Source organism: Tursiops truncatus, chromosome 5 (assembly GCF_011762595.2).
Source record: "Tursiops truncatus isolate mTurTru1 chromosome 5, mTurTru1.mat.Y, whole genome shotgun sequence".
NCBI lineage: Eukaryota > Metazoa > Chordata > Mammalia > Artiodactyla > Delphinidae > Tursiops > Tursiops truncatus.
In genome coordinates, this window is record NC_047038.1 from 90,856,033 (window position 1) to 90,916,980 (window position 60,948).

The 60,948-nt window shown below is 38.3% G+C and overlaps 3 protein-coding genes across 8 annotated transcripts; 2 read left to right on the forward strand and 1 right to left on the reverse strand.

Moving 5' to 3' along the window:
• Nucleotides 1-8,828: 8,828 nt before the first annotated feature.
• RCHY1 (ring finger and CHY zinc finger domain containing 1) lies at nt 8,829-24,718 on the reverse strand. Its single transcript, XM_019932720.3, is given in 10 exon segments — nt 8,829-9,401; nt 9,403-9,492; nt 11,298-11,418; nt 12,394-12,420; nt 12,509-12,567; nt 12,678-12,722; nt 14,374-14,452; nt 19,239-19,354; nt 19,608-19,727; nt 24,479-24,718. Coding segments are annotated over 10 exon segments (789 nt in total). The 5' UTR covers nt 24,569-24,718; the 3' UTR covers nt 8,829-9,359.
• Nucleotides 24,719-25,699: 981 nt separating this feature from the next.
• THAP6 (THAP domain containing 6) lies at nt 25,700-42,714 on the forward strand. 2 transcript variants are annotated; one of them, XM_019932722.3, is made up of 4 exons: nt 25,700-25,806; nt 27,174-27,381; nt 30,721-30,846; nt 42,375-42,714. In XM_019932722.3, the coding sequence occupies exons 1-4, from the start codon at nt 25,727-25,729 to the stop codon at nt 42,627-42,629; spliced, it is 669 nt and encodes a 222-aa protein (XP_019788281.1). In that variant the 5' UTR covers nt 25,700-25,726; the 3' UTR covers nt 42,630-42,714. The 2 variants fall into 2 exon arrangements, with proteins under 2 accessions (XP_019788281.1, XP_033713031.1); XM_033857140.2 differs by lacking the exon at nt 30,721-30,846.
• On the forward strand, nt 27,250-57,742 carry ODAPH (odontogenesis associated phosphoprotein). Of its 5 annotated transcripts, XM_073805340.1 has the most exons (6): nt 27,250-27,381; nt 48,934-49,070; nt 49,182-49,488; nt 50,432-50,610; nt 50,924-51,061; nt 57,073-57,742. In XM_073805340.1, exons 5-6 carry the CDS (start codon nt 50,995-50,997, stop codon nt 57,435-57,437), a joined length of 432 nt encoding a protein of 143 aa, XP_073661441.1. In that variant the 5' UTR covers nt 27,250-27,381; nt 48,934-49,070; nt 49,182-49,488; nt 50,432-50,610; nt 50,924-50,994; the 3' UTR covers nt 57,438-57,742. The 5 variants fall into 5 exon arrangements, with proteins under 5 accessions (XP_073661441.1, XP_073661440.1, XP_033713032.1 ...); XM_073805339.1 differs by having other exon boundaries at nt 50,432-51,061; XM_033857141.2 differs by lacking the exon at nt 27,250-27,381 and adding an exon at nt 30,729-30,846 and having other exon boundaries at nt 50,432-51,061.
• Nucleotides 57,743-60,948: the final 3,206 nt, after the last annotated feature.

Sequence of the window (60,948 nt, forward strand, 5' to 3'; positions counted from 1 at the left end):
AGCGTTACACCAGGGACCCCGTGTATCACCTATCACAGAGTGGGCCTGTTAGTTTCCATCCACAGGAAGTTAAGCTTAACTGCTTATTCTAAAATAGAGAACACGTAAGTCACAGGCTTACAAACCTCCCAAAGACTATAATTTTGTGGTCCCTGTGTGGCAGGACCAAGCCAAAAAGTTGTCCTGAAGAGGCTATTTCTAAAGGGCTCACAACTTACTGAGCCACCTGAGGCTGTTAGAAACCAGCAAAAGCACTCCTGGAACATTACCAGCCACATACCCACCTCTCCTATGCCAGAAACAACTTGAGGTCATTTACTGTGTTACTCATTTTTTTAATAATCCAGCTCTAGATATTGTGCCTGGCACACACTTGGTGCAAAGTAAATGCCTGGGAAATGCGATAAATGAGTAGATGAACCTATCAATCAGATTCCAGCATGACTTGATTCCTGTCTTCTAGTTTGAGAAAGATGTGATCCCACCATACTTCAATCAATATATCCTAGTACCACTTCTTTGTCTTTTCCAAGAAGTTTTGCACATACATGTACACACACAAACTTGTATCAAATTCTTACACACAGTAACACCTGGAAACAGTTTTTTTTTTTAAATGTCAATAGAAATTCAACAAATTCTTATGAACAAGGTGTTGGAAGAGATGAAAAGCTCCGTCACTAACCTCAGAAAGCAATACAGGCTTTTCTCACCTGCAAAGCCCATGGGGTTAGTGTCTGCCACAGCCCACCTTGCTTACCTCCACCTCGCCTGCCCTCTGCAACGCAGCTGGGCTTTCAGTAGCTTTAGCTGTACCCCTACCCCAGCTTTGTCCTTGAGAAGCTTTATATACATATCTTCTCATATACAACGCTGAAATGAGAAGGGGAAAGACAAAAATTGAATGATAATAAAGGAAATGCTAACTCCTTTTAAGGCTCATACAGTGTGCTATAGTTTAGAAAAAGGAGAGGTTAAAAAAGAGTTTTGGATGCTAATCAGCAGTCATGCAGAAGGCAAACTCTGAGCTGGACTAGCAAGAGGCAGGCCTCTGACAACTACATTTTTCGGAGAATGATCATTCCTGAAGGAACCACGTGTGCAAAGGCAAAGAGCAAAAACCCAAAGGTGTGTTTAAGAAATATATGTAAATGAAAAATGAACAATAAAATTGAAAAGATAAAGCTAGAACAACAGAGAGGGCAGACAGCAGAAGCAAGAACTACAATCCTGCAGCCTGTGGAACAAAAACCACACAGAAAGACAGACAAGATGAAAAGGCAGAGGGCTATGTACCAGATGAAGGAACAAGATAAAACCCAAAAAAAACAACTAAATGAAGAGGAGATAGGCAACATTCCAGAAAAAGAATTCAGAATGATAGTGAAAAACAGAGTAAAGAAAAAAGAATGAAAAGAAATGAAGACAGCCTAAGAGACCTCTGGGACAACATTAAATGCAACAACGTTCACATTATAGGGGTCCCAGAAGGAGAGAGAGAAAGAAGGACCAGAGAAAATATTTGAAGAGATTATAGACGAAAACTTCCCTAAAATGGGAAAGGAAATAGCCACCCAAGTCCACGAAGCGCATCAAGTCCCATACAGGATAAACCCAAGGAGGAACATGCCGAGCCACATAGTAATCAAATTGGCAAAAATTAAAGACAAGGAAAAATTATTGAAAGCAGCAAGGGAAAAACGACAAATAACATACAAGGGAACTCCCATAAGGTTAACAGCTGATTTCTCAGCAGAAACTCTACAAGCCAGAAGGGAGCAGCATGATATACTTTAAGTGATGAAAAGGAAGAACCTACAACCAAGATTACTCTACCCGGCAAGGATCTCATTCAAATTCGATGGAGAAATCAAAAGATTTACAGACAAGCAAAAGCTAAGAGAATTCAACACCACCAAACCAGCTTTACAAAAACTGCTAAAGGAACTTCTCTAAGTGGGAAACACAAGAGAAGAAAAGGACCTACAAAAACAAACACAAAACAATTAAGAAAATAGTCATAGGAACATACATATCGATAATTACCTTAAATGTGAATGGATTAAGTGCTCCAAACAAAAGGCACATGCTTGCTGAATGGATACAAAAACAAGACCCATATATATACTGTCTACAAGAGACCCACTTCAGACCTAGGGACACATACAGACTGAAAGTGAGGGGTTGGAAAAAGATATTCCATGCAAATGGAAATCAAAAGAAAGCTGGAGTAGCAATACTCATATCAGATAAAATAGACTTTAAAATAAAGAATGTTACAAGAGACAAGGAAGGACACTACATAATGATCAAGGGATCAATCCAAGAAGATGATATAACAATTATAAATATATATGCACACAACATAGGAGCACCTCAATACATAAGTAAGGCATTTGCTAACAGCTCTAAAAGAGGAAATCGACAGTAACACAATAATAGTGGGGGACTTTAACACCTCACTTACACCAATGGACAGATCATCCAAACAGAAAGTTAATAAGGAAACACAAGCTTTAAATGACACAACAGACCAGATAGATTTAATTGATATTTATAGGACATTCCATCCAAAAAAGAGCAGAACAGCAGATTACGCTTTCTTCTCAAGTGTGCACAGAACATTCACCAGGATAGTTCACATCTTGAGTCACAAATCAAGCCTCAGTAAATTTAAGAAAATTGAAATCATATCAAGCATCTTTTCTGACCACAATACTATGAGATTAGAAATGAATTACACAGAAAACAACATAAAGAACACAAACACATGGAGGGTAAACAGTATGTTACTAAATAACCAAGAGATCACTGAAGAAATCAAAGAGGAAATCAAAAAATACCTAGAGACAAATGACAATGCAAACACGACGATCCAAAATCTACTGAACCAGGAAGCAATAGAACACATGAACAGACCAATCACAAGTAATGAAACTGAAACTGTGATTAAAATCTTCCAACAGGGCTTCCCTGGTTGCGCAGTGGTTGAGAGTCCGCCTGCCGATGCAGGGGACACGGGTTCGTGCCCTGGTCCAGGAAGATCCCACATGCCTCGGAGCGGCTGGGCTCATGAGCCATGGCCGCTGAGCCTGCGCGTCTGGAGCCTGTGCTCCACAACGGGAGAGGCCACAATGGTGAGAGGCCCGTGAACCGCAAAAAAAAAAAAAAATCTTCCAACAAACAAAAGTCCAGGACCGGATGGCTTCACAGGTGAATTCTATCAAACATTTACAAGAGAGCAAACACCCATCCTTCTCAAACTCTTCCAAAAAATTGCGGAGGGAGGAACACTCCCAAACTCATTGTGTAAGGCCACCATCACCCTGATAACAAACCAGACAAAGATACTACAAAAAAAGAAAATTACAGACCAATATCACTGATGAATATAGATGCAAAAATCCTCAACAAAATACTAGCAAACAGAATCCAACAGCACATTAAAAGGATCATACACCATGATCAAGTGGGATTTATCCCGGGGATGCAAGGATTCTTCAATATACGCAAATCAATCAATGTTGATACACTATATTAACAAACTGAAGAATAAAAACCATATGATCATCTCAATAGATGCAGAAAAAGCTTTTGACAAAATTCAAAACCCATTCATGATAAAAACTCTCCAGAAAGTGGGCACAGAGGGAACCTACCTCCACATCATAAAGGGCATATACGGCAAACTCACAGCAAACATCATTCTCAATGGTGAAAAACCGAAAGCATTTCCTCTAAGATCAGGAACAAGACAAGGATGTCAACTCTCACCACTATTATTCAACACAGTTCTGGAAGTCCTAGCCATGGCAATCAGAGAGGAAAAAGAAATAAAAGGAATACAAATTGGAAAAGAAGATGTAAAACTGTCACTGTTGCAGATGACACGATACTATACATAGAGAATCCTAAAGATGCCACCAGAAAACTACTAGAGCTAATCAATGAATCTGGTAAAGTTGCAGGATACAAAATTAATGCACAGAAATCTCTTGAATTCCTATGCACTAATGATGAAAAATCTGAAAGAGAAATTAAGGAAACACTCCCATTTACCACTGCAACAAAAAGAATAAAATACCTAGGAATAAACCTACCTAGGGAGACAAAAGACCTGTATGCAGAAAACTATAAGACACTGATGAAAGAAATTAAAGATGATACAAACAGATGGAGAGATATAACATGTTCTTAGATTGGAAGAATCAATACTGTGAAAATGACTATACTACCCAAAGCAATCTACATATTCAGTGCAATCCCTATCAAATTACCAATGGCATTTTTTACAGAACTAGAACAAAAAAATCTTAAAATTTGTATGGAGACACAAAAGACCCCGAATAGCCAAAGCAGTCTTGAGGGAAAAAAACGGAGCTGGAGGAATCAGACTCCCTGACTTCAGACTATACTACAAAGCTACAGTAATCAAGACAATATGGTACTGGCACAAAAACAGAAACATAGATCAATGGAACAAGATAGAAAGCCCCGAGATAAACCCACGCACCTATGGTCAACTAATCTATGACAAAGGAGGCATGGATATACAATGGAGAAAAGACAGTCTCTTCAATAAGTGGTACTGGGAAAACTGGACAGCTACATGTAAAAGAATGAAATTAGAACACTCCCTAACACCATACACAGAAATAAACTCAAAATGGATTAAAGACCTAAATGTAAGACCAGACACTATAAAACTCTTAGAGGAAAACACAGGAAGAACACTCTTGGACATAAATCACAGCAAGATCTTTTTTGATCCACCTCCTAGAGTAATGGAAATAAAAACAAAAATAAACAAATGGGACCTAATGAAACTTCAAAGCTTTTGCACAGCAAAGGAAACCATAAACAAGACAAAAAGACAACCCTCAGAATGGGAGAAAATATTTGCTAACGAATCAACGGACAAAGGATTAATCTCCAAAATATATAAACAGCTCATGCAGGTCAATATTAAAGAAACAAACAACCCAATCCAAAAATGGGCTGAAGACCTAAACAGACATTTCTCCAAAGAAGACATACAGATGGCCCAGAAGCACATGAAAAGCTGCTCAACATCACTAATTATTAGAGAAATGCAAATCAAAACTACAATGAGCTATACAAGAATGGCATACCATTCAGAATGGGCATCATCAGAAAATCTACAAACAACAAATGCTGGAGAGGGTGTGGAGAAAAGGGAACCCTCTTGCACTGCTGGTGAGAATGTAAATTGATATAGCCACTATGGAGAACAGTATGGAGGTCCCTTAAAACACTAAAAATGGAACTACCATATGATCCAGCAATCCCACTACTGGGCATATACCCAGAAAAAAACATAATTCAAGAAGACACATGCACCCCAATGTTCACTGCAACACTATTTACAATGGCCAGGTCATGGAAGCAACCTAAATGCCCATCAACAGACGAATGGATAAAGAAGATGTGGTACATATATGCAATGGAATATTACTCAGCCATAAAAGCGAATGAAATTGGGTCATTTGTTGAGACGTAGTTGGATCTAGAGACTGTCAGAGTGAAGTAAGTCAGAAAGAGGAAAATAAACATCATATATTAACGCATATATGTGGAACCTAGAAAATGGTAGAGATGAACCAGTTTGCAGGGCAGAAATTGAGACACAGACATAGAGAACAAACGTTATGGACACCGAGGGGGGAAAGCCACGGGGGGTGGGGATGGTGGTGTGAGGAATTGGGCGATTGGGATTGACATGTGTACACTGATGTGTATACAATTGATCACTAATAAGAACCTGCTGTATAAAAAAATAAATAAAATGCTAACTGAATTAATAAAGATTATCCAAAAAAAAAAAACTGGAACAATACTGTAAAGACGTCAATGTGTGGAATCTGGGCTAAATCAAATATACGGTAGGGAGCCTGTACATTATTTTGACTAAAATTATAACAAGTAAGTTTAGGAAAAGTAATCTGGCAAGATGGACGTGAGGCAGACAGAAAGTGAAATCAGATGGAAGACAACCAAGTAGGTATGAAACTATTATGGGAATGAAAACAGATGTGTAAGAACAAATTACAAAAGCAGACCTGCCTAAAGGTGGCATGTAATACAAAGGATTAACTGGACAAGCACAAGGGGAAAAAATCGACATGAAAATGACAATAAGAAATAAGTCCACATAGTAAGAAATAAATTCAGTGAAATAATACAAACGGCAAAAACTGTAAGAGAACTTAGAGATGATTAAAGAAATGACACAGACTTTTGAACATCCATTTCAAGTTAATTAATTCACTTCAAATTAATGTATTCACTACTGAACACCTATTAGGTGTCAAGCACATATAAGATAGGATGTTGGCTCCTTACTACTCACATTTGTTGTGATTCATGACCAAAATTTTTTTAATTAAAAGAAAATTAAATATGTGTACAATACGAAAATAGGTTTTAGTGGAAAAAAAACAAGAATGAGTTTAAAAATCTATGACACCATAAACATACTACTACTTCAAACATGAGCTAAAGTCAATATCATACACAACTCCACAATCTGGTTAAGAAGACTCTAGAAACTACAAGAGGTAAAAAGTGAACAACTTGATATACACACTTCATTAATGATAAAAGGGGCCAACAGGCTTCCATGCATCAAGAAATTCATAAACACATTGAGTTACTGGTTTTTACACTGTAAGTACAATGTACATACAAATTCTGTGGCAAGGCAATCTGACTTATTTTAGGGACAGATAATTCTGCTCTACCTTATTTCAGGGACAGATAATTCTACCATACCACCATACCAAAGATCAGACTAAGCGTTTAACATTCCTAAGCTTTTTTAAAGTCTCTATGAACAAGAAAAGAACGAAGTTATCCATTAAAAAATATTAACAGTAGTCATCTCTGAAAGATGAGTTTTTTTTAACCTTCTTTTCCTATCTCTTTCCTACAATAAAGATATTTTTGAATTAGGACAAGCCAAAACAATTTTTAAGGTTTTCCATTTTAAGTATTATGTATTGAATGCTAAGGAACTTCTGACTGTGAATGAGAACTGTTGAAGGATTTTAAGCATTGAATTGACATGTCATGGACAAACCCTTAAAGAAACCCTTGGTACATAAACTTCAAGGGCATTTGAAAACTGCTTCAAGCACATGACTGATATCATAAACACAAGCACATGATATGATAAACAAGCTTTTACATTACCAATTCTGCATTATTTTGGACAGATTTGCACCCTGAGTTGAAGATATAACTAATCAGATTTAGAGATAAAAGAAGGCAACTAAAAATGGAAGGTCTATCAAATCACAAGCTCCTCCATGACAGATGACTTAGCTATCAAGGGTAGTTTAGCAAAATGGAAGTTTGAGTTAAAGGCAGCATGGTATAGTGGGTTTGGGGTCATTGACCTGGATCTGATTCCCAGCTCCAATACTGAGTGCCTGTCACTAACTCAAGCATGTCATTTAACCTCTGAACTTCAGCCTTCTCATCTATGAAATGACAGCACCTACCCTACAGAATTATGGTAGTGATTAATGCTAATCACTAAGCCTGGCAAACAGTAGATGCTCAAATCAGAACTTTGTTACTATTACAATACTCACTCCTACTCAAAGAGCCAATGATTCTATGATTAAAAGCAACAGTATGATTTAAATCAGTTTAGCAGGATTAGATAACAGAAATAAAAAGTAATACGACTGGAAAACTAGTCTTTCCTTATCTGTATACTGACTGGTAATACCTAGCAAAATATCCCATTCCTTCCCCAAATCAAGATCAGCATGAGTGCTCTGCCCAGGCGGAGGAAACGGACAAAGGGAGAGAACACAAGAGCAGAACATGGAAGACAGGAAGACAGGATACAATAAAGAAGATCTGGGCCCAAAACTGGAAATCAATACTGCTGCCTTGACTTCCCTGCCAGCCCAGTGGTCAAGATTCTGTGCTTCCACTGCAGGGCGTGCAGGTTCGATCCCTGGTCGGGGAACTAAGATTCCCGCAGGCCACACAGAGTTGCCAAAACAGACAGACAAACAAATATTGCTATCTTTGTCCAGGTAGAGATTTCAACAAAGAAATAAATGTACCAGAAACGTGAGGATTTTTAGTTAAAAGCCTATCTTCCTTATTCACAGGAGATTCAACTAACTCAAAGCTGGAAACATAATTGGTGTTTAATAAATACCTGTCGACTGATATGCACACATTTTACGTCCTAACCTAAAGCTTTTTATAAACAGACTAAGTTGGATACTGGGACACTGCTGTAAAAAAGTTCAGGTCATCAAACATTTTTGTGTACCATGTTCCTGAATTAAGAGGTATATCTAATTCCATCACTAGTCCCTGAAAAAGTTACATTTCATGTCCCTTCTACTCATCCATACCTACTTTCAAGCGTTTAGAGAAGAAAGAACCCACCCCATTCACAACAAAGACAACCACTGCATACATAAAGAAAAACGAGAAAAAAGCTAGTCAAGTGTGAAGAACACTAAAATGTAGCACCATGAAGGCAGGGACTTTGGTCTGTATTGTTCACTGTTATCCGTATAGCATCTAGAACCACAGCCAGCACATAACAGTTGCTCACTAAATAATTGCTGACTGAATGAATAAATTATTCTTTGAAAAAATAATTCTGGACAACCAAAACGATTATTTTCAATGTTGATGGCTTTCTTAAGGCTTAGAAGAGTTCTATTATTTTACCTTTTTCCCAATTACTCTTATAGAAGAACACTTCAAAATAAAGAAAAGAGAATTGCTCTGAGCCAAAAATAGATAGCCTTGGAAAAAAACTTTCTATAAAATACTGTTTCAATATAGTTTTATTAGCAGTTATTACATCATAATTCACATTTACAGGATCCAAAGGACCGTCTTAGAAAATTCTAAAGTATATGTAATTAGATTTTAACAGTAAGATAGAACATATTCTCACAGCACACCCCGTAAAGAGTCAAGAATAATACTAAGAATTAAGTATAGTTCTATCAAGAACTAGAAAGGAATTCTGTGTGCATAGTGTCACTTAAAACAAAGTTCCATGTAAGTATAATACATCTATGGATGTGAATTTCAGTAGCAAACATTAACTTCCAAACAACTGACACCAAAGGAATTTCCAATCAAAACACAAGCATGGTGGCTGTCATTCAACGTAGAGCTGTGATAATTCTACAAAGAGACCCTGAATCCTTAAGTCCTGTAATATGATTTTACCCTGTGACACTAATACAAAACACATCAACTCTAATGCACAGATTCTGACGCACCATGATAAAAAGATAGCCTTTTTCTATATCAGAAAATGCTCAGTTGTCCAGTACAGTATAGGCTGGTCATTGCTGATCTACTGAAATTCTACATCCTCCAGACTGAGCGAGCAGTATTGTAGGACTCACAAATATTACATTTCATGCCTAATATATGGAACTGGACTGTAGATTTTCCATTGCAATCATTGCAGAGAATCTGAAAAGAGATGAATTAAAATTAAGTATACTAAACCTTATAAATAGAAAGTGGCACTGTCTGCTCAAAACAATTCCTCGAAAATCATACTAAAGATATGAAACCATACATATGTTAAGTCTAAACGTTTCCATAAATAGAAATACCTTTTATTTGTTCACTAAAATCTCTAATAAGAGATTAGCTGTGAATTTAGAAAATGAAAATGTGGATTTGAGCTAAGAAGTCTTATTTTAAAATAGTTCCCAAATAGTATAAATAGTAGTAGCACAAAAATTAACATAGGCATCATAATCAGATCAACACCTATACTAATTCAAAACAACACACAATTTCATTATTTTTCACTGACACTTAGAATATTATCTTAGTTAACAAAACGAACTTTTACATACTTATAATATTTTTGCTTATCCTTTAATATGCTAAGTTCCTAGCCTTCCATGCCTCAAAAATGAATTAAAGTCCAAAAGAATACTTTCTAAAGTTGAACAAAGAAAAGCTTTTGGCTCGTCCCTAAAATGACAATAAGATGCCACTTAGGAATTAATCTCTTCTAGTACTGAGATACTGAAAAATAAAAAAGGTGTTAACCTGAAAAAAGATCAATAAATTACTATGTGAGAAAAGCATTAGCTTTAGAAGAGCCACACCATAATAAGTAGAAAACATCCAAATTTTCTCTAAATTATAATTTGGAAAGTAATTCTTTTAAGAATATGATCTAAATGTAGAAAGTAGATTACTCGTTGCCTAGAGCTAGAGGATTAAGGAATGACTGCTAATGGCTATGGGGTTTCCTTCTGGGGTGATGAAAATATTCTAAATTTGATGGTGGTTATGTTTGCACAACTCCAAGAATACACTAAAAAGCACTGAACTGGATATTTTAAATGGATGAGTTGTATGATATGTGAATTACATCTCAATAAGGCTGTTATTTTAAAAAATGATCTAAATAGGACATAGCACATTACAGGCTCTAATAAAACATGACACAACTATCAGTATTACAAAAGTGATCTTTCATTGATCTTACTAACAATTCAATTATCCACATGAATTATGAAATGCTCCAGTGTGAATAAAACAGAACATAATTTTTATCTGTCTTTGTTAAGTGATTTTTATCTTTTTGTGTAGAAGTATTTGAAATGAAGATGTTTTGAAAATTCATGTCAAAAAGTTATTAAAGCACCAGAAAGCTATCTACTTTCCAATTCTAACCTGTAACTGAATGTACTATGCTGAGACTAGATAGCACATCTCAATTAATGGAGAAAAGATGATCATTCTCCACAAGGCAAAAGGCACAGAAATACCTCTTATATTTTAGATTACAGGCTAAGACCAAATAAAGTCTTAGACTAAAAAGGGTAATAAACATTAAAAACCAAGAAGTAATCTTAAAAAAAAAATCAGTAAACATGTTTGCCTGAAATAAAATTTAAAATAATTAAAATTAAAACATAATTAAAATAAAACATCAAACCAGTAATCCACCTCTACTCAGTTACATTACCAACTGACTCTGTTAAGTAATATGTAAATTATTCAGAATAAAGTTTTTGCCTGCCATCTAGTGTTGGAAAGAATTTCACAAAGGTATTCTTGGATTTTTTTTCCTGGTCTTTTGAGTTCAGAGTAACTAAAATTTAAAGATTATTCTGTCCTTCCCATTAATCATCACATTGGCATCTATGCCCAAATAGTATTTTTTAGACAGATCTGAGCAAAAGGGCAAAAATAAACATGAACATCAACAAGGAACCTGAAAAGTTTTTTTAAGCATTGATTCTACTCACATCCACAGTCATGTTCTGATATTCTGATGGCATAGGAGTCTGTGCTACCTCATCATCCAGCTGTCTCCAGTAACTAGTCATATCTAAAGCAGAGTGCATACATAATGGACACCTGTAGTCTCTAGGAGAGATAAAAGAGTTATTTCCCAAACATTAAATGGGGAGTATATCAACTCAGGCATACAAGAAGATGCATGCTAACTGGTACGTAAACCATCCAAGATAGGTATTATTTTATAATTCAAGATCATCTTACAAATCTGGAAACTTTCATAATGTAAAAGTTTTCAATTAAATCCTGTGTCATAGGGTGTTTTTTAAACCTACTTCTTTTTCCTCAGTTCTCTAAAATGAAGAGGAATTACTCAATATTCTCTGTAGAATATACTCAATATATTTTAAAAACCAATTAAACTGCTTTTTAGCTAAACAGCCTCAATTTCTTAACCTATTCAAGCAAAGGAGAGATTGTATTCCTTAAAACTTATTCAGATCATATTATTTCCTTTCTAAAAATTCTGAAAAAGTTCCCTTCTATCTGGCTCTTAAAGTTTCTACTCATTAATTTGCAAGACCAAAATACATTTACACAGTCTCCTCTTTCCTAACTATTTGCATCTCACTTTAGCATCCTTTCCCCACAACAAAATCAGCATTAGATAAATCTTGTTAGAAGCTTTTTTTGGCAGGTCATTATACTGGGCCGATAAAACAACTAAGAATTTTGAGCAACATGCCTCAGTATTTTTATTTTTTACAACGCTATGACTGCCTCTGGCAGAGACTGAGCTCCCCAACAAGTACAGCCAGAAAATGAGAGTTATCTGTCTCAAGTTGCGGGATGAGATAAGGCATAACAGAAACAAGAGGACAAAGGTATAGTCCTATGCCCCCACCATGCTTTTTGCTCACTTTAACACTACCCATCTACCCAACCCATTTCGAGAGAAATATCTACCATGTCCAATATGGTGCAAGTAACTGCAAGGTTTGCCCATTTCCCCCTCCCCTCAAAAAAACAAAAAAAAAGGAAAGAAAAGAAAAGAAAACAGAGGTCTTACAATTACAGTTTTTTTAAATCCCATGAAACACTCACTTTTTCAACATTTCTTCATAACACGTTCTGAAAAATATAACATTATTTTAATAAAGCAAAAAGTACCTCCACTATTTCCAAACATTTTTTAGGAGAAAAACCAAAGTTACTTTACCTGTGTAAAAGATGTCCACATGGCAAGACATGAGCAACAATACGGGATGTGTGAATGTCCTGTAAAAGGAAATAAATGTTAGTGCTTAATTACATGAAGACAATATAAATACCCAGTATTTTAAATTCAAGAGGGGATATTTCCAAAACAAAAAATATTTTAAGCTTACCTCCAAACATATTGGACAATCCTGCCGGGAAACATTTTCAATACACTGTTTAAAAGCAAAACTAAAATTACCAAAGCTTAACTAGATGGAAATGATATAACCATAGTATTAATAATAAAAACAAAGGAAACCATACCAACTTATTAAAGATAATAATGAACATTAATACACGTTTCTTATGTCAGACAAAAATTGAACAGTTAACTCTCACAACTATGAATATGTCTTAATTATTCAAATTATCATTTTATAAATAATAACAGTTCATATTACAGAGATTGTACTACATGCCATATGCCAAGTTCATTACCTGTATTACCTCAATTAATTCCCACAACACTAAATCAAACAGGTACAATTATTACCCCATTTTACAGATGATGTATTTGAGGCCTAGAGAAGCTAAAGAACTCCCAAAATTATATGGTGGCAAGAGGTGGAAATATATTTGAGCTCCAACACGGTGCCCACAGGGCCAGAGTTCTTAACTGGACAAGACAGTGTCTGATTAGGTGTGAGGAGGTAAAAGAAAAAGCACCAAGCCATGGATGATGCCCAGGTTTTTTAACTAAGCACCTGAGTAGATGATACGACCATTTACTAATATAAACAATAAAAAATAACTGAGAAACAAAATAAAAATACCACAAGAGAAAATGAGTATAGTTTTCTAAAGACAACACAGCAAGCATTATCTTGCTATCACCCTAAACTCAAGTCGGTAAAACCAAACCCAATCTTTTATCTCCTACAAATTCACAATCTATTAATCAACTACTTTAAGCCAGCACTAAAAACCTTGGATGTCATCTTTATTCAGCCCCATTGTTTCTTCCTTATACTCCTCACAATATCCCCTATGTTCATTATTCACCTCACCACCTCAGTATTTTAGGCCAGTTATTATCTAGTATCTATTTTTAAAACACCCTCGTTAGTCTCTCCATTCTCTAAATTCTTGGATAGAATCAGTACTATAAACGATAGTTTATTAGATTTTCTCCTAAGTAATGAAAACTAATTTTTAACAGGCCTAGGATCATGATATAAAATTTCTACATCCAAATGAAAAGTATTTGTCTAATTATGAAAGGAATACTGAATTTTCTTGGAATGCTGTGTTAACAAAAGGTTACACTGCTCTGTATTTCTCCTGTACCGCATTTTTTTTTTTTTTTTTTTTTGCGGTACGCGGGCCTCTCACCGCTGTGGCCTCTCCCATAGCGGAGCACAGGCTCCGGACGCACAGGCTCAGCGGCCATGGCTCACAGGCCCAGCCGCTCCGCGGCATGTGGGATCTTCCCGGACCGGGGCACGAACCCGCGTCCCCTGCATCGGCAGGCGGACTCTCAATCGCTGCACCACCAGGGAAGCCCTCCTGTACCACACTTTTTAAAAGCTATTCTTAATACCAGTATCAATGATAAGAATCCATAAGTCAATTTAGAAGTTGTCTACATTTCACTAATAACTGATGGAAGTATTCTTACACACCATATAGAAGAAACGGAATTGTAGATCAGATATTCTAAGGTGTATACTTTAGAATATCTACTTAATACTGCTGAAAAATAAAAAGCAACATGATTGTACTTGGTAATATCTGAAAATGAGCATGCTTTTAAACAAATTAGGATTTGAGCTGTTTTCAAAAACACTGTAATACTTTTTAAATCATGCAAACTGAATTATATACCTTGTGCTTTCCTTGGAGATTTACTGTGAGGCATAAGTTACATTTCAGACAGTGGAAAAAATCTTCCTTTGGACCAATCCTAAAAACAGCATGAAAAACAAACACATCTTTTACTACAGTGATAATCTGTTCATCATATGTAAGTTTCGTTTCACTGTAAAGAAAGTTCAAACCACACTGAAGAAATGAGGTAAACCCCTACCTCCCCAACAGCACTCCCCAAATGTAAAAGCACTATAAGCAGAATGGTACCTACCCTTCCATGTCTTTTTCTCCTATAAAATTGCCCATATATATATACAGACACACACACTTTGGGTTTTGTTTTTTACACAGATGGATTCTTTCTATATATCCTGTTCTGCAACTTTCTGAAGAAAACAATTATTTCCTGAAGAGTATTCTATGTATGAATACATAGAACCACTTTATTCCTCTCTACAGTTTCATAATATTACATGGTATGGATATATCATAATTTTTTTAATATTCTTTTATTGATATAATTTACTATCTTTAGTTAATACAATGATACAATAAATATCTGTATACAGACATCACTCAACCTACATGTTGATGACTTTTTATAAGATTCCTAAAAGTGAAACTATGGGGTCAGAGGGCATTGCATCATCAGTTCTGATGCTGCCAAACTGACCTCCAAAGACAGCACAGTTTATACTCCCACCAACAATGTGTGACAGCACCCATGTTCCCCACACCCTAGCCAATACTGGTTACCTATATGACAGACAAATTTGAAGAGTCTTTTTAATTTGCATTTCTCAAATGATGAGACAGGGAGCATATTTTAATGTTTATGAACCATTTGGATTTCTCCCGTGGATTGCCTGTTCATGTCCTTGGTTCATTTTTCTACTAGGGTATTTGTCTTTCATCAATTTTGAAGAGGTCTTTTTGGGACACCCATGGTGGTCCAGTGGTTAAGGCTCCATGCTCCCAGTGCAGGGGGCCCAGGTTCGATCCCTGGTCAGGGAACTAGATCCCACATGCCACAACAAAGATCCCACACGCGCCAACAAAGATCCTGTGTGCCGCAACTAGGGCCCAGCACAGCAAATACATAAATATTTTTTAAAAAGCTCTTTTTTTTAACTGAAGTATATACTTGATTTACAATATTATATTAGTTTCAAATATACAGCATAGTGATTCAATATTTTCATAGAAGACTTCCCTGGTGGCACAGTGGTTGAGGATCTGCTGGCCAACGCAGGGGACACGGGTTCGATCCCTGGTCCGGGAAGATCCCACATACCGAGGAGCAACTAAGCCTGTGCGCCACAACTACTGAGCCTGAGCTCTAGAGCTTGCGAGCCACAACTACTGAGCTCACATGCTGCAAGTACTGAAGCCTGCACACCTAGAGCCCGTGCTCCGCAACAAGAGAAGCCACCGCAATGAGAAGCCCACGCACCGCAGCGAAGAGTAGCCCCCGCTCACCGCAACTAGAGAAAGCCCGTGTACAGCAACGAAGACCCAAAGCAGCCAAAAATAAATAAAGTTTAAAAAATTTTTCATAGATTATACTCCATTTAAAGTTATTACAAAATAATGGCTATTATTTCCCTGTGCTATACAATATATCCTTGTTCCTTATCTATTTTATACATAGTAGTTTGCATCTCTTAATCCCTTACCCCTGTATCTTGCCCCTCCCCCCTTCTCTCTTCCCACTGGTATCCACTAGTTTGTTTTCTATATCTGTGAGTCTGTTTCTGTTTTGTTATATACATTCATTGTTTTATTTTTTAGATGCTACATATAAGTGATAACATACAGCATTTGTCTTTGTCTGGCTTTTCACTAAGCATAATACTCTTTAGGTCCACCCATGACATTGCAAATGGCAGAATTTCATTCTTTTCCTGTGGCTGAGTAATATTCCTGTGTGTGTGTGTGTGTGTGTGTGTGTGTGTGTGTGTGTGTGTGTGTGTTACTGTTATGAACAGTACCACTTGGGGTGCATGTACCGTTTTAAATTAGTGTTTTCATTTTTTTCGAATATGTACCCAAGAGTGGAATTGCATATAGTATCATATGGTAGTTCTACTTTTACTTTTTTTGAGGAACCTTATTTAAAGGAGCTCTTCACATACCTTGGGTATTAATCTTTTTCACTTGCGTATGTTACAATTATTTTTCTGGTATGTCATCTTTTTTTTACATCTTTTGTTATACAGTCATTTTAATTCTTATGTAATAAAAAGACGTATTTTCCTTTATGCCTTATGCTTCTGCCTCTGGTCTTGAAAAGACTTTTGAAACCCACAGGTCATGAACATATTCCTCTATATACTTCTAATACTATGGCTTGTAATTTTTATATTTTTCTTTCATCCATTTGAAATGTATTAGGTATGGTAAAGGTGAGATTGCTAGCTGTCCCCAAATTTCTCTTATACCTCTTCTTGCACAACAACAGAACATTTAGCTAGGCACAGGGCTGCCAGAATAAAAACTATTTTCTAACTTCTCTGAAGGTATGAACAGAAAAGACAAATGAAAATTCTGTCTCATGCCCTTAGGAGAAAAGGGTATACCTTCCATTCACCTATTTCCCCCTTTCCACTGATATATCAGAATATGGACTCTTCTAAACTATGTAGGCAAGAAAACAGCTTATGGATGGCAAAAAAATAAGAGGAACCTGGACTTCTGTTTAATTAACTACATGGTTCAGACTTTTCCATAAGAAACATAAACGTCTACCTTTTTTGAAGCACTTGTTATTTAGAGTTTCTGTCGCAACATGCTAAAACCATATTCTAATGAATGCACAGTTTTAGTAATCAATTTTTTGTTCGCAAATGGATAAACAATTTTCCTAATTCCCTTTCTCCTGATCTGAAATGCCACTTCTGTTATAAATTCATGTGTATAAATATGTGAATGTACACAAACACACACACACACTCACAAACACACTGTTCTTCCCTTTATCTATTTGTCTATTCCTGTACAAAGAACACACCATTTGAATTACTCTAACTTTATCATGTTTTGATTATGTGGAAATGCAACCCCCTCCTTGTTATTCTTCCTTTTCAAAATCTGCTTAGCTACGTGAATGTTCTCTTCCAAGTGAAATTTAGAATCAGCCTGTCAAATTCCACAGGTAAAACCCTGCAGGGAGGCTTCCACTACTGCCCGAGACAGAATAAGAGAGACTGGATCTACCCTCTTGCCTAAAACCACCACCACAAAACCCAAACAAAATATATGAAACAAGTTTCACTGAACATCAGGCAATGAAGGACAGTGATCTGTGAGATACGGGAAGCAAATTAAGTGAGCCCTACAATTGCCCCAGTTTACTGCTTAGAGCACTTCCAGGCCAAACAAGTTGAAGGAAGTAAGGCAGAGTCAAAAAGACTTCCTGACTGAGAAGATGGCTGGAGTTCACAGGACAGAGTACCAGAGAGGACAGAGCTGCACAGGGGAGCCCCCTCAGGTATTTAGCAGGATACACATCAGTGCATCCATGTGAGGAAACTACCCAAGGCCAGAGAGAGAACCATCCAAGAGAACTAGAAGGAACAGTGCTCAGCACTCAGACATGGCCAGGATCAGTGCTTACTCCCATCAGCCAGACTGGAAAACCTTAGAACTCATGGGATACTGGGTAGAGTACTCAGGAAGGTACTGAGTAATACCTCAGTAGTGAGGAATAATTATTCCTAGAATAAGCACACCTCCAGATCCATCTAACAAATTAAAAAAGCAAGTCCCAGAAGTACCAAACTGTTTCCAAGTAACTTAACTGCATCTCAAAATAAAGCTCACGAAGATTTGTAGGAATATGAAAATATCCCAACAAGGTAAAAAATCACAATGTCTGGTATCCAACAATGACCAGTGACACAAAGCAGCAGGAAAACCCAACCAAAAAATAATAATCCATCAATCAGAATTAATCCAGAACTGACAAAGATGTTAGAATTAGCAGAGAACATGAAACCAATTATTATTTCTATATTCCACACGTTCAAAGAGTATAGACATGAAAGCTATAAAAAAGACCCATATCAAACTTCTAGAGTTAAAAACTAGAAAAAGGTTGTTTGCTTATGATTGGTACATCTTTTGATATGTTTGTTATCCTTCCTTAAAAACAACTACATAAAAGAAAGGAAAGCGATTTAAAATTCTCCAGTGGGATCAAGGAGAAAGGATTAACATAGAATACTTAAGAGCTCCAGCAGTATTGGTAACATTCTATTTCTTAAAATGAGTGGCTTGCTGTATTAGTATACTTTAAAACAAACACGTTACATATATGCTTATGTATACATCTAACACTTCAGGATTTTTAGAAAGAAAAAAATTCCTATATACCAACATGTCAATAGTACCTTGTCAGTGGGTGATTGGACTTCAGGCTGTTTTATCAATACTTTCATTCTTTCTACTTTTCTGTATTTTCCAATTTTTAAGTCTGTAGTGATTTTATCAAAACTTTTGACAACTTTTTTTAAACTAATCTTCAAAAAGGAAAAAAATCTACCCTAATTTTTTACCTTCGTTGCCTACAAAACACTTCATATAAAAGCATATTTTCTACCCCAAAGTTAAAATTTAAATAGGCACACAATTGTTGATGGCCTAGTTAAATGATGAAGGCATGAAGAAACTTTTTAGAATAATGGAAATATTTTTTATCTTGATTTGTGTTGGTAGTAACACAGTATATATATTTGTCAAAAGTTACTGAACTAGACACTTAAAATGAATGCATTTTATAAGATGTATCAATAATTATATTCCAACTAAGTTGATTTTAAAAACTACTATTCCTCAGATATATCAGAAGCAATTAGAAAAGAATACTTTACATACAGTACCTACAAATTCCGCAGTCTTCACAATGATACTGTTTCTTGTCTTTGTCAAACAGATGGCACGTACTGCAATAATATTCTCCAAACAATGTGCTACATTCTTCACAAGTCTGTTGTGCCTAAAAAAAACACATGTAACTAAAAAATTAGAGTTTACCAAAACATTTTGAATTACTATTTAAATATCCAGAATTTTTATTAATGTACACGCAGTTTTATCTTTACAAGTTTTTATACACTGAAATCCAAGATAAGGCTTACTTTAAGAGCTAAAGAAGTCATACTGGCAATACTCTTGATTAAATTTTTAAAACCACCTTAGGATAATTTTTTTTTAAAGAAAGAAAATAGAAATTTGTGATAAAATCTTACACGTTGGATTTTTTCACAGTTTATGCACTGCACTTCCTTTACTTTAAAGCGATCTAGCAGATGATCTTCATTGTTATCATGACACAACCGGCAAGAATAAAGCTTGTCACAGCATGGTGCCTAATCCCCAAGGGAGAAAAACAGTTATAAGAAGCAAGAAAAGACAAGTTTGCAATGCAAAAAGAAATTTCCTTCCTCCTCCTCCTCGGAACAAGGTCAAAAGATTACAACCAATAGATCATTTGGTAAACTGACACTAAACATGACATTTCACTGTTTTTCCTTCAACATCTACATTTCTGTGTCAAGCTGAATACAACCTTGTAGTTAAAGACAGAAGAACTGTGAAGGATGGAAGTCCCTAGATTGCAAAACTAATCCCACAATACCCTAAACTCATTCTCAGCCTAAATGGCACGCAGGCAATTTCTACTTAGACATTCCAGATAAATTCATTTACCAACTTCAAACCCGAAGCATTAAATACTATAAAGATTATATTTTAGTCCTCTTAAGTTTACTAACCATCAGCTACGTATCTGATACTTTAGAAGATGCAATAAACGTAAAAGACAGTCCTTGTTTTCAAGAGCAGCAAAGACTGCCAGTTGTCCAACAAAATCTACTGTCTCCTTCTTCCCGGGCACATGACTGCCCAGCTATACTACAGTTTCCTTGCTGTTACCTGTGACCAAATGACTAAGTTCTTACAAACAGAATACACATGGAAGAAATCAGTGCCACTCCTGGGCCTGCATATTAAGAAACTGGGCATGCCTCCTCCTCCATGGCAAAATAATACAATGGAAAAAACTTGTCCCTAGGATAATCATGTGAAACAGAGCCTCATTACCAAACTGGATCATTCACCTTGAATTGTTAGGTGAGAAGAAATAGACTCTTTATTCTTTAACTCACATCACTACTGGGTCTTTTTGTAGACCTTACCCTAACTAGTACATGGAGAAGTCTGCAGGCCAGTAAGCTAACCTGATACTTTCCAGTACACCGTGACCTTCAGATCCTCTCATTTCTGAAGACTTCCTATGCCATGACTTCCCATAACATAGCTCATTCTTTTCTTATTTTAACACTCAACTGGCTCCTTTTCTTTCCAATATTACTCTTGTCCTAAATCTTAGTTATCTGCACATCCAACAGTGATAATCCCTCCAATACCCTGAACTCTCAGTTCCCTTTCTCACTTCCAATGGCCTTGTCCTCCAACCCTCCTCAGCCACATATTCTCAGTCATGCCACAAAACAGTGGTTCTCAAACATTGTGGTCTCAACCCCTTTACCTATAGTCTTAAAAATTATGTTGTATCCCAAAGAGCTTTTGTTTCTGTGAAATTATATCTATTGACACCTACCATATTATAAATTAAAACTTACAGGTTTTAAAAATATTACTTATTTTTAAAATGATAGCAACAAACCAATTACATGTTAACATAAATAACACATTTTAATGAAAAGCAGCTATATTTCCCCCCAAAATAGGTAGCTTCTCGTATGTGCTTCTGCATTCACACAGTTTTGGCTGAAGTATATGAAGAAATTTTGGGCTCACACAAATATGTAGTTGGAAAAGGGAGAGGTATTTTAATAACCTTCTTAGAAAATTATGGATATTCTTCTGATACGACACCAAAACTCAACAAATCTTAAGAACAGGTAGTTGCAACATGAAATCTGAAACTAATCCGTTAACTTTTCTCCCTTCCATTGATCTATCTTGCATTGTGAATGGACCTTTTATCCACCCACTGGTCATTGGAAAATATCAGTTCACTGAATTATGTAGCTCTTCCCAATGTTCCCACATTTCACATGCAATATCAAAAAATCACATTTGTTAACATCACTAACCATCTTAACAGAAAAATAAGTATTGTGAAGCTTTCAAGCTCACAGAGGCTAACACAGGTTTTCCAAAACTCTAATTTTGACATGAAAGCTTGAATTTTATCACTGCTGACTGTTTTCCTTGCAATGACAGTCTCACTTCCCTCCTAGTGGAGAAAATGCCCAGCAAATACTCAAGTCTGAATAATCATAGTTCAAGTAAAAAAATGTCCCATTAAAAAAGAAATTCATTCAGTTCATAATCCAATTGCACAGAACTTTTCCTCATAACAAGCACCTAATGTAAGTCTGCAAAAGTGCCTGATGAAAACATCCCATTTCAAACATACAAAAAGACATGTATTCAATGGTTGGTATTTTATACAATTAATAATTTTACTGCTTTAATTCTATCAATCACATTCTTAAGTAAAACTGGATTTTTTTTTTTAAACTATAGGTTTAGTACAGTTCGGTGCCACTGCCTTGATTCACGTTAAGGTGCTAGCAGTTTTAGTCATTAGTTTCACACATGCTAAAAAAGACAATAATGTCTTAGCAGTATAAAGTAGTCTTCTAATGGGCCTCAGGAATTCCCAGGGGTCCAATCACCCACACTTTAAGAACCATTGCTTAGAACAAGAACTGAATCCTGTTTGTATCTTAATTTCAAGCATTAAATTCTCTAACCACTACCTCCTCCTTTTCCAACTAATTCCACTTCTTCCCTTGCATACACCCTAGTTCCTTCCTTCTCTATTTACATACTCACCTACCCAGAACCCCAACTCTGGTTAAATCCAATTCTCTCCTACTCAACCTGCATAGGAACACCTAAATATGGCTAAAACAAAAGTACCACCACACTGGCTGTTCTCACGTTTAAGTCATAACGCCTAATAAAAAGTGGGGTCTTACTACCATGTTTCCCTAGTCAATTTCTTCATTCTTCCACCGTCTAGGACCGAACACCTAGCTGATTATTTCATATCTTCTCCTCTCTCTTCAAACCTCAAAAACGTCTTCTTCCTGCTACACTCTTGTTTATTTCACTATGAAAACAGAAATAATCAAGAGAGAACATTCTCCCACAAACTCTGTCAACCTACTTGCAAATGTACCTCACACCGTCTGTCCTTCTGTTACAGTCTACAGTCCACGTTTTTATCTAAGGCCAACTCCTCTCTTTGTACACTGGATCCCCTCTTCAGTTTGGCTACTCAAAGACAGGGCTCCTACAGTTTTCCCTCTTCCTCCTGCATGATAAATGTTCTCATTTTGGGGGGGGTCACCTCTAAGAATATACATACATGCTGCAACACCTCCCATCTTTCCCTCCCATGGGGGGAAAAAAAAATCCCATGATCCCACATCTTCCAACAACCACAGTCTCAATTTTTTTTTTTTTTTTGCTCTCTTTTACAGCAAAACTCCAACAATTGTCTATAAAGGCTATGTCCATTTCCACCAATCCCATTCTCTCTTGAATCCACTCCAATCACACTCTGTCCCAACCTCTCCACAGAAACTTTTCTCCTCAAGATCACCAGTGACCGAGGTCTCCTTGCCAAATTTAAAGGCAAACAGCAGCTTTTAATTTAGTTGATTACTTCCTCCTTAAAACTCTTCACTTGGTCTCTGGTATTTAAGGGAAGGGGTGGGGGGCAAAAAAGCATTTGATACTCAGGGTCAACTACCTGAGTGCTATGAAACACGGAGGTATTTGTGTGACTTCCTGGGGGGAGAGGAGGATAAGGATGTTGAATTCAGTTTTAGACCTGAAGTTTGAAACTCTAACACATCTCAATGGAAACGGAATCATACGGATAGCACTCACTCTCCTTAAACAACACCTGGTGAATGACCACCTTTGAAAGAGCTTTATCCAGTGCAGTGGAGGAATGGTCACCAAACCACCGCCTACAAAAAAGGCTTTAGGTTATCCTTACAGGCCTCATGCTTTTTTATGAAACAGGAACTTCTATCACCCATATTTTATATGTGGGGCATTAACCAGTAGTTTTCTCAAAAGTACTGAGTTATCGGGCTTCCCTGGTGGCGCAGTGGTTGAAAGTCCGCCTGCCAATGCAGGCGACACGGGTTCGTGCCCCGGTCCGGGAAGATCCCACATGCCGCGGAGCGGCTGGGCCCGTGAGCCATGGCCGCTGAGCCTGCGCGTCCGGAGCATGTGCTCCGCAACGGAAGAGACCACAACAGTGAGAGGTCCGCGTTCCGCAAAAAAAAAAAAAAAAAAAAAGTACTGAGTTATCAAAGAGCAGAGCTAAAATTTGGGGGGTAGGGCTGTGGGACTCCAAAGCTCAAGCTTTCTAAGCAAAATCTTTAAACCGCTTCTTGCAAGAAAAATTAATGAACTTTAATTGGACGGATGCGAATTTTTAAAATTCTAGATTGACTAGGAATTTTTCTCAAACAGCTAAAGTAACAGTATATGCATACTAGACACTCTCCTACACATAATTCCCTATTTTGTGGCAATTACATAACTGTCTTCCTATTACACACATATGTTTCCTCCTTGGCAGGCTTAGGCATAATCCCTGACTCTAAAACGAAACTGGCAAGCTGTAAAACTTACTTACGACAGGAGATGAAATCGTATTCTGATTCTAAACCTGCTTACTCCTCTTCTCTTATTTCATCACACACCTGAAAGTGATCCTGGAGAAAAGCCGGCACAGGCCTAAGGCTGCCTCAGTCTACTTCCAGCAGCGAAAGACTAAATAAATGAACCCACCGATAAACTAACCAATGTGCAAGGCCAGGCTCTTCCCAAGCAAGACGAGCTTTGCTCGCAAAGCACAACACAAGAGAATAAGTGGGCCCTGTGGTCGCCTTGCCATAAACGTTCTCTACAGCAGGAACCCAGTTAGAGGGGAAGGTATCCTGACAACAGCTTAACCTCAAATTTCAGCCCAAAAGCCTAAAACTGCCCTGCCTGCCCACCCCGCCCCCAGCCCAGCCCGGCGGAAGCTCGTAGGGGAAGAGCCCACAGAAGTCCTCACCTTCAGGAGACATCCTCTGTCATAGTGCTCGCAGCCCCGCCGCCCTTGCACTTGCCCGCGGGCGCCGTCTTCCCGCGCCAAGGCCGCCATCTCCTCCACCTCCCCTCAAATTCCACGGACCCTTCCCCCAGGACGAAAGCTACGTCCTGAGAAGCATCGCAGCTCTACCCTACCCCCTGCCGGGTACAGCTCCCACCGGAACCAAGATGGCGGTTGGGCACGTGACCCGGGGCAGCCGGATTTCCGGTTCTCGAGCTGACGGGACGGAAGCGAGGGGAAGCGCAATCTCTTTAGTCTGCGTTAGTCGCTGCCTTCGCCGCAAATGGTAATGACTCTTAGGTTGCCTCCCCTTTTCCCCCTTTCGCTACCCGCCCATAGCCTGGGCGTGGTTCGGGGCGAGGAGGAAAGCCCCTGAGGAAGGGCCGCTCTCCGGCCGCATCCGCACTTGTGATAGGGCGGCCCCTCCGTCTCCCGGCGGCGGCCGAACCCTCGAGAAAGGGGCCGAGCTCGGCCCGCCCTCCTGGCTCTGAGCTGGTCCGGCGCGTGCTCCGCCGGCAGGTAGGCGCCCAGGCGCTTCTCAGCGCCCAGAGCTCCTCTTCTCCTTTACTTCCTCTTCATTCCTTCAGTATATATCCTAACATTTACTTCGTGCCAGTCAGCAGCCACGCCGTGGGGACAAAAGTGAGAAAAAACGCACGCCCCACCGTGCCCTCAGGGAGCTCACAGACTGGTGCCGAGAAAGACGGAACTCTGAAATAAATGGAGGATTACAGCTTTGAGAAGTGCTAGGAAGGAGACGTGTGTGTTCCCCGAGAGCTAATCCTAGAGAGGATCTGACTTAATCTGGCTGTCAGGGAACGTTTCCCTGGGGAAGCAACGCTTGGGCTGGGAGCTCAGCCTAGGTTAGGGTGCCAGGAGGAGTCAGTGTGCCAAGGCGTGGTGGCGAGGGAACATGGTGCCTGTACGAAGCGGTGAGAGGGACATGTACCGGCCTCCTAAATGGAAATCGGGCGCCTCTGTGCATCGCTAAATATGACTTGCCTTATTAAAGAAGCCAAACCCCTAGAAAATTGTATGAGCAGAGCTGCAGGTTTTGCAAGAAAATATTTCCCTTTGGCTTTCTAGCATGATTTCATGTTACCTAGAACATACTGGAAGGTACCGGGAACGGTAACTGTGTCACTCTTAGCTTTGGAGTTAACTAACCCTTTTAATTTTCTTTCAGTTCTGGTATGAGTTGCTAAAACCATGGTGAAATGTTGCTCGGCCGTTGGATGTGCTTCTCGCTGTTTACCAAATTCCAAGCTAAAAGGACTGACATTTCACGTGTAAGATTCTGCTGTAGTTAAGCCAAGTACTTCTGACTGTTAGAAAAAGCAAAAGATAGTTCTACTTAAATCATCAGTTTTGCAGCCAAATGCTGTACCCCTGAGCTATACGCCCTAGACGTTCAATTTTGAACTTTAGTTCTCAGGTTCTTTTTAAATAGCCTTTTGAGTTGAATTTGAAATGACAGTGATACTCTTACACTTTTATCATTTCGTTTAGAAGCTTAAGATACCTGCAAAGGTATCACAGGCTGATTACCAAAACTATCATCAACCTCATTTTTGCTAATATTATTACTTTGTATTTTAACATACCTCCTAAGAAGTTCAGTGTTGTTTACGTATAGTTTACAATCCGAAGGATCTTTGCCTAAATATATTCTATCCTTTAGAAATAGATCAAGCCTATGTTGTAGAGAAAAAATATAAATTACAAGTTCAGGATGGTCCTGAACCAAATTACAACCAAGATCGTCCTAATTTAAAATTTTAGTCGTTCTTCTGACAGAATAGGAAAGAAGAAGCAATAAGATTTAATAATTATGCATTTGCTAAAGGTTTATTTTGCTGCTTTTGGGCCAGACACTGTGCTGTGTGCCAGAGAAAGACCTGCTAACTACTTTGCTAGGTATAAGGAAATCAAAAATGAGTATGTGTACCCTACCGTATTCCAAAAAGGATTTGAACCAGCTGGAAAAATTGGAAAAGATATGGTTATTGGCCTCCAGATCTCAAAATAATTCTGATCTCCAGAATTCCAAACTCTGCAGGTGTTCTCTGCATTCATTCACTAAGCATTTATACCCCTGTTTTGTATTAAATGCTGTACTAAGCAATTTTTTTGATGCTGACAGAAGAATGAAAGTACAAGTGTCTCTGTTCATCTGGGATAAATTCCTCAGATAGGAAAAGGCCCAAGTGATATTCTTTATCATCTACAGATGAAGAAAAACCTTCAGGTGTGGATCTTACTAAAAGGTGTTAAATGTCTTTTGAAACTTTTCTTCTTTATAATGTGAGAAAGATGTAAATGAGGGCCATATGCCTGCAGCATGTTTGGTAGAAAAATCTGACTGTGAAAACTGAAAGTTAAGAAAGCATGAGTCATGATGGTTTCCTCAATATTCCAGTTCCCAACAGTAATACCAAGAATCAATTTAGGCACAGCCTTAATTCAAGTATATAGATATATAGATATATAGATATAGTATATAGATATATATATCTATAGTGTTTAATTTTAAAATGCTTCTTGTATATATATAGTATATCTATATATATAGATACATATATATCTATATATATAGTATATAGATATATATATCTATAGTGTTTAATTTTAAAATACTTCTTGTATGTTTTTCTAGATTCCCCACAGATGAAAACGTCAAAAGAAAATGGGTATTAGCAATGAAAAGACTTGATGTGAATGCTGTAGACATTTGGGAGCCTAAAAAAGGAGATGTGCTGTGTTCAAGGCACTTTAAGAAGACAGACTTTGACAGAAGTACTCCAAATATTAAACTGAAACCTGGAGTCATACCCTCTATCTTTGATTCCCCATCTCACTCACAGGTTTGTTTATGACATACTGCTTACCATCATTACCCACTTTTTTTTTTTTTTTTTTGTGGTACGCGGCCTCTCACTGTTGCGGCCTCTCCCTTTGCGGAGCGCAGGCTCCAGACGCGCAGGCCCAGCAGCCATGGCTCACAGGCCCAGCCGCTCCGCGGCATGTGGGATCCTCCCGGACCGGGGCACGAACCCGTGTCCCCTGCATCGGCAGGTGGACTCTCAACCACTGCGCCACCAGGGAAGCCCCATTACCCACTTTTTATGGTACTATTTAAGAAACTTCACCACACTTGCTACCATTTTTATTGTTTGCTTATTAATTTGAAGCCCATTCTTTAAGTTTTTAGGTTTGTAAACCGCTGCTTAAGCTTTTGTAATGAGTAGTAGGAGAATTTTACCAGAATCCACTCAGAAATATCTGTATATTATTAAGGTTTGGTGAAGCAGGCTACCTTAGGAGTTGGTATAGCTCAAGATTCGTGTCTGAAAACTGGAGGAACATGAGAGGGTTGAACTGGAGTTCCAAGGTGGCAGTGCTCCTCACACTGCAGCAGAAGTCAAGAGCAGAACCTCTGACAGCCCCAAGGTATAGTTTTAGAGCCCCACACACACATTCAAGCTTAAAGCCTAGGTAGGACTAGAAGGTAGAAAACCAAAACAGGAGAAGGAAAGAAGAGAGGTCAGAAAAAGACAATTAAACAATTGTTGAAGTAAACTCTGGTTGAATTCTGTGTTTTTTCCTCAATGATGTTAGTGCCGTGGGTGGGCTGCTTCACCCTCACTATCTCACTTGACTTCGTATACCTGAAAGTGTATTCATGTCCAGAAACTATAGAGACTGACTGATTCCAATGTGGAGAATTCAGGGAGAGCCTGTGGGTTCCCACAACAATAGTCGTGAACCTCCATTGAAAGGTGTCTCCTTCCTGACAGCTGGAAACGAGGAAAGTAGTCTAGAAGAGTGCCCGCTTCCAGGTGGTCTGGGTCACGTTTGCGGCTGTTCATATTGCAGTACCTGAGCTATCCGGTGGAGACTGCCTCACTTACTTCTATATTAATAAGTGTACAGTATCTTGTGCAATTTGCTCTCAAGGGTTTGTTTCCTATAGCAGGGAGTCATCTGTAATGTTAGGAGGACCTTAAGAAATATGGACATACTAAATCAAATAAACCATAAATTACTAACTTTGAAAAACTATTTCCTAATAACAAGTGAATTTTTTATTATAGGAAATTAGATGATACAATCAAAAAGAAAATTAAAATTAACAATAATCACGTAATCCAGAAATAATACTGTTAACATTCTGATGTGTATCTTTCCAGTCATTTGTATGTGTATGTTTGTATATAAATTCATCTATATATATTCTTACAAAATAGAATTATACTGTATATCCTTTTTATTTTTTGCTTCACTCTTTCGTTCTTTCAACATTCATATAGTGCTGGCTGTGTGCCAGGCACTAGTCTAAGCACTTTACATATAAACTCTTTTAGTCCTCAAAACAACCATAAGAGTTAAATACTATTATTATTCGCATTTAACCACTTGAGAAAACTTAGGCTCAGAAAGCTGAAATACATTCCCCAAGTCGCACTGCTGTTAAATGGTAGAGGCTGGACTTGAACCCAGGCATTTTGGCTCCAAAGTTCACTCTTAACTACTGTTTTCCATGATGTTAAACATTTTTCCACAAGGAGACTTCCCTGGTGGTCCACTGGTTAAGACTCCACGCTTCCACTGCAGGGGCACGGGTTCGATCCCTGATCAGATCCCGCAAGCCATGTGGCATGGCCAAAAGAAAAAAAAAAAGACACAAGGACAGTGTGACAAATGTCCTCTTAAAAATATATTTTTTTCCCACAACAATGGCTTTCAAACTTTAGTCTACATAAGTATTATCCAGGGAGCTTGCTTAAAATGCAGAATCCTGTGCCCCTCTCCCAAAGAATTTGATTCAGCAAGTTTGGTTTGGAGTCTAGGAATCTGCACTTTTAACAAGCACCCCGCATGATTGTGTTGCAGCTCAAGGGATCACGTTTTTAAGATGAACCTATATGGAACATCAATTTTTTAACTAAACTTTATAGTGAAGTCAACATATATAAAGGCCCACCATAAAGCTTATACCAATCTGCTTACCTACTAGTTATGCATAAAAGTGTCTGTTCCCCCTAATCCTCAATGTAAATTGTGATTTTAATCTTTGGTAAAATTGATAGGCAAAAATGCCATCTTATTGTTTTAATTTATCTCTGAATATTAGAAAATGATTATTTCTAATATGAATATTAGAAAATGTGTTTCTGCATTTTTTTCATGTTTATTAGACGTTTTTATTTCTTATGTGAATCACTTATTCAGGTCCTCTTCTATTTTCGTCTTTTTCTAAGCTGTTTTGGAACAACACTAGATATTGAGGCTATGAATCATTTAACTGCCATCTATGTTGCAGTTACTTTTTGTTATTTGTCCTTAGCTCACATTATGGGGTTGGTTTGTTTTGTTTTGTTTTGTTTGAAATTCAGACTTTTTTTTGAGTAGTCCTATATTTTCTCTTGTGCTATCTGACTTTAGCCTTTAAGATTATGTAAATATTTCCCATGTATTTTTCTACTTCCTCATTGTTTTCATTCTTACATAAATTTTCAGTATATAGAATTTCATTTTGACTTATACATAAAGGATATAACTGTTTTTCATAATTAGTTCATTTTTTCATGATTTATAGCCTTTCTCCACTTATTTAGAATGACACTTTTTATCCTAAAGGCTTTTATCTACATGATCTATTCAGATTTTTCTAAGAGAGTAGTACACTTTTTAAACTATTGTTACTGAGTAGGGTGTTTTTAATACTTTGTAGGGTATATCTTCCCTCATTGTCACTCTTTTTCCAGAAAAATTCATGTTTCCAGATCAACTTTAGAGTTACTTTGGGGAAGTTCCTTTAAAATACTCTCAGTAAATTTAAATTGTACTGACTTTTCTTTTTTTTTTTTTTTTTTTGCAGTACACAGGCCTCTCACTGTTGTGGGCTCTCCCGTTGCGGAGCACAGGCTCCGAACGCGCAGGCTCAGCGGCCATGGCTCACGGGCCCAGCCGTTCCGCAGCATGTGGGATCCTCCTGGACCGGGGCACAAACCCGTGTCCCCTGCATCGACAGGTGGACTCCCAACCACTGTGCCACCAGGGAAGCCCCTAACTTTTACTGACTTTTAATAGCAATTTCCAGAAAAAGAAATATATTAATTTTACTACATACAGTTAAGAAGGTTAAAATTTTTCCAAAGGATAGAAAATCTACAATGATTGTTATTAACTATTCTTAACAGGGGAAAAGAGAAAATCTTCATTGTAGGAAAAACTTCACCCTCAAAGCCCTTCCAGTCACAAACCACAATCACCAGCTTGTTGGTGCTTCCTCGTGTATCGAAGAATTCCAGTCCCAGTTCATTTTTGTAAGTAAAATTACTTACTGGGCTAATGTTAATATTAAGATGACCATGTCCTCTCTCTTAGGATTAAGTTTTCAAAATCTTATTGAAAAACTAGGAGTTTAGGTGTTTGAGATTTTTTTTAAATATGTAATATCCAGAAATATTGCTTCCCAGCGGCATTATAATTTATATATTTGCAATAACGATCCACAGGTAGTTAATCTTTTGTTACATAGTTCAAAGAGTGCTTTCACAAGGATATTTCAACCAATAAAATACAATAATTAATTCCTCCCTATAGGTACTATAGTTTCTATATGGAAATATCTAATTTAAAAAATAGTTATGTCTTTAGGTTTTCTTAAAGGACAGTCGTACACACACATTATTGAAGCTTTATTCATCTCATTGCCTGTTGATGTTAGAACCAGGCCTGGAATCCAGATCTGTTTTACTGTCTTGATTACTATAGCTTTATAATAATTCTTGAAATAAGACAGTGTTAATCTTCCAACTTTGTTCTTTTTCAAAGTTGTTTTGGATATTCTGGGTCCTTTGCATGTTCATATGAATTTTAGAATTACTTTATAAATTTCTACAAAAATCCTGCTGGAGTTTTGACTGGGATTATGTTGAACCTACAGATCTACTTGGGAAGAACTGACATCTTAATAAGACAATTTTATGTCTTCCAGCCCATGAATTCATTGTATCACATAATTTATTTAGACCTTTAAATTCTCTCAGCAGTGTTTTGTAGTTTTCAGTATACAGGTCTTTCACTCCTTTTATCAGATTTATCCCTAAATATTTTATATATTTGGATGCTGTTATAGACAGTGTTGTTTTATTTACTGTTGAAGTGGGGAAATAAATTTTTTTTTTACTTTTTTATTTTATTTTTTTATACAGCAGGTTCTTAATAGTCATCAATTTTATACACATCAGTGTATACATGTGAATCCCAATCTCCCAATTCATCACACCACCACCACCCCTACACTTTCCCCGCTTGGTGTCCATACATTTGTTCTCTACATCTGTGTCTCAATTTCTGCCCTGCAAACCGGTTCATCTGTACCATTTTTCTAGGTTCCACATATTTGCGTTAATATAGGATATTTGTTTTTCTCTTTCTGACTTCCTTCACTCTGTATGACAGTCTCTAGAACCATCCACATCTCAACAAATGACCAAATTCCATTCCTTTTTATGGCTGAGTAATATTCCATTGTATATATGTTCCACATCTTCTTTATCCATTCGTCTGTCGATGGGCATTTAGGTTGCTTCCATGACCTGGCCATTGTAAATAGTGTTGCAATGAACATTGGGATGCATGTGTCTTCTTGAATTATGTTTTTTTCTGGGTATATGTCCAGTAGTGGGATTGCTGGATCATACGGTAATTCTAATTTTAGTTTTTTAAGGATCCCCATACTGTTCTCCATAGTGGCTGTATCTACATTCCCAGCAACAGTGCAAGAGGGTTCCCTTTTCTCCACACCCTCTCCAGCATTTGTTGTTTGTAGATTTTCTGATGAAGCCCATTCTAACTGGTGTGAGGTGATACCTCATTGTAGTTTTGATTTGCATTTCTCTAATAATTAGTGATGTTGAGCAGCTTTTCATGTGCTTCTTGGCCATCTGTATATCTTCTTTGGAGAAATGTCTATTTAGGTCTTCAGCCCATTTTTGGATTGGGTTGTTTGTTCTTTTAATATTGAGCTGCATGAGCTGTTTATATATTTTGGATTAATCCATTAATCCATTAATCCATTAATCCTTTGTCCGTTGATTCGTTAGCAAATATTTTCTCCCATTCTGAAGGTTGTCTTTTTACCTTGTTTATGGTTTCCTTAGCTGTGCAAAAGCTTTGAAGTTTCATTAGGTCCCATTTGTTTATTTTTGCTTTTATTTCCACTACACTAGGAGGTGGATCAAAAAAGATCTTGCTGTGATTTATGTCAAAGAGTGTTCTTCCTATGTTTTCCTCTAAGAGTTTTATAGTGTCCGGTCTTACATTTTGGTCTCGAAACCATTTTGAGTTTATTTTTGTGTATGGTGTTAAGGAGTGTTCTAATTTCATTCTTTTACATGTAGCTGTCCAGTTTTCCCAGAACCACTTATTGAAGAGACTGTCTTTTCTCCATTGTATATCCTTGCCTCCTCTGTCATAGATTAGTTGACCCTAGGTGCGTGGGTTTATCTCTGGGCTTTCTATATTGTTCCATTGATCTATGTTTCTGTTTTTGTGCCAGTACCATATTGTCTTGATTACTGTAGCTTTGTAGTATAGTCTGAAGTCAGGGAGTCTGATTCCTCCAGCTCCGTTTTTTTCCCTCAAGACTGCTTTGGCTATTTGGGGTCTTTTGTGTCTCCATACAAATTTTAAGATATTTTGTTCTAGTTCTGGAAAAATGCCATTGGTAGTTTGATAGGGATTGCATTGAATCTGTACATGGCTTTTGGCAGTATAGTCATTTTCACCATATTGATTCTTGCAATCCAAGGACATGTTACATCTCTCCATCTGTTGGTATCATCTTTAATTTCTTTCATCAGTGTCTTATAGTTTTCTGCATACAGGTCTTTTGTCTCCTTAGGTAGGTTTACTACTAGGTATTTTATTCTTTTTCGTGCAGTGGTAAATGGGAGTGTTTCCTTAATTTCTCTTTCAGATTTTTCATCATTAGTGTATAGGAATGCAAGAGATTTCTGTGCATTAATTTTGTATCCTGCAACTTTACCAAATTCATTGATTAGCTCTAGTAGTTTTCTGGTAGCATCTTTAGGATTCTCTATGTATAGTATCATTTCATCTGCAAACAGTGACAGTTTTACTTCTTCTTTTCTGATTTGTATTCCTTTTATTTCTTTTTCCTCTCTGATTGCCATGGCTAGGACTTCCAAAACTGTGTTGAATAATAGTGGTGAGAGTGGACATCCTTGTCTTGTTCCTGATCTTAGAGGAAATGCTTCACTTTTTCACCATTGAGAAGGATGTTTGCTGTGGGTTTGTCGTATATGGCCTTTATTATGTTGAGGTAGGTTCCCTCTGTGCCCACCTTCTGGAGAGTTTTTATCATAAATGGGTGTTGAATTTTGTCAAAAGCTTTTTCTGCATCTATTGAGATGACCATATGGTTTTTATTCTTCAATTTGTTAATACGGTGTATCACGTTAATTGATTTGCGTATATTAAAGAATCCTTGCATTCCTGGGATAAATTCCACTTGATCATGGTGTATGATCCTTTTAATGTGCTGTTGGATTCTGATTGCTAGTATTTTGTTGAGAATTTTTGCATTTATATTCATCAGTGATATTGGTCTGTAATTTTCTTTTTTTGTAGTACCTTTGTCTGGATTTGGTATCAGGGTGATGGTGGCCTCATAGAATGAGTTTGGCAGTGTTCCTTCCTCAGCAATTTTTTGGAAGAGTTTGAGAGAGGATGGGTGTTAGCTCTTCTCTAAATGTTTGATAGAATTCACCTCTGAAGCCATCTGGTCCTGGACTTTCGTTTGTTGGAAGATTTTTTTATCACAGTTTCAATTTCATTACTTGTGAGTGGTCTGTTCATATTTTCTATTTCCTCCTGGTTCTGCCTTGGATGGTTATACCTTTCTAAGAATTTGTCCATTTCTTCCAGGTTGTCCATTTGGCATAGAGTCCATTTGGCATAGAGTCTATGTCCATTGGCATAGAGTTGCTTGTGGTAATCTCTCTGGATGCTTTGTATTTCTGCAGTGTCGTAACTTCTCCTTTTTCATTTCTAATTTTATTGATTTGAGTCCTCTCCCTCTTCTTCTTGAGGAGTCTGGCTAAGGGTTTATCAATTTTGTTTATCTTCTCAAAGAACCAGCTTTTAGTATTATTGATCTTTGCTATTGTTTTCTTTGTTTCTATTTCATTTTTTTTCTGCTCTATCTTGATGATTTCTTTCCTTCTGCTAACTTTGGGTTTTGTTTGTTTTTCTTTCTCTAGTTCCTTTAGGTGTAAGGTTAGATTGTTTATTTGAGATTTTTCTTGTTTCTTGAGGTAGGCTTGTATAGCTATAAACTTCCCTCTTAGAACTGCTTTTGCTGCATCCCATAGGTTTTGGATCGTCCTGTTTGCATTGTCATTTGTTTCTAGGTATTTTTTGATTTCCTCTTTGATTTCTTCAATGATCTCTTGGTTATTTAGTAACGTATCGTTTAGCCTCCATGTGTTTGTGTTTTTTATGTTTTTTTCTGTGTAATTCATTCTAATCTCATAGCATTGTGGTTGGAAAAGATGCTTGATGTGATTTCAGTTTTCTTAAATTTACTGAGGCTTGATTTGTGACCCAAGATGTGATCTATCCTGGAGAATGTTCCGTGCACACTTGAGAAGAAAGTGTAATCTGCTGTTTTTGGATGCAGTGTCCTATAAATATCAATTAAATCTATCTGGTCTATTGTGTGATTCAAAGCTTCTGTTTCCTTATTTATTTTCATTTTGGATGATCTGTCCATTGGTGTAAGTGAGGTGTTAACGTCCCCCACTATTACTGTGTTACTGTCGATTTCCTCTTTTACAGCTGTTAGCAGTTGCCTTATGTATTGAGGTGCTCCTATGTTGTGTGCATATATATTTATAATTGTTATATCATCTTCTTGGATTGATCCCTTGATCATTATGTAGTGTCCTTCCTTGTCTCTTGTAACATTCTTTATTTTAGAGTATATTTTATCTGATATGAGTATTGCTACGCCAGGTTTCTTTTGATTTCCATTTGCATGGAATATCTTTTTCCATCCCCTCACTTTCAGTCTGTATGTGTCCCTAGGTCTGAAGTGGGTCTCTTTTAGACAGCATATAAATGGGTTTTGTTTCTGTATCCATTCAGCAAGCCTGTGTCTTTTGGTTTGGGCACTTAATCCATTCACGTTTAAGGTAATTACCTATATGTATGTTCCTATGACCATTTTCTTAATTGTTTTGTGTTTGTTTTTGTAGGTCCTTTTCTTCTCTTGTGTTTCCCACTTAGAGAAGTTCCTTTAGCATTTGTTGTAGAGCTGGTTTGGTGGTGCTTAATTCTCTGAGCTTTTGCTTGTCTGTAAAGCTTTTGATTTCTCCATCGAATCTGAATTAGGTCCTTGCCGGGTAGAGTAATCTTGGCTGTAGGTTCTTCCCTTTCATCACTTTAAGTATATCATGCCACTCCCTTCTGGCTGAGAAATTTCTGCTGAGAAATCAGCTGTTAACCTTATGGGAGTTCCTTTGTACATTATTTGTCCTTTTTCCCTTGCTGCTTTCAATAACTTTTCTTTGTCTTTAATTTTTGCCAATTTATTACTGTGTGTCTTGGCGTGTTTCTCCTTGGGTTTATCCTGTATGTGACTCTCTGTGCTTCCTGGACTTGGGTGGCTATTTCATTTCCCATGTTAGGGAAGTTTTCTACTACAATCTATTCAAATATTTTCTCGGGTCCTTTCTCTGTCTCTTCGCCTTCTGGGACCCCTATAATGCGAATGTTGTTGCATTTAATGTCCCAGAGGTCTCTTAGGCTGTCTTCATTTCTTTTCATTCTTTTCTCTTTATTCTGTTCCGTGGCAGTGAATTCCACCATTTTGTTTTCCAAGTCACTTATCTGTTCTTCAGCCTCAGTTATTCTGCTATTGATTCCTTCTAGTGTATTTTTTATTTCAGTTTTTGTATTGTCCATCTCTGTTTGTTTGTTTTTTAATTCTTCTAGGTGTTTGTCCTTTAATTCTTCTAGGTCTTTGTTAAACATTTCTTGCATCTTCTTGATCTTTGCCTCCATTCTTTTTCCACAGTCCTGGATCATCTTCACTTTCATTATTCTGAATTCTTTTTCTGGAAGGTTGCCTATCTCCACTTCATTTAGTTGTTTCTCTGGGGTTTTATCTTGTTCCTTCATCTGGTATGTATCCCTCTGCCTTTTCATCTTGTCTATCTTTCTGTGAATGTGGTTTTTGTTCCACGGGCTGCAGGATTGTAGTTCTTTGCTTCTGCTGTCCTCTCTCTATTAAATAAATTGACTTTTGTATATCAATCTTGTATCTGTCAAACTTGCTAAACTCACATATTAATTATCAAAGCTTTTTTTTAGAGGTTATCCGGTTTTCTACATAGACAATCATGGTGTCTGTCATTAAAAACAGTTTTATGGTATCCCTGGCGGTCCAGTGGTTAGGACTCCACACTTGCACTGCTGAGGGCCCAGGTTCAGTTCCTGCTTGGGGAACTAAGATCCCACAAGCCACGTAGCGTGGCCAAAAAAAAAAAAAAAAAAAACAGTGTTAATTCTTCCTTTCCAATATGAGTGCCTTTCATTTCTTTTTCTTGCTTTATTGCACTACCTTGAACCTCCAAGGTTATGCTGAAGGGAAGTACTGAGAAATGATCTTTATGCTTTGCTCCTGATTTTAGGAGGAAGTTGTTCAGTCTTTCACTATTAAAGATATTCATATGATATTAAATATGTTATTTCATAACTGCCCTTTATCAGATTGAGGAAGTACCTTTCAATTTTTTTCTTTCAGTTTTACTGAGATATAATTGACATATAGCCCTGTATAAGTTTAGAGTGTACAGTAATGGTTTGATTTACATATATCAGGAAGTGATTATCACAGTGAGTTTAGTGAACATCCATTATCTCATATAAACAAAGTTAGAGAAATAGAAAAAAAATTTTTTCCTGTGGTGAGAAGTCTTAGGATATACTCTCTTAACAACTTTCATATATAACACAGCAGTGTTAATTATATTTGTCATGTTGTACATTATATCCCTAGTACTTATTTCTCTTATAACTGGAAGTTCTTACCTTTTGACTGCCTTCATCCAATTCTCCCTCCTCCTATCCCCTGCCTCTGATAACCACAAATATGAACTCTTTTTCTGAGTTTGTTTGTCTGTTTTTGAAGTATAATTGACCTACAACATTATGTTATTTCCTGTTATACAACATAGTGATTCCATATTTCTATACATTTCAAACTGATCACAATAAGTATAGTTACAATATGTCACCATATAAAGATATTACATAGTTATTGACTGTATTCCCAACACTTGTACCTTTCATACCTTTGACTCATTTACTTTGTAACTGGAAGTTTGTTCCTCCTACTTCCTCACCTGTTTCTTTCCTCCCCACCCCCTCTAGCAATCACCTGTTTATTCTCTGTATCTACATCTTTGTTTCTGCTTCATGTTTGTTCATTTGTTTTGTTTTTTAGATTCCACGTATAAGTGAAATCATACAGTATTTGTCCTTTTCTGTCTGACTTAAATTCACTTAGCATAGTACCCTCTAGGTCCATCCATACTGTTACATAGGAAGTGCCTTTCTACTCCTACTTTGCTGAGAATTTTTATCAGAAAGGAATGTTTTGTCAAATGCTTTTTCTGTGTCTGCTGAGAGATCATTTGGGTTTTATTTTTTAGTTTGTTAGTATGATTAGTTACACTGATTGATTTGTTTTTATTTTTATTTTTGGCCACACCACATGGCTTGTGGGATCTTAGTTACCCCACCAGGGATTTGAACCTGGGCCCTCGGCAGTAAAAGCAGAGTCCTAACCATTGGACCACCAGGGAATTCCCCAGTTAATTTCTTAATGTTAAACCAGCCTTGCATTCTGGAATAAACCCTACTTCTTCATGATGTTATTCCTTTTATATATTGTTGGATTAGATTTAAAATTTAGTTTAGAATCTTTCCTTGTATGTTCACAAAGAATATTGGCCTATAGTTTTCTTTCCTTTGAATGTCTTTGTCTGGTTTCAGTATCAGAATAATGCTAACCTCAAAGAAAAAGTTAGAAAATGTTGCCTTATTTTTCAATTTTCTAGAAAACTTTGTATAGATTTGCAGTTATTTCTTCTATAAATATTTGGTAGAATTCCCCAGTAAAACAATCTGGGACTGTAATTTTCTTTGTGGGAAAGTGTTTTAAGGAGCTAGTTACCTTCCAAGGGATTTGTCCATTTTATTTCAGTTGTCAAGTTTATTAGCTTAAAATTATTCAAAATATTTCCTTATTATCTTTTCAATATCTATAGAATCTGTAGTGATACCATCTGTCTCATTTCTGATGTCAGTGATTTGTTTCTGTTTTCTTTTATTGCTGATTAGTCTGCCTAGAGATTTATCAGTTTTATTGATCTTGTCAAGAACTAGCTTTCACTGATTTTTCTCATTTTTTTTTGTTTTTATTTTCTACTTCACTGATTTCCACTCATCTTTATTATTTCCTTTTACTTATTTCAGTAAAATGTGCTCATCTTTCTAGTTTCTTTCTTTTTTTTTTTTTTTTTTTGGGGTACGCGGGCCTCTCACTGCCGTGGCCTCTCCCGTTGAGCACAGGCTCAACGGGAGCACAGGCTCCGGACACGCAGACTCAGCAGCCATGGCTCACAGGCCCAGCCGCTCCGCGGCATGCGGGATCTTCCCAGACTGGGGCATAAACCCGTGTCCGCTGTATCGGCAGGCAGACTCTCAACCACTGCGCTACCAGGGAAGCCCTCATCTTTCTAGTTTCTTAAGATGGAAGCTGAGGTCATAGATTTGAGGCTTCTTCCTTTCTAACGTTAGCATTTAGTGATATTAATTTCTCCTTAAGTATTGCTTTAGCAGCATTCCACAAATTAAATGTGTTTTCATTTTCATTTAGTTCAAAATACTTCCAAATTCCATTTTGATTTGTTCTTTGATCCATGGGTTGTTTGGAAGTGTGCTATATAGTTTGCAAATATTGGGGAATTTCCCCAATATCTTTCTATTATTAATTTCTAACTTAATTCTGTTGTGGTCAGAGAATATACATTGTGTGACTTGAATGCTTTTAATTTTTTTGAGACTTATAGCCTACAATATGGTCTGTCTTGGTAAACGTTCTGCATACATTTGCAAAGAATGTATAGTTTGCTGATGTTAGCCAGAATGTTCTATAAATGTCAATTAGGTCAAATTGATAATGTTCAAATCTGCATTCTTAATTAATTTCTGTCTACTTGTTCTGTCTTTTATTGAGAGAGAGCTGTTAATCTTCTAGTATACCTGTGGATTTGTCTAATTCTCCTTAAATTGTCAGTTTTTGCTTGTTACATTTTGCAGCTGTTATTAGGTACTAAATATTTAGTATTCTTATGTCTTCATAAATTAACCCCTTTATTTTTAAGAAGTGGCCTTCTTTATCCCTGGTAGTATTCATTGCTCTGAAGTCTACTTTGTCTGATAGTAACATATCCACTCTAGTTCTCTGTTTATTAGTGTTATTGTAGTGTATCTTTTTCAACTCCTTTACTTTCAACCTGTTTGTGTCTTTTTATCTTTAAAGTGCTTTTTTTCTGGGCAGCATGTACTCTTGGGTCTTGATTTTTTTAATATAACCTGATAATTTCTGCCTTTTAATTGGATTATTTAAACTCTACACTTAATGTGATTATTATTACATTACTTTAAATTTTTTTATATCACATTACTTAATGTGATATGGTTTGGTTTAAATCTGTCATCTTACTTATTTCCTGTTCCATTTGTTCTTTGTTCTCATTTTCTTCTTTTTTTGCCTTCTTTTAGATTAACTGAATTTTTTTTACAATTCCATTTTGTCTCCTTTTTTCCACTCATCAGCCATAACTCTTTGATAGTTGCTTTTGGGTTTATAGCATCCATCTTTAATTTACCACAGGCTACATGATAAGTGATATTATTCCACTTAGCATATGGTATATGAATCTTATCATAATATACTTTATTTCTCCTCTCCAACCTTTTCTGCTACTGCTATCATACATTTCACTTTACATATGCTATGAACCCCACACTACATTTTATTATTTTTGTTTAAACAATAAATTATCTTTTAAAGAGATTTAAATAATAGTAAATCTGTTATGTATTATTTATTATGATAACAAATCTATTAAATTTATTATAAATAAATTTAAATTGTAAGTTTTATGTGCAGGTATCCTATTTGATTCTCTTTTAATATCTTTCATGTCTCTGCTTAACTTTTAAACATATATAATACAGTTTTACTAACTTTGTTAATTCCCTTGTCTGCTAATTCTAACATTTGTGAGTTCTGGGTTGGTTTCTGTTGATTGGTTTATCTCTTATTATGGCTCGTATTTTCCTGCTGCTTTGTGTGCCTGGTAAATTTTGAGTGCCGGATTTTACCTTGCTGGATGTTGGATAGTTTTTTGTCCTGTTTTCTTGAGCTTGGTTACGGAGTTTGGTTATTTGGAAACAATTTGATCCTTTCAGGTTTTGCTTTGTTAGGTAGGACTAGAACAGTGCTCAGTCTCAGGCTATTTATTCTCCACCACTGAGGCAAGACTTTTGTATACTCTGCTCAGTGCCCCATGAATCTGGTCTGCCTGGTGGGAGTAGTGTCTATGCCCTGTGAGCTCAGGGCACTCCTGACCTGTTCTGGTCACTCTTTCCTCAACCTCGAGCAGTTTCCTACAAAGAAATACTTGAGGGGGAGCCTCTGAAGATCTCCAGGGTTCTCTCTCTGTGTAGCTCTTTCCTCTCTAATACTTTGCCCTATGAACTGTAGCCACCTTGGTCTCCCTGGATACTTTGCACTATCTCCTCAACTCTATCTACCAAGCTCTACCTGGGTTTCCTCCCCTTGCACTGGCCTAGAACTCTCTCAAGGCAGTAAGCTGGGCAATCTTAGGACTCACCTCTTTGGACTTAGGACTTAGGCAGTAAGCTGGGCAATCTTAGGACTCACCTCTTTGTTTCCCATCTCTCTGCAGTATCTGCCTTCGTTGCCTGATGTCTGTTTATCTTCAAACATTTTTACATCTTTTGGCCATGTGTTGGGGTTTTTTTAGATAGGAGTCAATCCAGTCTATGTTATTGCATCTTGGCTGAAAGCAAAGTCCTCTTCACTAATTTTAAGTAACAGCTTTTCAAAATTATTTTATGTTACATTTATAAGATATGTCAGTGTTGTTTTTGGATGAAGAAAAGTCTACCCAGCAGACATAAACATAACCACAGTAAATACTGAGAACTTAAATTATCTCTTTAAAACCCCAAGACCAGAGTCATCTCTAAATCCATAACACCCAGCCTGAGGACCTGCTTCAGTGCTCCTTTCCTTTCATACCTTATAAAGTGAAATATTCATCAAAATAAAGCAATTCAGTTAAAAGTTTAAAAATTTAAGTTTTTGTGATAGGTAAAACTTAAACTTAGCAGCTCCACACTTAGGGACCAAAAGCTGTATAGTCATTGTGAATGTCTCGCTGTTCATAAGCAGATACCTACCTCCAGGTGAGAAGTACTTCCCATCCACAGGATTCTGTACTCCTCGTGTATGCCTGGCCTTAGACAAAGAGGGAGGCCCTAGGCGCCAAAAATACTGTTCTACCCCCATCCTCTTCCTGTGTTCTTTAAACCTCTTAGTGTCACCAACTTAAAGATCTTCTCTAAGTATAGTAAGTGGAGAAATAGCTGAGGCCTAGTTATAATTTTTTATCTCACTGCTTGTCTGTCTGGTTTAATAACTTGGTGTTTATGTTTTTAGGAACATAGCTACAGTGTGATGGACAGTCCAAAGAAACTTAAGCATAAATTAGATCAAGTGATCAGCGAGCTAGAGGATACCAAGAAAAGTCTGCGGAATGTTTTAGGCCGAGAAAGACGTTTACAAAAATCATTGAGGAAGACAATCAGGGAATTAAAGGATGAATGTCTCATCAGCAAAGAAACAGCCAATAGACTGGAAGCTTTCTCTTGGGAGTGGTGTCAGGAGAGCATAGAACAAGACTATATTTCATGAAATAATTTCATGTTATGTTCTACCTAAAATTGTTATTGGTACAGCTTTTCAGAAAATGATTACCATCATTAAATAATATCTGTCATTTAGAGTGCTTCTTTGGATCCTCCGCAGCATTACGCATTAGTGTTATTATCCAAAGGCTTTTTTTTTTTTAAGATGTGCAGAAATTTGTGTTGGTTGTCATGTTATTGGGTGACTTGTGACAATTATGTTTTTATAGACCTAAACTAGTGCCAGGTCACTATTGTAAGATGTTAAAAATCAAGAAGATTCTGTAGGACTAAGGAAATGATTTCAAATCAGCCACATTAAGCTGTAATAGTAGAAACTGGACACTTTAGCAGCATCAGATTTTTGGCTTCAAAGGAGTACCTTTGCTTATGTAGGCTTTCTGGTAAGTACGTTGAATTGTACTTTAACTGTATTTTACCACAAAGCAGAATTCATTTATAACACATGTCCATCTTGGATCCAATCCAAGGTTCTTTTGTTATCAGTAATACCAAAAGATCTTTTTACAGGGCATCCCATGGTACTGACCTTGAGAACAACATATGGTGCAGATCTTTTGGCTTTTAAAGTTGTTCAGAGCCAAGTTAAGAAGACCCCTGATGAGGTCTTGTTTTTTCGGTACAGTACATCATTTCTCCTCGCTAGGAGTACTTTGATGTAAACCAGCATAGCTTTAACAAATTTTTAAAGAGGGTCATAAATCTGATTTTCAAATGGTTACTCTGACGGTTCTGAACAGTTTGTTTCATGACTGTTATTTCATCATAAAGGTGTATCTTCAAAATCTGAATGCCAGTAGTCACTGGATACTTTCAATGCTGTTTTGTATTTTACAGAAAGTAGTGTTACTAACGTTTTTTAAAATACGAAATGCAGAAGAAACCATTAGAAATAGTGATGTGGCTCTTCTAGTTAAAATAGGAATTGGAGAGAGAGTTATAATATTTTCCTTTAATTAGGAGAGTAGATTACTATCCAAGAGCTTTTATTTAGAGAATTGGATAAGTAAACAGCAATTTTAGAATAGCTTCTTACTGAATTTACAAAAGAATAACTCTTAGTTATTTTCTAATTAATCCAAGGGTCAGAAATTTAGGTTTATCTCCTAATTTGTTAGTAAAAACAACTGAAATGGAGAGTCATAAACACTGTGGATCAGAATAAAATTACTAGCCCAAAGCCAGATTCTACTTTGAAGCATGTGTACGTTCATGAACTTCATTCACACGTCCATGCTATAATAGTTACAGTTTGAATATCAGTTATTTCAATGTGTTAACTAGAAATGAGCTGCATTTTTTGCTAATGTTCATTGTAATTTTATTTGTGTTACGTTAATATCAGTAAGGATATGGTCACTTGAATTTTTTTATATTTAAGAATTTTCTGTTTTAACGCACGTTACGTTTTTATGTAGGATTCCAAACCTTCCCTCTAAACGGGATTTTACCCACATTTGAAAGATTAGCATTATGCTAAGAAGAAATCATGGAGGTCCTGTCGTTTTACTACCTTAAAAAAAAACTCATTACCTACCCATTATTTATTTGAGTTATTTAATTTTGAATTCATAGTGGACACTCTAATGGGAAGTTTGGGTATGATCTTAAGTTTTATGGAGATTCTGTGATAGAGGTGGAGACTCTTTCCCTCAACCTGTTTTTGAGCAAAAAAAAAAAATTAAAGTCAGTGGACAGTGGAGAAAACTAAGAGGACAGATCCAAGCACAGTATGTCCAAATCCTAGATCTCTGCTGGCTGCTTAGAATAAATCAAGCCCAGAAGACCTATCCAAAAATCAGTCCCCAGTTTCTGCCACTATCGTCACAGTTGCCGCAGTCACTTCTGCCTCTAGTGTTCACAGTGAACTCAGCTTTTGTCTTCTTTTTCGTTGGTCTTAGTATCATCAAGAGAGAGAGAACTGTGGGCAAAGTATTGGTATCATCAAGAACCCAGAGCTTTCTACTTGCCATTTATTTTTATGGAGAAATGATTACCAATAGATAGAAATCTGACATAAGAGATAGGGTCCTCTCCACCTGACACCCAAACAAATGCCTGAACATGGTGCATACCTCAGTCCACTGTTCCCAGAGATTCCAGCCTAGCCTGAGAAGGAACTGTCCTGTGCAGAGCAGAGCCAGTCATCCCGCATCCAGAGGTTCCTTAAGCAGCCAAGGCCAACCTAAGACTATCACTTTGCTTTCAAGCTTGGAATAGCCTCTGGATCCTGGAACAAACCAATACACCAGTTCAACCTCAGCACCAAATCAGGTACAAAGGACTTGATATGGCATTTTTCTCCATATCAAGTTTAAATTTCTGGAAATAGATTTTGGTTGCTAAAGATAATCACAATTATACCATAGTCATTCATTTGAGAAAAGATGAAACGTGTTAAAAATATATATTTACGGGGCTTCCCTGATGGCGCAGTGGTTGAGTCTGCCTGCCGATGCAGGGGACACGGGTTCGTGCCCCGGTCCGGGAGGATCCCACGTGCCGCGGAGCGGCTGGGCCCGTGAGCCACGGCCGCTGAGCCTGCGCGTCCGGAGCCTGTGCTCCGCAGCGGGAGAGGCCACAACATTGAGAGGCCCGCGTACCGCAAAAAAAAAAAAAATATATATATATATATATATATATATATATAGTTTTAATAAAAAGATAAAATTATTATAGAAATAATTTGAGTGGTGAAGAATCCATTATATATTTGAAGAATAAAAAATTTTTTTCCAGTAATGTTCTCTATGTGGTTTTTATACATTCAGTTATTCAATAAAATGAGCCGAGAAAAATCAAGAGTATGTATACAGTGGTTTTGCTTTAACTTCTGCTACATTTTTTCCTCCACCAATAACTGTAATATCTTAGGGTCTGCTAGGTTAGGTGACCCAAGTAGCAGGCCTGCTTCCACCACAATATGAATCTGCCATAGACCTCTTTCCTTTCAGCCTCGCTCGACTTTGATTCCTCAAACTGCATTTCACCATACTTCTAAGAACTGTCACATCTCCCTTTTGGAGATTTGCTCAGGAGAAACCGTGGTGCCCATGCTCCCACATCCCTCACCTTCCTCCCAGCTGTACTTCTGCTCATAGAATTATGCCTGATGCAGAGCAGGAGCTGGAAGAGATGGAGTTGGGAGAAGAAAATGTCGGTCCAGTACAAGGAAACCTCAGAAGCAGAAGCCAGATACAATCTGTCATTTAAGAACCACATGGGGGTCCATAGTAAGCACCAGTAACAGCAGTTTAAGAGGAAATGCTGAGAACTTAGCACATTCAACCATTTCACAAGTATTTTTCAAGTTTCAGGAACTGTATGCCAGAAAATGTAGGCACTAGAGAACCGATAAAGAAAAGACCAGTTCCTACCCTCAAGGAAGTTAGAGGCTAGTAAGACGTTCCAAAGGTCATAATCCAGGGACACCAAGGAGTGCATTTCAGGAGGACGGGCTGCCTGATGCCTTTCTCCTCACTGTGCCCTGCTTTATTAGTAGACACATGTGCAGTAGAATTCATACCGCAACATCTTAAAGTATTAAGGGCTTCAGTCTCAGTCTCATTCATTTAATCTTTATCTTAGGCGCATAAAGAAGTTTTCAGACTAGCATATTTAACATCATAACCCCATCGAGTGTGCCGCTTTCAAAGCCCCATACACTGTTGCGAGGGATACAAAGATGATTAGATGAAGGAATTCACAGCCTACAGGGACGCACATGTATGTAACACAAACACAGAGAAGTGGGCCACATGGCAGGACCATGGCAATTAAAGTAGGTGACTATGAAATTAATGGAGCCTCCAAGTTCCAAAATGGAACTTAAGTGTGTCAGTGTGGGCACCTTAAACGGTTCTGTCCCAGGGCCTGGATTCTGTTAGCACCCTCCTTAGATGTGAGAGTAGGAGACCCAACCACCTGGGGAGAACCAAACAAACCTGGGTTCAATTCTCAAGCCTGTCAGTTTATTACATATGGGACCTGGGCCAAGTTACTGAGCTTCTCTATTTACACAGTGGACAGTAATACCTTCCTCACCCTGTTGTAGTGAGAATTATATTTAACTGGTTGTAAAACATAGACCATACAATCAGCTCTCCATACATTATTTTTCTCTCTTTAAATGCCATGGCAGGAGCATGGGAAAAGGAGATAAGAACAGGAAGAAGGGCAAAACACAAGAAGGGGAAAATGAACTCGATAGGGAGATAGGGAATAATAGTAGTACGGGCAACAGTGGCCGGTTGAGCTATTTGTGCCTTAAATAAACTTTCCCTCTCTGTGGCAGCTCAAAAGCAGGCAAGGAACATTGTCCCACTGAAAGGGAAATTTTTATTTAATCGTATCCTCCCACGTCAACCCTGAAAAGTCATTTATCTTAGATATGTCTCATTCATTCATTTATTCATTCGATGTCACTTTAAACAGTGCTGCTCATCATGTGGTTCAGAAACCCGTGTCCAAGTGAAGGAGCTGGCACCAGAAAGTAAATCAACTACATCACCAAGCCCACTATTTAGTCAACATTTTTTCACAGCAAGATTTTCTCCCTGAATGAAACAATGTGTTGATTTACATTGTCGAACGAGGAGCACCTTATCTCATTCTGGACTAGCTACTTTGAGTAGCACTGTCTCAGAGTACCCAGTCACTTACTAAATAGACAGTCTTTGAACTAACCTTAGCTGAGGAGTCCCCGACATATTTGTGTCAGATAATAAATTTCCCAAATCCTTGTGGTAGAGCTTGTGCAGTTCAAAAATAACATCACATATGACTCAGCAAATCTGGCCTCATGCTTTTCAAGAGACAAGTGTTTTATCAAACAAAGATAATGAAGCATACAGGCTGTGCAGAATGCTAACCACAAATACTAGAGGTGAGCACCTTGTGGAGATGGGCGTCAGTTGCAGACTTGCCAGCAAAGTGTACTCAACGTAGAATTTAATTAGAAATGAAGGGTACTGGTGCTTATAAAAGAGGTAGACTTTATAATGGTACAACGTGCTGCCAGGCTTTACAGCTGAAGGGAAAGACCTCTGAAATCCTGAGGATTTAAAAAAATGTTTTGGCTGCCACTCTATGAGTGACTGTGAGTTGTGGGTGGGTCTTAAAAATAGGGAATGCCTTATTGAGATGTACATTTCACCTTTCTGTGGCTGTCACCATTATCTGGACATATTTTGTTGAAAAGATAGGAAATGGTTTTAGCCAGCAATGAAATGTGGCTATCCAAAGGATCAAACTCACCAAGGCCCATAGGGACTGGAAAATTTTGGAGTGAAATGAAAACGTATTCTATAATTTAAATCTAAAAACAGTTTCAGCAAGTTATTTTTAAATGTACCTTATAGCAAAGGCACTCTGCATGTGCCCAGAGAGGGCTATGGGAGGATTGTTTGTAAGAGCAGAAAATGGAAAGCAACCCAAATTCCACCAAGTGGTGAATCAATAAATAAAACTATGGTGCACCCGTAAAGGCAATAACAAGCAACAATTCAAAAGAAAGAGACCAATCTATATGGATTGGCATGGAAAGAAAAGACATATTTTAAGTGAAAAAGAAAGAATTTAGAAGGCAACACAAAATATCCCATTTATATAAAAATTTTTTAAAGCCACCTACAGAACAGTTTCTGAGTATGCATGTATGTAAATATATAGGAAAAGGTATGGAAGGATATATGGCAAGCTGTTAAAAGTGCCTAGTTCTAGAGAAGGGAGCATATACTTCCGGTGGGCGGGGGCGGTGTGAGAGAGAGAGAGAGAAAGGAGAGGAAGGAAAAAGGCAGGCAGGGAGGGCGGGAGAGAAAATACAATGTTAACAGCATTCTACAAATTTAAATCAAAACTATGCCATTTCTGAAAAACTAGTAGTTGCTTGTTACCATTACCCTCATCATCTCCTGGAGACATTGGCTAAAGTTGAATCCAAGTCTTAAATTACTACCATTTCCTGTTACTCCTGGATATTTCCAAGAACTCTCTCAACCCCCGCCAGCTTTACTATTTACTAAGTTACAGAAACCACTGTCTGGGAAGGTATGATGACAAGATTTTAGTTAGCTTGCCTGTGACTGATCACCTAGCAGAACCCCAAAGAAAACCCCCTTCATTTCCTGTTGAGAAATTTCCCATTCAGCTTTCCAACTGACTCAATACCTCAAAAAACTAAAAAACAGGACTTCAAAGTACTGCTACCTGAGAAGTATTGCACACTCTCATAGAACTTTTCACAATCTTCATAAATCCTCACATTCTGCCTTTTCTTTGTTTTGTTTCAGATATCCAGGTTCTAGAGGAGATGTTTGTCCAAGACAGAAAGTTGTATTATTTTTCAGTAGTAATGATAGCTAACATTTACATGGCACCAATCTCCACTGAAAGTGCTTAAATGGTATTAACTCATTTAACCTATGAGGTAGGTACTCTTATTATTCTCATTTTATAGATGAGGAAATTAGACAAGTCAGGTAACTTGCTCATGGTCTCAACAGCTGGTATAATGACACATTTTCTCGCTATTATACAGAGACACGTTGTCGACCCTGATCTACAACGCCAGACCCAGAGATTTCGATTCACTGAATGCTGAATTACTATTGAATATTCAAAACACCTGAAGGCCAGACTGCAATCATTCCATTCAGGAGCTCCTACTGGGGCAGTTAGAGGCTGAAGGATAAAATGTGAACTCACCCTATGTCTGAGGCTGGGGAAAGTCCATAGTGACTCATCGCCACAATCTGGATCTGTCTGATGTTACTGCCAAGCATAAACAGGGCGGCTGAGCATGCAGGGTGAAGTCACCTCACCGCATATATAGCCAAGACATTCAGGTATCCACAGCTTCCACCTGCTCGGGAGTCTGTCTAGCCACCGGGTTTCTCTCAGCTCTCAGGAAGAATGCATGGAATGAGAAAAAGATCGGTCTTAATCTCTGCAAATGCCTTACCCAGCCACTGGAACTGACGTAATTTTCTACTCCCTGTCTACTTCTATAGTTTGTAATCAAATACAAGAATATAAAAGTTAATAGCTCTTCTTTCCATTTAGCAAGCAGCACTAGACTTAGAATCTTTATTCTCTATGTGATTTGTTTCTATAAGTCTATGTTGGGAATACTTTAAAATCCATTTTAGCATACCACAGGCCGTGCACTGTGTACGGCTTCAGGTATAGCTGGATTCAGAGGTTCAAATGTTGTTGTCAGAATCTGATATCTCTCCACTCTGTTTTATTGAGCAGACTCTTCATGTCTCTTCCCAACTTCAAGTCCAAAGGCAAAATGTGTGCCTTTTTTCCAATCACTTATACAAAAGACCCAGGACTAGTTTTTTTTTTCTTTCTTTCTTTCCTTTTTTTTTTTTTTTTTTTTTTGTGGTACACGGGCCTCTCACTGCTGTGGCCTCTCCCGTTGCAGAGCACAGGCTCCGGACCCGCAGGCTCAGCAGCCATGGCTCACGGGCCCAGGCGCTCCGCGGCATGTGGGATCTTCCCGGACCGGGGCACGAACCCGTGTCCCCTGCATCGGCAGGCAGACTCTCAACCACTGCGCCACCAGGGAAGCCTGTGTCTTTCTCTTTCTGACCTACTTCACTTAGTATGATCATCTCTAACTCCAACGTCCGTGCTTTTAAGCACTTGTGACCGCCCACTCCCATTCCTCCAGCAGCTGACAGGAAACAAACCAGGCATCTTACGGGCAGTTTGATGAATCAGAGGGGGCCTTGGAAGGACAAATCACTAAGTTAATCTCCCAAAATTTTCATGTTTGTTTAGACAGTGACCATGATGGCTACTAGAGAAGATAGTTTTCTGACTCTGCTGCTCTCGGCTCCTTGACAAAAGCAGAGAAGAAGTCGTAATCCCTGATCCAAGATCTGTGAACAGCCTCTTCAAACTGCCGGGGTCACAAAGCCTTTAGATAACGTCCTCCCTGTCCTGTTTGGTTTTGTTAAGTAAGTAAGCTACACAGAAGGAAGCGGTGCTGTACATTTCCTGGACAGATTCTTTCTCTTGCTGAGGGAGACCTATATACACAAGTAATGAGAAGGCACTAAGAGGGGAAGTTTGAAGGAATTAAAAGGATAGTGAGGGCGTGGTTGTCCACAATCCAACTCCAACCAAGGACAGATGAATGACGTTTGGCTGTCATTACAAGAAGCTCTGGTTGACAAATACTGTCTGGTATTTCCTTGCTGATTTCTTACCCTCACACCACAGGCCCTAATCCCTGTGGTCCACTATGCAAATGAAAACTCCCTGAATCAGTCTGCAGGTGACTCACCAACCCCTTTTAAGCCACGTTGGGTTCAAGGCAGTGACTGCTTGGGGTAGAAGCCATGGCTCACAGACTCTGCTTCTCCTACTGGCTACTGGTCTGCTGGTTGGTGGTAACTGTGGCAGAAGGTAAGGGTTTTGTTTTTATTCTACTGTGGGTCCAGTAATTGATAAGTTGTGTGAAAAGACAAAATTTGGCTCCATGATTATGCATATCGTGAACTGGAACTATTTACGTCAGCTTTCATCAGCCTGTGTGGTTAAAGAGAAAGAGGCTGAATTTTATCATCGGAAGGTCCTAGTCTCAGCCCTAGCTATGTGACTTTAGACACACTTAACTGTTCTGATTTCCATTTCCTCAAGTGTGAAGTGACAGCATTAATGATGTCCATTATTATGGGGGTCGTGAGGACCAAATGAGCTATCATGCAAGAAAAGCTCTTCATCCTTCAAGCACTATATGAATACTAGTTATTATTGATATAGAGCTAACAATTTCCACCCTGAATTACAGCAATGTCCACCTCTTTATATGCCCAACAGCCTGGTATTTTGCCCATGGTGGGTGTTCAGTCTCTGTTTATTAACTGCTTTAATTAATCACATCTAGTCAGTTGTGTCTTGGTGCTGTGGAGGTTAGCCTAGACTTCTTTCTTTAAGGTTCTATTAGATTCAATTTCTCCCCTACTCCTTTCTCTTTCCTTTTCCCCCACTACAAAATTTCCAGATGGCCTGAGCCAGAGCATTGGTTTACAAACGCTGGGGACAGGAAAGAAAAGGGGGAGAGCCCCAGGAGTCAAACTGAGTCCTCCACCACTTTCACGTGGCCTGGGGCTTTGCAGGAGCTCAGTCAGACCCTAGTCATCCCCTAGCAAGTTCCCTGCACCCATCCACCAAAGCTCACAACAGAACAGAAAGGGGCAGGGACATCAGAGGTGGTGGTGAGGCCACCAGAGATCACCTTGTCCAATCTCTGCATGAACTCAGGCGATCAGAGGGCAAGGAGACAGATTACAAAGAACACCTGCCCGATTCCCAAGACAAGACTGCAAACATCACCCGCTAAAAGTGACATCTGAAAGTGGCACCAGAACACAAAACCTGACAGCGGGCACCTTTCCAGAAAGTCAACCACTCTTCAGGAAACCTTGTAAATACGTAGCTAAATAAGTTATAATGAGATTAGAGGTTTATTCACTTTTTTTTTTAAAACACCATTAAAATGTGATTTCTGATTTAGGCTCACTCTTCCCCACTATCCCTCAGACTAGCCTCAAAGACCTTCAAATGCAGCTTCACTCTCTCCAGGCAGCCCTGGCTCCAGGCCATCACCCACTTACACATGCCCTGGCTCTGCCAGACGGGGTCATGTGTGGGTCTCCAAACCCACCCTGTTCTCTCTCTCCTCCACAGCAGCAGCTATAGTTGCCCCCCCTCCTGATTTCACCACTGTTTATTGCAATTCTGCTTCACATGGTGATGTTTAATGTCACTATAGTATTACCTTCACATAAGGCTTTCTTAAGACACATAGCTTTCAAATTGCAATCTCCCTCTCTCTGACATCTTTGAATTCTTAGAGCAATTTGTATATCACCCGTGGTCCATACTGCATTCTGCTCTGCATTATAGATCCATGTATTTGTAGCGTCTCCCCACCTCTCGAGGGCAGGCCCCGTGTCTTTATCATCTCTGCATTTGTCACAGCACGTAACAAAGTAACCTGCACACTGTTGAAACTACTAGACTTATAGCATAGGATTGAAAGAGGCCTGTGTGAACTGGTATGAACTGGGCTCCTATGTCTTTACCTGTAAAATTAGAGATTTGGCTAAAATAGCCAGTTATTCTGTGAGTCTACAAAATGAATTAAGTTGCAGTTACTGTGAGCAAATTAATCACAGGACTTATATTTCTTTTTGGTTCGACTCTAAAGGCACCTGAGAATTTTTGTGATCCTCCAAGTGTAAAAGAAGAACTGCATACTTATACATCAAGTATAAAACTTACTTCTCTTAGAAATCAGGGTAGTTCACTACAAACCAGCTATTGTCTGCCCAAATAACCACAGAGTACAGATAATTATATTTTTTAAAAAAAGGTCATCTCACCCTTACTTTTTTTTTTTAAAGTACTAGTTGTTAGCATACGATGAATTTCATGTCTAGACTATAGTAAACCCACTTAAAATTGATGTCCAAACTCCAAGCAATATTTTGGGTCTTGATTATTTTATTATCTTTTAATTTTTTAAATTTATTTTATTTTATTTTTGGCTGCATTGGGTCTTCGTTGCTGAGTGAGGGCTTTCTCTAGTTGCAGCCAGCGGGGGCTACTCTTCGTTGCGGTGCGCAGGCTTCTCTTTGCAGTGGCTTCTCTTGTTGTGGAGCACAGGTTCTAGGCACACGGGCTTCAGTAATTGTGGCTTGTGGGCTCTAGAGCACAGGCTCAGGAGTTGTGGCACACGGGCTTAGTTGCTCCACGGCACGTGGGATCTTCCCAGACCAAGGCTGGAACCCGTGTCCCCTGCATTGGCAGGTGGATTCTTAACCACTGCGCCACCCGGGAAGCCCTATCCTCTAATTTTGAATGTAAGTTATTATTGCAATTTTCCTGGGACTGGAGGGACTTCCGTGGCGGTCCAGTGGGTAAGACTCTGCACTCCCACGTCAGGGGGCACAGGTTCAACCCCTGGTGGGGGAACTAAGATCCTGCATGCCGGGCAGCGAGGCCAAAAAAATTTTTTTTTTAATTTTTTTCTGGGACTGGAATGAAATACTGAGCTTCACAAAAATCTACAGAGAGGAACTCAGCATCTACACTCAACATCTGCCTCATTCAATTAATCAGCTATGTACTGGGCATGAGGCCAAGCCAGGGACTGTTCTGGGTACTAGGGACATAGCAATGACCAACAGAGTCAACAGGCCTTGTGTTGATGGAGGCCCAATAACAACAGCTAAGACCTACCAAATGCACGTGTCAGGCATGTTCTCAGCACTTTACAAGCCAGTGAGATAGGTAGTATTATTTTCTCCATTTTACAAATAAGGAAAAGAAGACTGAGAGAAGTTAAGGAAGCTATCGATGGTCACACAATTATTAAACGGCAGAGCTCAGGGATCCTATGCCGTTCTGCCTCTCAAAATGTTTCCAATCTGCACTTAAATATTTGACCTAGTTTGGTCTAATTATGGTTGCAAAAGAGCTCTTTGTGTTTGATATTCAGTATCTTTGCTGTCATGTCAGTATGTTACATAATGAGAAATATTTGCTTATTAATGATCACATTATCCCTGAGAGGTAGGAATGTGGTAACTTTTGAAATTATGGAAACTGAGATTTCTCTCAGTCTGTTCAAGTCCACCGTAGGCACTGGGCTAGCAATGAGATCAGGTGTACAGAATGATCAGACAGATACTTCAGTGCAGGAGGAATACAACCGCTGAATGGTAATCACATGACTGATGAATATGATGAAAGTGGACTCACAGGGTGCTAGGGAAGCATATTGCCAGGGGCCTTAAGCCAGCCTCAAGGGAGGGAAGGCCTCCCAGAGGAAATGAGACATGATCTACCATAAACTTCTTTGGTTCTACTTCTCTCACTTCAAAGAGAACTCTACACACTTCTGAGTCTATTTTTTCCCACCTATTTAAGCCACGGGAATCTGACTCGGTTTCCTCCATTCCACAAAAACTACTTCAAAAAAATCATCCATGGCTGTGGGCTTTTAAAAATCTGGTTCCAGATGCCTAGAGCACCATTGTCAGGAGGATTTGGAGAATAGCCTCAGTTTTAAGAAGTAGAAAGAGCACAAGGGGTGGGTGTTTTTAAAAACTAGAGTCCAGCTTAATGAGTGGCAGAGCCCAAGACCTAGCTAAGCCTGATCTGATAGCAAAATGTCAAGATGGAGCTTAAGGATAAGGCTAGCTTCAGACTTCCCTGGTGGCACAGTGGTTAAGAATCCTCCTGCCAATGTATGGGACACGGATTCGAGCCCTGGCCCGGGAAGATCCCACATTCTGCGGAGCAACTAAGCCCGTGCGCCACAACTACTGAGCCTGCGCTCTAGAGCCCGCGAGCCACAACTACTGAAGCCCGCATGCCTAGAGCCCATGCTCTGCAACAAAAGAAGCCACCACGATGAGAATCCCGCGCACCACAACGAAGAGTAGCCCCTGCTCGCCGCAACTAGAGAAAGCCCGTGCATAGCAACGAAGACCCAACGCAGCTAATAATATATAAATTTTTTTTTTAATTTAAGAATAAGGCTAGCTTCTCCCCTAGTGACTGGATTCTCAGCAGAAAGTTTTCATGTTACAAAGGTTCAGAATTGATCTGATTGTGTATAGGAAAGAATGAGTAATATGGGATTTAATCAGCTTCTGTAGTTTGAAATGTCTTAATCTAGTTTCAGCCATAAGATTTTAATACTCAGTAGCCTGGGTGGGTATGGGAGAAAGGGTCAGTATTTAATTCAAGAAACAGACACCCATTCAAGCTGGCTTAAAAGAAAATGAATAGAGCTGGAGGTGGGGTGATTATTATAAAGATATTTCCAAGGAACTTAAGTACAGCCAGCCCTCAAAAAGACCAGCCCTGAGAAAGTCAAGAGTCAAGGTTACCCTCATCATCACTCTGTTACCACAGAGGCACTTGTCTCTTTTTCTCTTTGAGAGGCTTTCCCCATTTTACAGCTATGGAAATATTGGTTTCTCTGTTTATTCAACATTCAACTGGCCAATACCTGACACTCCAGCCCCCGCCCTACCACTTCCAGTAACATCTTCCACTAGCTGTGTCTCTGTTGAAATTCTTGAGTGAAAATCTGATTGGTCACTGGCCAGCCAATGAATGAGTTGAGTGTCTAACAACAGTCCAATCAACCATAGCCAGAGGAGTGTAGTACTGACCTTTCCAGGTATTATGGGTGAAACAGAATCTCTAGAAGGGGCTATGAATAAGCAGACCCAGTACAACCAAGAAACCTGAATTCAGCTGTTTTAAAGGTGAGGGGAATCTAGCTCTCAACTTACTGTGAGGAATTCATTTTTCCATCATTCACACTCAGCAACCCTTTCCAGGCCTCTTTTGGTAAGTCTCTAAGGGAGTGAAGAAATAATTTCCTAAAGGAAAGCTTGCTTTTTCGCAGCCAGTTTGATTGTATGATACAGTTAGAGGGAAGACCTTGACACTGGAGGTTGATCCAAATTTCTTCTCAGAAATTAATGTCATCCTGTTCCTCAGTGCTCATTCCCCTGGAGCAAGTAGATGTTCCCTCCCTTCCTCTTCAGGGAATGATTTCACTGCTGGGGAAGTGAAGCAGGCCTTTTCTTTACATTACTTTTTTTCCATCAAATTTTCTTTCTTTATGTATAATTTATGCACAATAAAATGCACAAATCCTAAGGGTATATATTGATCACATTTTAGATATGTGTGTGTGTATACGTATGTGTGTACATTCGTACTTTTGTGTATATAGGTATGTATGTGTAAATATAAGTGTGTGTGTGTGTATATCTATCTCCATATTCATGTAACAACCACCCAGATCGAGATCTAAAGAATTCACTGGTTACTTTTTCCACTAAATAACACCTACGCTAACCCTAAGCTAACTATTTTTGACTTTTTTTTTTTACCATAGATTAGTTTTGCTTGTTCTTGAACTTCATAAAAATGGAATCTTACAGTATGTATTCTTTTGCGTCTAACTTCTTTGCTCAACATAACATCACAGGATACATCCATGTTGTTGTATTAGTAATTCTTCCTTTTCATTGCTGAGTATTCTTTCATTGTATGAATACACAGTTTGTTTATCCATTCTCCTATTGATGGACACTGGCATTGTTAGCAGGTTTGGGTTAATGTTAATAAGACTGTTGTGAACGTTCTTGAACTAGTCTTTTGTAGATATAAGCACTCATTTCTCTTGGGTAAATTCCAAGTGGAATTTCTGGGTCATAAGGAGTGTCTGTGTCTCATTTTACTGGGCTGGGCAGTTCTCTCAAACATGCTTTGAGACTCTAGAATTCTCTCTTCCCCTCTTTCTCCCCTGCCTCCACCTGAAGACTCTCCCCTCTGCTCGTGTCATCAGGCCTGTTTCCTGACTTGCGCTTTTCTCCCCACAGGACAGGAAGAGGTATTCACCCCTCCTGGAGACTCACAAAATAATGCAGAGCCTACAGACTGCCAGATCTTTACACTTACCCCTCCTCCCACCACAAGGAACCCAGTGACGAGGATCCAGCCCATCACCAGGACACCCAGGTGTCCCTTCCATTTTTTCCCACCACAAAGGCCCAGAGTCCACATTAGGTTCCCATACAGACCTTTCCTCCCTCCGAGGTGCTACCACCATTTTCAGTTCCATCCATTTTTTCGGCCGCACAGTCGCCTTCCTCCTTATTATTATTTCCCCAGAAGAAGACTCTGGAGAGGAAGCTCCTCTGAGGAAAGCAGAGAAAAGAGAGAAGCGCCAAACGTGCTGAAGTAAAAGAAGCCAAGGCCTCAGGAAAAAGATTTCTGTTTTCAGTGACTAAACTAAAACTATTGGACTGGAAAATTAAGCATCGGTGATATCTCATTGTGGTTTTGATCTGCATTTCCCTGATGATTAGTGATGTTGAGCCTTTTCATGTGCCTGTTGGCCATCTGCATGTCTTCTTTGGAAAACTGTCTATTCAGTTCTGCCCATTTTTTAATCAAGTTGTTTGTTTTTTTGATGTTGAATCGTATGAATGCTCAGGTACTTTTATACGTAAGAAAAAAATAAAGAAAACCACTTCTTTCCTTTTTCAAGCACAGAGCATATTTGACTAATTTTTATAATAAAGTGTAAGTAAGTATCAGGTTCCAATAGGAACTTCCTTGTTCTAAACAGCAGAAGGACCAAAGCATTGAGGAGTGGGAGGTACAAACGAGCAGACACAACTGGAGCAGTGTATTTGGGGCAATAAATTCTGTATACCTGAGCAACTCCTAGAGTTATTACCAGGTAAAAGCACTGAGTCATCATAAAACAGCTCTAAACTGGAAACAGCATGAATGTCCACCAACAGTAGAAAGGGTAAATAATGATCATCTCATATCCTAGAATACAACACAGCCATGAAAAACAGCAGATCGCTGCTTCACACAACAACATAAATGAATCTCACAACTTCGTGTTGAGTGAAAGAAGCCAAACACAAAAGAATACATACAGTAAGATTCCATTTATATGAAATTCAGGAACAAGCAAAACCAACCCATGGTGATGTGATAGAGGTCAGAATAGTGATGACTTTTGAGGGGATATTGGCTGAGTAAGGGCAAGAGGGAGCCTGCTGGGACCTGAAAATATTCCATTTCTTAATCTGGGTGATGGTTACACAGGGTGTACACATTTCTAAAAATTCACCAAGCTGTATGTTTAAGATTTATGTATTTTACAATATGTAAATTATCTTTCAATTGAAAATGTTTTAAATGCTGCAGTGCAGAGGAAATCAGTAAAGGTATGCTAATTATAACTGTAGATTTAATTTGTTAAATAAGCTTTCAAATATTTCACTGACTGGTAGTTGGCAAGGTTATATTAAGTAATATTTCACTGATAAGTCAGACATAGAAAGACAAATACTGTATAATATCACTTATATGTGGACTCTAAAAAAGCCAAATTCACAGAGAGTAGAGTGACTGGGAGAGGTGGAGAAATGGGGAGATATTGGTCAAAAGGCACAAACGTCCACTTCTAAGATTAACAAGTCCTAGGGATCTAATGTACAGTGTGGTGATTATAGCTAATAATACTCTATTATATATTTAAAAGTTGCTAAAAGAGTAGATCCTGAATGTTCTCATCACAAAAAAGAGATGGTAATTGTGTAACGGGATGGAGGTGGTAGCTAATGCTTTGGTGGTGACCGTTTTGCAACAGGTAAGTGTTACAAAATCAACACGTTGCACACCTTAAACTTACACAATGTAATATGTCAATTACATCTCAATAAAGCGGGGAGGGGGAGGCACTATTTCACTGAAATATCACCTCATAACAGTAAGCAGAAGGGACTTCCCTGGTGGCGCAGTGGATAAGACTCCATGCTTCCAATGCAGGGGACCCAGGTTCTGATCCATGGTCAGGGAATTAGATCCCACATGCTGTGACTAAGAGTTCACATGCCACAACTAAGGAACCTGCACGCCGCAACTAAGGAACCTGCGCACCGCAACTAAGACCCAGCGCCACCAAATAAATACTAAAAAAAAAAAATAACAGTAAGCAGAAGACTTTGCACATTTTTTAGCACGAAGCAATATGTATTTGTCTTTCCCAACTAAGGCAAATTTAAACCAGAAATTTTTTAACAGCCTCAAATATAACCCTATAGTTGGCTATCAAAAGAACCAGAAAAAGAGAGAAACACACATTCTGAACAGAAGATATCTCCCACAATGTTGACATTGGAAATTTACGATAAGCATGAATTGGACAGTAGCAGTTCAATGATTTGTGTAGAAGGGGCCATCTCTACTAATACATCTGAAACCTCTTGACACAGATGTCCAGGTCCTTAACAGTGGCCTGCATGACTCGGCCTCCCCACGCCTCATCCCCAGCCTCTTCCTCTCTGACCTCATCTCACACTACTCTTTTCCCTTCTCACTCCACTCCAGACACACTGCCCTCCTTGCTGGTCCTCACACCAAACGCACTCCCTCCTGAGGACTTGTGCCCTCGCGGTCCCTCTGGCTACGGTGCCTTTGACCCAGATAATACAGGTTATCCATAGGGGTCCTCCCCTCACTCCTTTCAGGACCTTCATAAAATGCCACCTCTCAGTTCCTGGCCACCCGAATTAAATGTGCATGCACAGACCTACTTCCTCTTCCCATTCCTGGCTTTATTTTTATCCCTAGCATGAATCACATTCAGTCATTCTATATGTATTCATAGGTACCTCTTTTATTATTTGTCTTTCACATCAGAAAGTAAGCTCTTTAAAAGCAGTGATTTGTATCTATTGTGTTCATTCCTTTATCTCCAGGACCTAAAACAATCCTTGCATATAGTAGGGATTCAATAAATATTTGTTAAATAAATGAACTTTTAAGGCTCCTGGTATTTTAACCCTATTTGCTTGCAAATCAATTCCCACATATCAGAGGAAGTCTCAGGATTTTAAAATCTTCTCCAGCAAAAAAAGAACTTCTATTGAGGAGAGAAAGATAAGTATAAACCTCTCTCTCAAATAAAACAGTTACTGGCCACTGGTGCATGCTTTCAAACTTCTTTGAAGAATTTTAACATGAGTCTTTCTCTTTTCAGTGCTGATAAATTTTTTCCCTTTCAGTAGTTCGTTAGAAAATAGGTCAGAATGGTAACCAGAGACAGAGAATGCTCCAATTTAATTGCTCACTTAATTTTGTAATTTTTTCAGGCTTTTATTAGTAGAATCTATCACTTTTTTCAAACTCTGAGTCCAATCCTCTTTGTAAAATCTCTCCAGGCTAGGTGAAGACATACAGATTTCCTGGGAAAGCTATTATCTGAGATGCCTCTTCAAACTGTTATTCTTTAAATATGTGTTCAACAAGCAAGGAGAAACTGATTTTCTGACAACAAAATTTATAGATATCTTGGCTTATGTTCTAAATAGGTGATTTATTACACGTTCTGTACATAGTAAACACTTTACCTTTTTTTGGAAAAATCTTTCACCATGTTCCTTCACTTGGGGAATTAGATGCCCACCATCACTCAGAATAGAGGTAGATTTCATATAGTCATAGAATTATGTGCAAAATGTGTCTTAAGTTTCTGTTTCCATGCTGGCAAAGTATTTCTCTTTTCCTATAGCCTCTTTTCAGTTTTCATTGGTGATTTATTTTTTCAAATCAACATGTTGAGAGGTATATCGAGGACTTTATTTTTAGACACATAATAGATAACTTGTTTCCCCTAAACAACATGCCCTACACTTTTGTAAATTCAGAACTCCAGTGGACTGACTGCTGAC

What these genes read in the sequence shown, in the direction of transcription:
- THAP6 (XM_019932722.3), top strand. Translation starts at nt 25,727, where the DNA reads ATGGTGAAATGTTGCTCGGCCGTTGGATGTGCTTCTCGCTGTTTACCA. An exon ending in AAAGGACTGACATTTCACGT is followed by an intron (nt 25,807 to 27,173) that starts GTAAGATTCTGC and finishes ATGTTTTTCTAG; the next exon opens with ATTCCCCACAGATGAAAACG. An exon ending in TCCAGTCCCAGTTCATTTTT is followed by an intron (nt 30,847 to 42,374) that starts GTAAGTAAAATT and finishes TTATGTTTTTAG; the next exon opens with GAACATAGCTACAGTGTGAT.
- ODAPH (XM_073805339.1), top strand. Translation starts at nt 50,995, where the DNA reads ATGGCTCACAGACTCTGCTTCTCCTACTGGCTACTGGTCTGCTGGTTG. An exon ending in GGTGGTAACTGTGGCAGAAG is followed by an intron (nt 51,062 to 57,072) that starts GTAAGGGTTTTG and finishes TTCTCCCCACAG; the next exon opens with GACAGGAAGAGGTATTCACC.